Source organism: Pelophylax lessonae, assembly GCF_965119305.1.
Source record: "Pelophylax lessonae genome assembly, chromosome: 6".
Classification (NCBI taxonomy): Eukaryota; Metazoa; Chordata; class Amphibia; order Anura; family Ranidae; genus Pelophylax; species Pelophylax lessonae.
The window spans coordinates 52,042,166-52,109,058 of NC_138773.1; the positions used below are offsets into that span (position 1 = coordinate 52,042,166).

Sequence of the window (66,893 nt, forward strand, 5' to 3'; positions counted from 1 at the left end):
GAGCGCTGTTCCCCCGCATTAGTGGAACTCACCCGCCGGGTCCTCTCTGCTCCCGGCGCACGCCGGGTTCCTTCCTCCTCTCGGCGCGCGCGGCCCCGCTCCCTAGGGCGCGCGCGCGCCGCAGCATGTAAATTTAAAGGGCCAGTGCACCACTAATTGGTGCCTGGTCCAATCAGCCCAAATTCAATGAAAACCCACTTCCTCTTCCTGTCCTTGCCGGATCTTGTTGCCTTTGGTACCTTGAGAAAGCTTTTGGTGTATCGTTCCCTGCCTGTGTATCTGACCTTCTGCTGTTGCCCCTGACTACGAACCTTGCCGCCTGCCTTGACCCTTTGCTCCGTCTGACCTTGCCTTTGCCTTGTCCTTCTGTACCGCGCCTGAATCAGCTGTCTTTGAGGTTGAGCCGTTACCGGAGGATACGACCTGGTTGCTACCGCCGCAGCAAGTCCATCCCGCCTTGCGGCGGGCTCTGGTGAAAACCGGTAGTAACTTAGAACCGGTCCCCTGGTACGGTCCACGCCAATCCCTCACTGACACAGAGGATCCACCTCCAGTGCCATCACTTGCCGCCAGTCCGGACCCTGACATCAGTATTTATAGATATAGTAAGGGGTTAATTCAAGCCCTTACTTGTGTTTTATAGGGCCATATTTCTACGTAGCCAACAGAGGCCATGGTTCAGGGAGACAAGACTGCCAAAGGCAGCATCCATCCATTCACCCACCAGAGGCGTAACTAGAACCTTCAGGGCCCTGGTGAAGGAAACCATGAAGGGCCCCCCGGAGACCCCTGGCTGGGCCTTTCCCTTCCCTTCAAGCTTGGGGCTCTTCCCACTGATCCTGGGGCCCTTTACTCCAATTGCGGGGCCCTTTATTACGGTCCCGCAGCGGGACCCTTTCACAAGTTCTGCAGTGGGCCCCCTTCCTGCCATCTTGGGGCCTCCCCACGGTGGTGGAATGCCAAGGCCCGGTTGCAAGTGTGACCTTTGCGATCCTGGAAGTTCACCCACTGGTGGCAGTCGTCTTTTATTTTTTGGTATTTCAATTGTATTATTTTTTATTATTTTTTTTTTTTTTTTACAATATAACTGACTATGACTCTGTCCATTTAGAAGATGGTAAATTACATATTTACCGACCCCTTCCTGGTTCTCTCTTGAGACACATTCCCTGCAGCAGCCGGCAGGAGAGGGGAGGAAGCACAGTGAGGGGGGAGGGGGGGGGACCAGGGGAACACACAAGGGCCCAGAGACAGCAGAACACAAGTGAACTGGATAGGAGGAGTGGCGGGGGCAGCATACAGAGGAACCAATCTCCTCCATTTTCCTCCTGCAGCTACAGGAGGAAAAAGGAGGACAGTGATTTCTCTACATGCTGCCCCCGCCCCCCCCCCCCCCCCCCCCTCCTATCCAGGTGTACAGGGGAGCTGCACAGCCACCCTGGAGAATGGGGCCTGGTTGCAATTACAACCCCTGCAACCCCTGTAGTTACGCCCCTGTCACCCACACACTATGATAGTGGCTTCCAGTAACACATTCCATAATTATTAATTAAAGGTTCCAGACCATTGCAAGGATAGGCTAGACTGTCTTTTGTCTTGTCTTGTCTTGTTGTTGTTGTTGTTAGTGGTGGTGGTGGGGGGCTCAGCTGGGAAAGAGCCTCTTCTTGCATACTTCTTATAGAATAACAAAAACACCTGACATTGCTTAAAGCGCAGAAAAAATGCCCTGTGTGCACGAGACCTTATGACCCTGTTGTTAAACTCACGGAGCCACTCTCCCACGTAATGATAAGCCATTGGCAGCCTGACAGCTGGGTTTCAGAAGTGCTGGGTTCTCAAAATTTCTTTCCTTAGGGCTCTTTCACACGGGCGATCCGATCCGATCCGCCTGTCAGTTTTTTAGGCGGATCGGATCGGATCCTCCATGCAGCTCTATGGGGCAGCGGATGTCAGCGGAGACACCTCCTGACACCCGCTGCCATCCGTATCCGATCCTGTCCGTGAAATCTGGATGGATGGAAACCCTATTTTTCCATCCGTTCAGGGATCGGATCGGATCGGATGTGAACGGACAGGCGGTCCGCTCTCATCCGATTCCCCATAGAGAGCAGCGGGAGCTGTGACACCTCCCTCTCCGCACTGCAAGCGGAGACGGAGCTGTCATCCGCCGGCTCAGCGGGGATCGGCGGATCGATCCCCGCTGAGCAGCACGGATCCGCCTACAGAGGCGGACCGTGTGAAAGAGCCCTTACACAGTTGGTGTATTTTATCGGTACAATTGTGTACTTATAAAACTTAGGCAATTACAGACTGTTAGTGTGTCATGGTTATCAGATGCAGATGCATTGGATAATAAAGGTAGCTCCTGAAGCTGGCAATTACGCTGAAAGCCCTAAAATTGAAAAAAAAAAAAAAAAACAATTGCTCAGTAAATAAGCTACATCTGTATTTTCAGCAACACAGACCTTCCATTGACTGAAGTTCATTTTTCCTGGTGACAAAAATGCTAAGTAGAGCGACATGGCCCTAAGGCAAAAGTTTGCAAATTCTCAAAGTTGGCTCTAGGTGTACTACCATTGAGTGGGTATACTGGCTTTATTCTCTCCCCCCTGCCATGGTGTATTGTGTATGGATGTGACCTCTGATCTTGTTAGTGTGATATCAGGCTAAACAGTCAACTGGGGTAGGAGGTGTGTGGAAGAAGACATTTGGCCTAGGGGGCAGGAAGTATACATCTGACCCCGATGCTCCATTCTGGAGCGTGGGATACCCCCCTTACTAGCAGAAGTATGCAGGACTCAGTGGGAGATGTTGCTTTAATGTACTGTGGGGGGCACAGGGAATTGTGCTGGGTTTGGACACATTTGCTGATCTTTGCTTTTTAGATTTTGAAGGATTTTTGTAATTAAAAGAAATAAAATGTTGTAATATACACATTTAGATTTTAGTAAAAAAAATATACATTAAAGTGACATGAAAGAACAGGCACCAAATCCAGTAACTTCGTGATACACAAGCCTCAAAAAGTAAAAACAAAACTTCTTTTCCTTCCCTGATTGAGCCAAATACTCCTTTATTTGTGTCTCACACGCTCCCCCTCTCACACACTGCAGATCACAGTGGGAGGGATTCAGTAACAGAGGGAATGATGTCAATCCAGAAAGCAGTGGGCGGGATTAGGTGTGGCCAGGTGTGGATTAACAAACTACCGTCCTGTGGATCAGCAGCGACAATGTTGTGTAGCACCCTCTAGTGTATGCTAGATGTATGATAGGTCTTGTAGTGTAGGTTTGCTAGTTTAGGAAAATTTAGTTTGGTTCAGGGCTGTGAATCTGGGTCGGGGTTCAGTGAGTCAGGGCTAGATGACTCATTTTGACAGTTCCTCTGGTGCCTCCCCCTGGTCTAGAAGGTTGTAGAAACTTCTCGAGCTGGTGGGTGGAAGTTAGGAGGGTCTGTTTGGAATATTTATGAGGACCTCAGCCAATCCCCAGTAAAGGGATTGCAGGGGGGCTTACCTCATAAATAGGCATAAGCCATGCCAGCAGGGGCAGTCAGAGAGAGGATGAAGATATATTGCTATGGAGACTGTTGGTGGCCCTCTGGAGTGCCCCCTAGTCTGGGGGGAGGGGGTGACTTTGGACCAGGGCTTGCGTGCTGGAAGGATCCTGCCATAACACATGGAGGATGCCCTTCCTGGAGGCACGAGGAGGAGGCACGAGGTGTGAGGAGAGCAGCACTACCTGGGACTTACAAGGGGGGAGACTGCCACATGTAGCCAGTTCTCCCCGAAGACCGGGTTGTGCCAAGCCTTCATCCCCTTCCTAGGAGATATTCTGCAGAGTCAGCTGGGTGGGCTAGTGTGAGTCAGTCTGGAGGACTGTGGAGGAAAGTTAGCCTGGAGGGCTAGTGAAAGGGGCAGCTGCAACCAGGCGGGTTGGCAGTGCCTGAAGAGGTGGTGCTGGGACCAGTAGCCACAGGAGGAGTAATACAAGCTGATCATTATAATCTGCTACACAACAAGGGGCTTTGATTTCCTGCCTGCAAAGGGCCATTGCTAAAATCTGACTATGCCTGTCAGATCCACAAACAGTGACTCAGCTGGAAACTGCATACGAGTGTCAAGGAGGCTGTATATAGACTGCATATAGACTGTGTATAAGAAGATGTCCATGAAGTTGTTGCCAAGTTGGTTACTAAAGTCTAGTGGGCATCCCATAATTTACCATCCCCATCCAAGTTATTACCTTCAATAAATAACTAAAAAACAAAGTCACAGACTGTTCTCTGTCTCTGGCATGCCTGTGACTGGCTGTGCAGAGTGGGAGATTCCAGCTTACTTACGGCTCCTTAGGGGGTGCGCTACACATGTTACTAAATTCTGGCCATTTTAAGAGCTAATATGCAAACCACTGTACTGTAAAAAAAAAAAAAAAAAAAAAAGCCATGGAACCCTGGGCACTGTCATTGGTGGGGGACATTGGTGGGGGCCCTCTGATTCCTCCTGTATTGAATTATACTGTAACTGTATTGTCTTCCCCCACACTGTAAAGCGCTTCACAAACTGTTAGCGCTATATAAATCCTGTATAATAATAATGTACTAGATTAAAAGAAAGTAAAAAAAAAAAAAAATGCACGGAGGGGAGGGGTCTTTTCATGCAGTTTTGAGGCTAACTCTGAAAAAAGACAGATCATTTACAAAACATTCTTGGAGAATGCTTTACAGCGTAAGAACACAGTGTGCAAAAGGCACGTTCCATGCACTCGAAAGCACAGCCCTTGCGATCTACATGGGGGTTCCAATGTATTGTTAATGGTACCCTAAATGCAGATCGCAAATGTAGCGCATTTGTGGGCACCAAATTGCGCGGTACCACAGTACTATGCGGTTTGGTACAGTGCATTGTTGAAAGCAAGCACTATCTTTGCGTGGTGCGGTGCATTTTGCAGCCTATTCAAATGAATGGTCTATCAAAATGCACTCCATGGGAACATGCAGAATTCACATAGGAACGTGTGCGTTCCCGAGCGATTCTGGTGTAAACTAGTCCTAAGTTCACCTTTTCACAAAAAGTGAATTAACACCATATACCCTCCCCACCCAGTCAGTCTCTGCTGTAATTGCTTACACGGATGATTGCATTTTATTGCACATGCAGCCAATGCAGGGTTCAGGGGTTAGAAAACCGCGGTCTTCTTTTAGAATGAATATGACTGGTCACATGCTTGTATGTGACCGCTTAAACCAATCAGAATTGCTCTGTTCCCATCCAGGCATCCCTAAGCAAAGAAGGGGAAAAGCACCACAGATTTCAAAACCCCAATCCCCTGTATCGACTGTGTGTCCAGTGAAAGCTACGTGTTGTGGGGACTGGGAAGGGGGGATGGTGTACAGTGTTCGTTCAATGTTTAATTTTTTTGTGAAAAAGATGAACTTAAAGTGTTACTAAACCCTAGCCCCGGCATTCACTATATCTGGTCTCCCACAGTACACAGGACATGGAAATGCAATAATTTTAGTAAATATAAACTGCTAAATACCTTTTCTCATTAGCAGTATATAGCAGTCTTGTGACTTCTATCAGTGTCTGGGTAAAGCTTTTAGGAGGAGTTTACATACTTCACTGGCTGTCCTATAAGGATGCAGGACTCCTTACCCTCTGTCTTGGCAGTGCTGATTGGCCCTGTGGCGATCACATGCACCATCCAAAGAAAAAAAAACTCCCTAGCGATACACACCAGTCTTGCCAGTGGTGAGTCTTGCCAGTCTCACCAACAGCGTACACGGGCAAGACATAATTGGCTATGGAATTGATTTTTTTTTCCTTTTATAAATTATCATGACTTACATACAGCAGCAACATTTAAATCTGGCCAAAGATGGATTGAAATTCAGTTCCAATCAGACATCCAGCAAAGACAATATTGCAAAATATAAAAGTTTTTATATTATGCATTCTAATTAAATGTACATTTTTATTTTTAATTGGAATTCCACTTTAGCAAATTTCATGCAAAATACTTTGCACCATAAAATTATATTTGGTTCTGTATTCTATAAAAGGGGTGGTTTGGGGAGGTGAGTAGGAGTTGGAGCTAAGGGACAGTGGTTGGAGGTGGGTAGGGGGCAGACAAGGGACAGTGGTTGGAGGTGTGTAGAGGGCAGACACAGAGACAAGGGACAGTTCTCGGAAGTGGGTTGGGGGGGGGGACACAGAGACAAGGGACTCGGAGGTGGGAAGGGGGTGGACTCGGAGGTGGGTATGGGGCAGACTTGGAGACAAGGGACAGTGCTCACAGGTGGGTAGGGGGTGGACTTGGAGACAAGGGACAGTACTCAGAGGTGGGTACTAGGGGGTGGACTCGAACACAAGGGACAGTGCTCGGAGGTGGTTAGGGAGTTGACTTAGGGACAAGAGACAGTGCTCAGAGGTGGGTAGGGGGTGGACTCAGAGACAAGGAACAGTGCTCAGAGGTGGATAAGGGGAGGGCTCGGAGACAAGGGACAGTGCTCAGGGGTGGGTAGGTGGAGGACTCGGAGACAAGGGACAGTGCTTGGAGGCGGGTAGGGGGCAGACACAGAGACAAGGGACAGTGCTCGGAGGTGGGAAGGGGGTGGACTCGGAGACGGGACAGTGCTTTGAGGTGGGTATGGAGCAGACTTGGAGACAAGGGACAGTGCTCGGAGGTGGGTAGGGGGTGGACTCGAATACAAGGGACAGTGCTCAGAGGGGGTCAGGGGGTTGACTCAGGGACAAGAGACAGTGTTTGGAGGTGGGTAAGGGGTGGACTCAGGGACAAGGGACAGTGCTCAGAGGTGGATAGGGGGAGGAAACGGAGACAAGGGACAGTGCTCGGAGGTGGGTAGGTGGAGGACTCAGAGACAAGGGACAGTGTTCGGAGGTGGATAGGAGGTGAACTTGGAGACAAGAGACAGTGCTCGGAGGTGGGTGGGGGGTGGAATCGGAGACAAGGGACAGTGCATCGGAGGTGGCAGACTCGGAGACAAAAGAAAGAGCTCCGAGGTGGGTAGGTGGTAGACTCAGAGACAAGGGACAGTGCTCAGAGGTGGGTAGGGGGAGGAATCAGAGACAAGGGACAGTGTTCTGAGGTGGATAGGGGGTGAACTTGGAGACAAGAGACAGTGCTCGGAGGTGGGTGGGGGGTGGACTCGGAGAAAAGGGACAGTGCATCGGAGGTGGCAGACTCGGAGACAAAAGAAAGAGCTCGGAGGTGGGTAGGCGGTAGACTCAGAGACAAGGGACAGTGCACGGAGGTGGGTAGGGGGAGGAATCAGAGACAAGGGACAGTACTCAGGGGTGGGTAGGGGGAGGACGCGGAGACAAGGGACAGTGCTCAGAGGTGGGTAGGGGAGGACTCAGAGGACAGGGACAGTGCTCAGAGGTGGGTAGGGGGAGGACTGGGAGACAAGGGACAGTGCTCGGAGGTGGACAGGGGGTGGACTCAGACAAGAGACAGTGCTCGGAGGTGGGTAAGGGGCAGAGAAAAAGGGTGAATCGGAAGCGAGGAGAGCAGAGGTGTACCTGCACCTATTCTATGGGAAAGAAAAAAGCCCTGACTTTAGGTTGTCAAAGCACTGAAATCAATAGTACAAACTTTAGGAAAAAAAATGAAATTGCATATCAGATAAAATGACTACAATGACAAACATTTGCTGTTTTTATTCTCTTAAAAATACAGAGAAAAAACTTTCCAGTAAAGCAGCTTATTTTACCGTACAAAAGTAGAAACGTCCCATTCCTGGATAAAGCACAGACTGGTTTTTCCATCAATGTTTTTTCTCTGTGATCATTAAACCATATGACAACACATCATTCCATTCCATAGTATTAAATGACTTATCTCAGTCATCCATCGTGCCCACAGCTGTCTGTTACTGAAGCAATGCATTAAGGAACTTAAAGCCCAACCAAAATATCACACCTATTATTTTCTATTTGTGCCCCAATTTATGTTTTTTTATTGATTTTTGCTTCTTAAAGTCTTAAATTCCTTTATTCTTTTGCATTTACTACCTCAAACTGCAGTATTTTGCCTTGGCAGAGCTGAGTAATAGCCACACCCCTCATCACGGAACTCCTCACACAGACTTGTATTGCTAAGGAACAGAGAGAGGGTGTCTCTAACAAGAGAGGGGGTGTGCCTGGCATGAGGGGGCGTATCTGACCAGACCTGTTAGATTTTAAACAACACTGGACAGTGTGGTCAAACTTTAGTGCCAATTAGACTGTGCAGTAGTATCTAGAGCAGCCTTTCTCAACCGTTTTACCCAGAGGAGCTCTTAAAATTATTTTCAGGTCTCAGAAAAGACAGAAGATTAAATCATTGGGGCAGTTGGAAGAATGTCCCATACATTGGTGGTCAGTGGGAAGAATGTTCCTCTTACAGTGGGGGTCAGTTGCAAGAATGCTCCTTACATTGGTGGTCAGTAGGAAGAATGCCCCTAAACTGGTGGTCAGTGGGAAGAATGCTTCTTACATTGGTGGTCAGTGGGAAGAATGTCCCTAAACTGGTGGTCAGTGGGAAGAATGCTTCTTACATTGGTGGTTAGTGGGAAGAATGCCCCTTACATTGGTGGTCAGTGGGAAGAATGCCCCTTACATTGGTGGTCAGTGGGAAGAATGCCCCTTACATTGGAGGTCAGTGGGAAGAATGCCCTTTACATTGGTGGTCAGTGGGAAGAAGGAGGAGGACACACCCAAAGAGCTCTCTGTGAGAACCAGCCCTTTTCAAGCCTGGGCCTTGCTTGCTAGCTTGGCCCAGGAACAATGCCTGATCCTGGGGGAGGCCCTGGGAGGGATCCCCCTGATGACACGGGGCCTAGTGAGGAGGAGGTGGAGGACCTGTCTGTGGGTCCAGGCCCTGGTGAGAATGTGGATGTCTTCAGCCAGAAGGTTATCAATCGTTTTAGGGCGATTGGAAGAGCTGAAGAAAAACTTAAAGTTTTGAAGGCTGAACACAAATCCTTCAGAGCCAAATACTGCCAGGCCTGGAGTAAAAATCGCACAGCCATGAAGCCTGAGTTACAGGAATTGGAAGATAAGGTAAAGAAACAATCTTTATTACTGGAAAAGTTAAAAGACAGAAGTGGAGCATTTAAAGAAAAGTTTGACAATGAGAGGCGATTTGCCAGCCAAGCATCAGCATCTGTGGATCAGCAGCCTCGGTTAATGGATGACCAGGCTCCATCTGCCTCTGCACCTCTCCCCCCATATCAGGACTGGGAATCGCCAGCGGCAACCAGCCAGGGGGTTGAGAGTGGACATGGATCCCTGACATTTATCCAGGAGATGGAGTCACCCCTGAAAGCAGACAAGTTTGTCTTTTCTGATGATCCATCAGAAATCCCTGAGGACGGGCAGAGGAGATTCAAACCAGCAAAGCCAGTACTGGTGGAGAAATCCCAGTACACCATGCTGCCTTCCAGCATGTCTGCCCCACCTGCTGTAGTGGATGGTGTCACAGGTGAGAAGGAACTGCATATTGGAGTTACTGCTGAGGATAAATCCGGTGCAGACATGCAGGGTAAATCCCTGACAGAATCACCAGATTGTGAGAAAAATGTGGATGGACCTGCATCTAACACCCCAGGCATGGATTTTTCTGCTCCTGCTGAGACCAGTAGTCCCTCTGCAAGCAAAATGGCTGCGAACTCCATAGAGTTTGCTTCAGCTGAGTTTCCCAGTGTTCCAGGGCTGATTGACCAGCTGATTGCTAGTGGGGGAGGGGATCAACATGGTGCTGCGAGTGGAATGGAAGTAGAAATGGAAATATCCTGCAATGCTTTACCTGCTGCTGTGTTAAAACAGGATTCTGTTTCTACAACTGAAAACTCTGTCCCAGTGGAAGAGAAGATGATCGCTGAAACTCTTACCAGTGCAGCAGCAACTATGGATTCTGCTGTGAAGACAACAGCAATAATAAATATCCCAGCAAGTATAAAAAATGACATTAATGTTAAAGCAATGAATGTGGTGGGTGGTGGTGAAGGGGTTAGTAATGCTGGGAAAAATAAAAATGACATTTCTCCTCCTGCTCAGCAGAGGAAAGATTCGATTGCACAGATCAATCCCGAATCTGTGCAATCGTTATCTGCTAAGTGTGTGTCAGATAATTTAAAAAAAACTGATGGATTTTCTGCTGTGAGGAATGTTGGAAGCTATGCTTCAGCTTTGGGGAGTCACACCAGGGTGGGTGGTGGGAATTCTGTTATTAGTCAAAATTCAGGGAGGTTTGGTGGGTATAGGAGGAGGAATGTGGTACAGTTGAGGTGGGTGGGGGATGGAACTCCACCAGTAAGGGGGAGGGTGGCTGAGTTGATTTTGGAAATGGGGTTTAAAGCTTGTGATATTTTTGCTTTAATTTGCCCGGTGGGGAGTTATGAATTTGATTTGTCGTTTGTAAAACCTGAAAGTTTGGATCTCTTCTGGGAGAGATTTAGGAGGTGCAAGGGCCTTCAGCAGTGGAGTGGTTTGGTGCCAAAGGTGATCTCAAGGCAGCCTCTGATAAAATCAGTGACCATTTTGGTGCGTAACGAATCCATACCAGAGGCTGATTTATTAGTATGGCTACGCCGATATGGCGAGGTCCTCACTCCACTGCGGAAGGTCCTTGATGAGCATGGGATATGGACAGGGGCCTGGACAGTGTCACTAAAATTGGGGGTGCTGGGCGATGTAGTTCAGCACCTTCCCTGCTCAGCCTTTCTGGGTAGGGATAGGCTGACCATTTTCTACCAAGGTCAGCCTAAGGTGTGTAATAAATGTGGTGATAAAGGCCACTTTGCATCGTCCTGCACCCACAAGAAGTGCTCACTGTGCCAGGATTTAGGCCATTTGGCCAGAGAATGCACCCAGATTCGGTGCAATTTGTGCCAGCAGCTGGGTCATCCATATAGCCAGTGCCCAGAGGCACTGCATAACTTGCCTGGATTGGAGACTGAGCTGCAGAGGCTTGATAAAGAAGATGAAGCAGCTGAAGTTAGAGAGGAAATTGTTGTTGCCCCTCCTGTGTCTGTTGTGTCAGATTCTGTTTCCCCTAGTGATGTGGTCCCTGAGTCTGTCCTTCCTGTGTCTGTTGTGTCAGATTTTGTTTCCCCTGGTGAGGTGGTCCCTGAGTCTGTCCCTCCTGTTTTTCCTACATCTACTGTGCGTAGATCCTCCAGACTAGCGGAAGCTGCTGGGGGGGCGGGTATAGTGGATCTTCCCCCTCGGCCTACTCCACCTCCAGTCCCTGTCTCTCGACACCGCAAACGCGGCCAAGAGGGTGCAGGGGTGCTGGATGGTGGTGGGGTCGATGGGGTTGAGGGAAGGGTGTCCATGTCCCATGTCTCACCCTCTGTTGTGGAGGATTCGGATGATGAGGGGTGGGAGAGGACAAAGAGGAAGAAAAAGAAGAAGAGGAAGACCAGTAAAGCGGTCATTTCTTCCTTACAGTTAGAGCCAGGAGGGGTTCCTCTTGGCAACGCATTTTCTGTTTTATCAGGGGAGGAGTTGGTGTCGGATTTATCTAATTCTTTATCATCTATGGATGAGGGGGAGTCACATAGTGTAAAGAGAGCTGTTTCGGGTGATGAGAGTGTGGTGGAGGTTAAGAAACGACTACCCCAATCATCCTGATGGCAGTGCCCGCTCTGATAAAGGTGGCGACCATTAATGTCGCCAGCGTGAAATCTGCAAGAGCTCGTGATATTGCCTTATTTTTGCTCAGTGAGTTTGATGCTGAGATTTTATTTTTGCAAGAGACCTGGCTCAATACTTTGGCCGATGTCCATCTAGCAAAAAGGGAGTGGAGATGCGGTCCCTCCTTTTGGTCTCTTGCGGCTGAGCCTTGCAGCGGAGTTGCCGTTCTTTTTAAAACCGATATGGTAACGTGCCGGCGGATAATTGAGGTAGAAATGGGGAGATGCATGGCCTTAGACGTCTCTGTTAGGGGGCAGGACCTGCGCCTGATCAATATCTATGGACCGCAGTCAAAATGGGGCAGGAAATGCCTCTTCACAAAGATCAAGCCCTTCCTTTTTACATCCCAGCAGGTTGTCTTTGGAGGTGACTTTAACACCATAATTAGGCCTGAAGACAGGAGGGTCTCCATAGACAGGCTGGGTTATGATAGCGTTTTTCTTAGAGATATGGTTAGACAAGCAGGCCTGGTAGATGTGCACATTAAGCACTGCCCTGGCAGCACGGGATTCACGTTTCAGAGAGGGAATAGTCAGAGTAGGATAGATAGGTTTTTTTTAAAGGAGAACTCTGCTTTCTCGGCTCCTGAGTTGAGGGCGGTGGAGTTCTCTGACCACTGTATGCTGTCTGTGACTCTGAATGCCTCGGACACTCCACCCAGGGGAAGGGGTACCTGGAAACTGAATTCGGCTCTCCTGGAAGATGTAGAGGTAAGACAATCCTTTGAGGATTTTTTTCAGGCACAGGTTTCTATTCTGGACTTTTGCAGCAGTAAGTCAGAGTGGTGGGAGCTTGTGAAACAAAGGGCGATTGGACTTTTCAAGGCCATAAGTAAGAAGAAGCAGCTTGGTATGTATATTGCCTACCAGCATTTGCGGAGGAAGCTTGATCGTCTTGTCTCGTATGGAGGAGATCCAGGGGAGATCTCGGAGGTAAAGCTTCTTCTTAGGAAGTGTCAATACGACCGGCATGCCTCCTTGGTTCTGGAGAGAGATTATGGGAAATATCACTCGCCTGATCCTTACCAGAACTGTAAGCAAGGCATAGCAGTTAAGACGGTCATAGGTCTGAGGGATAGTACGGGTTCCCTGGTGAAGTCCAGATCAGGGATCCTGGAGATCTTCAGGTCATATTACGCAGACCTTCTGGGAAGAAAGGACCTTAGTCGGGACAGGATGGAAAGCTTTCTGGATTCTACTCCAGGATTGGGAAACGATACATTGCCTTTGATGGATTTGACAGAACCAATTTCAGCGGATGAGGTAGTTCGTGCTATAGAGAAGCTGGCTACCAAAAAGTCGCCTGGGCCAGATGGGTTGACAGCTGAATTTTACAAGTGTTTTAAGTCCATTCTGGCTCCCTTTTTAGCGGAGGTTTATAACAGCTGTTTAGAAGAGGGTTCTCTCCCTCCCTCCATGAGGCAATCCGCTGTGATTCTTCTGTCAAAAGGTAAAGACCCCTCAATAATTGAGAACTGGCGCCCCATCAGTCTTCTCAATGTTGATAGAAAGATCTTGGCGAAGATTCTTTTTTGGCGCTTGTCGTCAGTAGCAGGCGATTTGTTGTCCAATCATCAGCACTGCTCGGTCCAGGGCAGAAGTACCTTTTCAGCAATTTTAGCTGTCCGGGAGGCTTTGGAGCGATGCAGGGCTGCTGGATGGAGAAAGTACTTGCTGGCATTGGATCAGGCGAAGGCTTTTGATCGAGTCAATCATGAGTACTTGTATTTGCTACTTGGTAGATACGGCCTGCAGGGGAGGTTTATTGATTGGCTATAAACATTATATAAAGGGGCTGAGAGCTTCCCACTTGTTAATGGTTGGGTTGGACGGCCTTTTGAGGTTGGCTCTGGTGTGCGCCAGGGGTGTCCTTTGAGCCCCCTGCTATATGTATTCGCAATCGACCCCTTCATAAGAAGGTTAGAGAGTGGATCGTTGTGTGGGGTGCCTTTGGGCATTGCTGGTGTGCCGCCTTTGAAGGTCGTGGCCTATGCCGATGATGTGTCTGTTATTATCTCTGGGATGGAGGAGGCGCAGGAGGTGGTCTCTGTGATAGAGCAGTACACTGAGGCTTCTGGCTCTAAAATCAATCATGAAAAGAGTGAAGTTTTCTGGATGGGTGAGGAGGGTGAAAGCTTCGAACTTCCGGATGCCTTCCCAGAGCCCCAGCAGGAAATTAAAGTGTTGGGCATCAAATTTGGTCCTGGTGACTATGGTCATCGAAATTGGGAAAGCAGGTTGTTGAATGCCAATGCCAAGGTGGCAAGCTGGAAGAAATGGAAACTTTCCTTGAGGGAAAGGGTTGACTTGATTAAAACTTACCTGATCCCAATCTTTTTATATGTCAGCTTTGTCTGTATCTTGCCGGAATCTCTCTATGCAAGGGTGTACAGCTGCTTTTTCCAACTGTTATGGGGAAATAGGCTGAACCTGATCAAACGCAATGTAACTTACCTGTCCAGGCGGGAGGGTGGTCTAGGAATGGTCAACCCTATAGTTTTCTTTTCTCTGCTTTTTTTAAAGTATAATCTTGGTAATATGTTAGCAGAGACCCCGCCGGGATGGGTGGGTATTTTTCAATCTTGGTTTAGGCCTTTTCTGCGATGCTGGGAAGATGGCGGGCCAGTGAAAAGTCTGAGAGTCCGACATGGCAAGCTTCCGGCTTATGTTGCCCCGTGTCTGAAAATACTTAGGCAGTGGCAGGTGACAGTGGGGGATATCAAGTCCCTCCCCAGAAAGCTTCTGGAGAAGAGGATTTTGGGCTCTGCTTTCAGTGTGTCGCTGTCAGGATCTGTGTCATTACGTGGGTCACCTGCTGGTGGCACTGTTGTTCCTGGAACTGAGGGGCGCAGTTCCAGGGCCCACCAGCGGGTGTCTCCCAGCAGCTGGACTGTTCTTTTAATTAAGCTGCACCTGAGGAGGACTGCTGAGGGAATATAAGCCCGCCCTTCACTGAGGCTCAGTGCTTCAGTATTTTCTCTGCTAGCCGTGTCCCTGTCTGAACCTGTATCCTGTATCCTGTATCCTGTATCCTGTAACCTGTATCCTGAAACCTGTATCCTGATCCTGAGTCCTGTTCCCTGCATCCTGCTTCCTTTACCTGGCTCCCTGCTTTCCTTGTCTCCTGTTCCTGTCCTGTCCTGCAATTGTTTGCTCCATCCCTTTGTATATAGTTTGTTAGGTTCTATTGGGGTTTTGTACTGATATCATTTATATTTTGTTTACTTGTTTATGGTCACTGGTGTTGGTATTGGAGTGTGTCATTTTGCTTAATAAACTTATTTACATCTTTATCCATCTGGGTCCTGATTCCTTGGTGCAGCCAACTGATCTGATCACTCTTGCTGGATGCCTGCATGTGGTATCCCTGACAGAATACTGAAGCCACTAACGATCAGATCGGTTGCACCTGGGAATTAGGAATTTTCTGGTTGTTGCAAGATGCAGTCAGAGGAGGTCTTTTATTTTTCTTTGCTTGTAACAGAAGACAGGGAATATTGTTGCCAAATTTTGAAAACTTACACTAGCGAGCAGTTGTTGGAATGCATCCGTCTGGCCCACTCGTTTGTTGACAAAGGCAGAGTTTTGTTCAAAGAGATTCAGCCACTTATTCAGCTCTGTGCAGAGTTGGCTTTATCTAATACCCCTAAGGTTGGTGATGATTATTCTCCTCCTTTTAGTGTCTCTCAGGTGGTATCTCTTGTGTGGCTCTTGGAAGATGATAAACCCTATTTTATTGAACATTATTCAGTGTATTCTCCAGAGGCCCTGTTGGATTGCATGAATGCTGTATATTCTCTAATCAGACAAGGGGGTTGTAAATTGAGTTTTGTTCAGGCCTTACTGCAAACCTGGTCAGATCTTTCCAATTTAGCATCAGCTAACTCACACCAATCCACTTCTGCCTCTGGACACCAGTTTTCTCAAAGTTTCTCCTCTCCGTTACCCGTAGCAACCACAGCTGCAGTTAGGTATGGTTTGCTTTCCACTGCTTGTTCATATCCTGGCTTAACGAGTTGCACTTTTCCTGCATTTAACTCTGTGAAAACTTCCTCTACTACTCTGTTGCCCCTAGCAACCTCTCAGAAATTCTCCTCTGTAACTGTCTCTCCTTTTCCACCATCTCCCAATACTGCCATTTCGCTTCCATCTACTTCACAATCTATTCATAGCCCTGCAACCACTAGCAAGATTTCTGTATCTAAACCTAAAAAGAAAAGGAGATTTTTCCCAACACATACAATTATACCTGTTACCCAGCCTGCTGATCCAGTGCCCGCTGATCTAGTGCCTCCTACTGAGCCTGTTGATCCAGTGCCCACTGATCCGGTGCCTCCTACTGAGCCTGCTGATTTAGTGCCCGCTGTTCTGATGCCTGTTGTTCCAGTGCCTGCTGATCCAGTGCCCACTGATCCGGTGCCTCCTACTGAGCCTGCTGATCCAATGCCCACTGTTCTGATGCCTGCTGTTCCAGTGCCCGCTGATCTGGTGCCTCCTACTGAGCCCGCTGATCCAGTACCTGCTGTTCCGGTGCCCGCTGATCCGGTGCCTCCTACTGAGCCTGCTGATCCAGTGCCCACTGATCCGTTGCCTTCTACTGAGCCTGCTGATCCAGTGCCCGCTGTTCTGATGCCTGTTGTTCCAGTGCCCGCTGATCCAGTGCCCACTGATCCGGTGCCTCCTACTGAGCCTGCTGATCCAGTGCCCACTGTTCTGATGCCTGCTGTTACAGTGCCCGCTGATCTGGTGCCTCCTACTGAGCCTGCTGGTCAAGTGCCTGCTGTTCTGATGCCTGCTGATCCAGTGCCCGCTGATCTGGTGCCTCTAACTGAGCCTGTTGATCCAGTGCCCACTGATCCGGTGCCTCCTACTGAGCCTGCTGATCCAGTGCCCGATGTTCTGATGCCTGTTGTTCCAGTGCCTGCTGATCCAGTGCCCACTGATCTGGTGCCTCCTACTGAGCCTGCTGATCCAGTGCCCACTGTTCTGATGCCTGCTGTTCCAGTGCCCGCTGATCTGGTGCCTTCTACTGAGCCCGCTGATCCAGTGCCTGCTGTTCCGGTGCCCGCTGATCCAGTGCCTCCTACTGAGCCTGCTGACCCAGTGCCCACTGATCCGGTACCTTCTACTGAGCCTGCTGATCCAGTGCCCGCTGTTCTGATGCCTGTTGTTCCAGTGCCCACTGATCCGGTGCCTCCTACTGAGCCTGCTGATCCAGTGCCCACTGTTCTGATGCCTGCTGTTACAGTGCCCGCTTGTCTGGTGCCTCTGACTGAGCCTGCTGATCCAGTGCCTGCTGTTCTGATGCCTGCTGATCCAGTGCCCGCTGATCTGGTGCCTCTTAATGAGCCTGTTGATCCAGTGCCCACTGATCCGGTGCCTCCTACTGAGCCTGCTGATCCAGTGCTCGCTGTTCTGATGCCTGTTGTTCCAGTGCCCGCTGATCCAGTGCCCACTGATCCGGTGCCTCCTACTGAGCCTGCTGATCCAGTGCCCACTGTTCTGATGCCTGCTGTTCCAGTGCCCGCTGATCTGGTGCCTCCTACTGAGCCCGCTGATCCAGTGCCTTCTATTCCGGTGCCCGCTGATCCAGTGCCTCCTACTGAGCCTGCTGATCCAGTGCCCTTTGATCCGGTGCCTTCTACTGAGCCTGCTGATCCAGTGCCCGCTGTTCTGATGCCTGTTGTTCCAGTGCCCACTGATCCGGTGCCTCCTACTGAGCCTGCTGATCCAGTGCCTGCTGTTACATTGCCCGCTGATCTGGTGCCTTCTACTGAGCCTGCTGATCCAGTGCCCACTGATCCGGTGCCTCCTACTGAGCCTGCTGATCCAGTGCCTGCTGTTCTGATGCCTGCTGGTCCAGTGCCCGCTGATCCGGTGCCTCCTACTGAGCCTGCTGATCCAGTGCCCGCTGTTCTGGTGCCCGCTGTTCTGGTGACCACTACCCAGTCTGCTGAGCCAGTGCTTGCTGTTCCAGTGCCCGCTGACCCAGTGCCTGCTGTTCCGGTGCCTGCTGATCCGGTGTCTCTTACTCAGCCCGCTGATCCGGTGCCAGCTGATCCCGTGCCCGCTGTTCTGGTGACCACTACTGTGCCTGCTGATCCTGTGCCTGCTGATCCTGTGCCTGCTGATCCTTTGCCTGCTGACCCAGTGCTTGCTGTTCCAGTGCCCGCTGACCCAGTGCTTGCTGTTCCGGTGCCTGCTGACCCAGTGTTTGCTGATCCAGTGCCTGCTGAGCCACAGTCTGCCGCCCTGTTTGATGTGCCACTGTCTGTTGCCCAGCCTGGTTTGCCACTGCCGGATATCCTGCATGCCGCTGGCGCTCCCCTGCTTGATGTCCAGCTTGCCTTCAGTCCCAGTGTTGGGACATGTGTTGCAATGAGGGCAGGTGTATCCCTAATATTACGCCTCTTCAGGAACTTGACCTGTGGGGTGCCAAGACGGCTTCCAGACCCTGGTGGTGGGGCGCATGATCAATTGCTGGACTCTGGTGGCACGCCTTCCGGCAAGTTAAAGGACTTTGGCCTAGAGAGTGCTAGAAGACCCGCAGACATGGAGGGGAGACCTTTTTGGACTTTCGGGGTAGAAGCACAATGGAGCGTCCGGAGGCCGCTCCTTAAAGGGGGGGAACTGTCAGGATCTGTGTCATTACGTGGGTCACCTGCTGGTGGCACTGTTGTTCCTGGAACTGAGGGGCGCAGTTCCAGGGCCCACCAGCGGGTGTCTCCCAGCAGCTGGACTGTTCTTTTAATTAAGCTGCACCTGAGGAGGACTGCTGAGGGAATATAAGCCCGCCCTTCACTGAGGCTCAGTGCTTCAGTATTTTCTCTGCTAGCCGTGTCCCTGTCTGAACCTGTATCCTGTATCCTGTATCCTGTATCCTGTATCCTGTAACCTGTATCCTGAAACCTGTATCCTGATCCTGAGTCCTGTTCCCTGCATCCTGCTTCCTTTACCTGGCTCCCTGCTTTCCTTGTCTCCTGTTCCTGTCCTGTCCTGCAATTGTTTGCTCCATCCCTTTGTATATAGTTTGTTAGGTTCTATTGGGGTTTTGTACTGATATCATTTATATTTTGTTTACTTGTTTATGGTCACTGGTGTTGGTATTGGAGTGTGTCATTTTGCTTAATAAACTTATTTACATCTTTATCCATCTGGGTCCTGATTCCTTGGTGCAGCCAACTGATCTGATCACTCTTGCTGGATGCCTGCATGTGGTATCCCTGACAGTCGCTGACCTTAAGGGATTGCCCAGGCCCCGTAATGAGGGAGGGGTTGCGTTTAATTAACTTAGGAAGAATCCCTTTGAAGTTTAGGGATCAAGCCTGGCTCGCTTTCCATGGAAGGCTCTATGTGAGAGGGAACCTGAAGCATCGCCCTGTGGATGATCGGGATTGTCCTAGAGCGGAGTGTGTTGGTAAAGTGGAGTCTATGGACCACTTTTTGCTCCAGTGTCCCTTTAACATAGAGGTGTATAAAAGGGTGGGGAGGGCTCTAGGCATCCCCTTTCTCTATCGCATGAGTTATGCGGAGTGGGTGTACGGGGCATTCCCGACTCGCTGGGAGTTTGATTTGGATACACTTTTTCTAGTTAGTATAGTTGTCCGTTACTTCACGTGGAATGCACGGTGCCAGATTACCCTGCGGAAGAAAGTCCTCCCTGTCGAGGTGGTGGTGTACGATATTCTTGGTGAGGTTGGGAAGATTCGGGGTCTTGAGAAGGGCAGGGAGCCTCGAGCGGTCTGGATAAGGGCGTGGAGGAATATCAGACCTGCTTTTGGTGAACTGTCCATCTCTGGGTGAAAAGCTTTTTTCCTATGCTATTTCTTTCACGCCCTTAGCTTTTGTTGGTTAATATCTTCATTTTTGAAGAAGGGCTGCATGCATAATGGGGGTGGTTTTGTTTCTTGACCTCGCAGGTTTGATGTCTGGTGTGGTGGTGTGAGTCTTATTAAGATTATTTTTCCCGGTAATGATGTGTTTCATGATGTGAGTTTTGTTTTTGCTGTAAAGGCAGTCTTTATTTGAGAGCAGAATTTGCTATGTATTTTTTTCCCCTTTTCATGTAAATATGTATATATTTTTTTATGTATATTGATTTTATGCTTATTGATTGCAAGACTTTTAATAAACAAAATTGGGAAGAATGCCCCTTACATTGGTGGTCAGTGAGAAGAATGCTCCTTACATTGGAGGTCAGTGAGAAGAATGCTCCTTACATTGGTGGTCAGTGAGAAGAATGCTCCTTACATTGGAGGTCAGTGGGAAGAATGCTCCTTATATTGGTGGTCAGTGGGAAGAATGCTTCTTACATTGGTGGTCAGTGGGAAGAAGGAGGAGGACACACCCAAGGAGCTCTCTGTGAGAACCAGCCCTTTTCAAGCCTGGGCCTTGCTTGCTAGCTTGGCCCAGGAACAATGCCTGATCCTGGAGGAGGCCCTGGGAGGGACCCCCCTGATGACACGGGGCCTAGTGAGGAGGAGGTGGAGGACCTGTCTGTGGGTCCAGGCCCCGATGAGAATGCGGATGTCTTCAGCCAGAAGGTTATCAATCGTTTTAGGGCGATTGGAAGAGCTGAAGAAAAGCTTAAAGTTTTGAAGGCTGAACACAAATCCTTCAGAGCCAAATACTGCCAGGCCTGGAGTAAAAATCGTACAGCCATGAAGCCTGAGTTACAGGATCTGGAAGATAAGGTAAAGAAACAATCTTTATTGTTGGAAAAGTTGAAAGATAGAAGCGGAGTGTTTAAAGAAAAATTTGATAATGAGAGGAGATTTGCCAGCCAAACATCAGCAAGCTCTGTGGATCAGCAGCCTCAGTTAATGGATGACCAGGCTCCATCTGCCTCTGCACCTCTCCCCCCATGCCAGAACTGGGAATCGCCAGCGGCAACCAGCCAGGGGGTTGAGAGTGGGCATGGATCCCTGACATTCATCCAGGAGATGGAGTCACCCCTGAGAGCAGATAAGTTTGCATTCACTGATGATCCATCAGAAATCCCTGTGGATGGGCAGAGGAGATACAAACCAGCAAAGCCAGTACTGGTGGAGAAATCCCGGTATACCATGCTGCCATCCAACATGTCTGCCCCACCTGCTGTAGTGGATGGTGTCCCAGGTGAGAAGGAGCTTTGCCTACAGCTACCTATTGGAGATTCTGCTGTGAACACAACCAGTACAGACATGCAGGGAAAATCCCTGACCGTGAAATCCCCGGACCATCAGGTGAATGTGGATGGACCTGCATCTAACACCCCAGACATGGATTTTGCTGGTCTGGCTGAGACCAGTAGTCCCTCTGAAAGCAAAATGGCTGCCAGCTCCAAGGAGTCTGTTTCACTTTCACCAGAGCTTCCCAGTGTTTCAGGGCTGATTGACCAGCTGTTTGCTGGTGGGGGAGGGGATCAGCATGCTGCTGTGTTTGGAATGGAGGCAGCCATGGAAGTTACCTGCAGTGTTTTACCTGCTGCTGTGCTAGAACAGAATTCCATTTCCACAGCTGAAAACCCTGTCCCAGTGGAAGAGAAGATGACAGCTGAATCTCTTACCAGTGCAGCACCAACTATGGATTCTGCTGTGAAGACAACAAATATCCCAGCAAGTATTAAAAATGACAATAATCATAAAGCAATGAATGTGGTGGGTGGTGGTGAAGGGGATAATATTGCTGGGAAAAATAGAAATGACATTTCTCCTCCTGCTCAGCAGAGGAAAGATTTATCGATTGTACAGATCAATCCCGGATCTGTACAATCGTTATCTGTTATGTCTGTGTCGGATGTTTCAAAACAAACTGATGGATTTTCTGCTGGGAGGAATGTTGGAAGCTATGCTTCAGTTTTGGGGAGTCACACCAGGGTGGGTGGTGGGGTTTCGGTTAATAATCGCAATTCAAGGAGGTTTGTTGGGGGGTTGGTTAGTGGGTATAGGAGGAGGAATGTGGTACAGTTGCGGTGGGAGGGCGATGGAACGCCGCCAGTAAGGGGGAGAGTGGCCGAGTTGGTCTTGGAAATGGGATTTAAAGCTTGTGACATTTTTGCTTTGATTTGCCCGGTGGGAAGTTATGAATTTGATTTATCATTTGTGAAACCTGAGAGTTTGGATCTCTTTTGGGAGAGATTTAGGAGGTGCAAGGGCCTTCAGCAGTGGAGTGGTTTGGTGCCAAAGGTGATCTCAAGACAGCCTCTGATAAAGTCGGTGACCATCTTGGTGCGTAACGAATCCATACCAGAGGCTGATTTATTAGTATGGCTACGCCGATATGGCGAGGTCCTCACTCCACTGCGGAAGGTCCTTGATGAGCATGGGATATGGACAGGGGCCTGGACAGTGTCACTAAAATTGGGGGTGCTGGGCGATGTAGTTCAGCACCTTCCCTGCTCAGCCTTTCTGGGTAGGGATAGGCTGACCATTTTCTACCAAGGTCAGCCTAAGGTATGTAATAAATGTGGTGATAAAGGCCACTTTGCATCGTCCTGCACCCACAAGAAGTGCTCACTGTGCCAGGATTTAGGCCATTTGGCCAGAGAATGCACCCAGATTCGGTGCAATTTGTGCCAGCAGCTGGGTCATCCATATAGCCAGTGCCCAGAGGCACTGCATAACCTGCCAGGATTGGAGACTGAGCTGCAGAGGCTTGATAAAGAAGATGAAGCAGCTGAAGTTAGAGAGGAAATTGTTGTTGCCCCTCCTGTGTCTGTTGTGTCAGATTCTGTTTCCCCTAGTGATGTGGTCCCTGTGTCTGTCCCTCCTGTTGTTCCTACATCTACTGTGCGTAGATCCTCCAGACTAGCGGAAGCTGCTGGGGGGGCGGGTATAGTGGATCTTCCCCCTCGGCCTACTCCACCTCCAGTCCCTGTCTCTCGACACCGCAAACGCGGCCAAGAGGGTGCAGGGGTGCTGGATGGTGGTGGGATCGATGGGGTTGAGGGAGGGGTGTCCATGTCCCATGTCTCACCCTCTGTTGTGGAGGATTCGGATGAGGAGGGGTGGGAGAGGACAAAGAGGAAGAAAAAGAAGAAGAGGAAGACCAGTAAAGCGGTCGTTTCTTCCTTACAGTTAGAGCCAGGAGGGGTTCCTCTTGGTAACACATTTTCGGTTTTATCAGGGGAGGAGTTAGTATCCGATTTATCTACTTCTTTATCATCTATGGATGAGGGGGAGTCACATAGTGTAAAGAGAGCTGCTTCGGGTGATGAGAGTGTGGTGGAGGTTAAGAAACGACTACCCCAATCATCCTGATGGCAGTGCCCGCTCTGATAAAGGTGGCGACCATTAATGTCGCCAGCGTGAAATCTGCAAGAGCTTGTGATATTGCCTTATTTTTGCTCAGTGAGTTTGATGCTGAGATTTTATTTTTGCAAGAGACCTGGCTCAATACTTTGGCCGATGTCCATCTAGCAAAAAGGGAGTGGAGATGCGGTCCCTCCTTTTGGTCTCTTGCGGCTGAGCCTTGCAGCGGAGTTGCGGTTCTTTTTAAAACCGATATGGTAACGTGCCAGCGGATAATTGAGGTAGAAATGGGGAGATGCATGGTCTTAGACGTCTCTGTTAGGGGGCAGGACCTGCGCCTCATCAATATCTATGGACCGCAGTCAAAATGGGACAGGAAATGCCTCTTCACAAAGATCAAGCCCTTCCTTTTTACATCCCAGCAGGTTGTCTTTGGAGGTGACTTTAACACCATAATTAGGCCTGAAGACAGGAGGGTCTCCATAGACAGGCTGGGTTATGATAGCGTTTTTCTTAGAGATATGGTTAGACAAGCAGGCCTGGTAGATGTGCACATTAAGCACTGCCCTGGCAGCACGGGATTCACGTTTCAGAGAGGGAATAGTCAGAGTAGGATAGATAGGTTTTTTTTAAAGGAGAACTCTGCTTTCTCGGCTCCTGAGTTGAGGGCGGTGGAGTTCTCTGACCACTGTATGCTGTCTGTGACTCTGAATGCCTCGGACACTCCACCCAGGGGAAGGGGTACCTGGAAACTGAATTCGGCTCTCCTGGAAGATGTAGAGGTAAGACAATCCTTTGAGGATTTTTTTCAGGCACAGGTTTCTATTCTGGACTTTTGCAGCAGTAAGTCAGAGTGGTGGGAGCTTGTGAAACAAAGGGCGATTGGACTTTTCAAGGCCATAAGTAAGAAGATGCAGCTTGGTATGTATATTGCCTACCAGCATTTGCGGAGGAAGCTTGATCGTCTTGTCTCGTATGGAGGAGATCCAGGGGAGATCTCGGAGGTAAAGCTTCTTCTTAGGAAGTGTCAATACGACCGGCATGCCTCCTTGGTTCTGGAGAGAGATTATGGGAAATATCACTCGCCTGATCCTTACCAGAACTGTAAGCAAGGCATAGCAGTTAAGACGGTCATAGGTCTGAGGGATAGTACGGGTTCCCTGGTGAAGTCCAGATCAGGGATCCTGGAGATCTTCAGGTCATATTACGCAGACCTTCTGGGAAGAAAGGACCTTAATCGGGACAGGATGGAAAGCTTTCTGGATTCTACTCCAGGATTGGGAAATGATACATTGCCTTTGATGGATTTGACAGAACCAATTTCAGCGGATGAGGTAGTTCGTGCTATAGAGAAGCTGGCTACCAAAAAGTCGCCTGGGCCAGATGGATTGACAGCTGAATTTTACAAGTGTTTTAAGTCCATTCTGGCTCCCTTTTTAGCGGAGGTTTATAACAGCTGTTTAGAAGAGGGTTCTCTCCCTCCCTCCATGAGGCAATCCGCTGTGATTCTTCTGTCAAAAGGTAAAGACCCCTCAATAATTGAGAACTGGCGCCCCATCAGTCTTCTCAATGTTGATAGAAAGATCTTGGCGAAGATTCTTTTTTGGCGCTTGTCGTCAGTAGCAGGCGATTTGTTGTCCAATCATCAGCACTGCTCGGTCCAGGGCAGAAGTACCTTTTCAGCAATTTTAGCTGTCCGGGAGGCTTTGGAGCGATGCAGGGCTGCTGGATGGAGAAAGTACTTGCTGGCATTGGATCAGGCGAAGGCTTTTGATCGAGTCAATCATGAGTACCTGTATTTGCTACTTGGTAGATACGGCCTGCAGGGGAGGTTTATTGATTGGCTGAAAACATTATATAAAGGGGCTGAGAGCTTCCCACTTGTTAATGGTTGGGTTGGACGGCCTTTTGAGGTTGGCTCTGGTGTGCGCCAGGGGTGTCCTTTGAGCCCCCTGCTATATGTATTCGCAATCGACCCCTTCATAAGAAGGTTAGAGAGTGGATCGTTGTGTGGGGTGCCTTTGGGCATTGCTGGTGTGCCGCCTTTGAAGGTCGTGGCCTATGCCGATGATGTGTCTGTTATTATCTCTGGGATGGAGGAGGCGCAGGAGGTGGTCTCTGTGATAGAGCAGTACACTGAGGCTTCTGGCTCTAAAATCAATCATGAAAAGAGTGAAGTTTTCTGGATGGGTGAGGAGGGTGAAAGCTTCGAACTTCCGGATGCCTTCCCAGAGCCCCAGCAGGAAATTAAAGTGTTGGGCATCAAATTTGGTCCTGGTGACTATGGTCATCGAAATTGGGAAAGCAGGTTGTTGAATGCCAATGCCAAGGTGGCAAGCTGGAAGAAATGGAAACTTTCCTTGAGGGAAAGGGTTGACTTGATTAAAACTTACCTGATCCCAATCTTTTTATATGTCAGCTTTGTCTGTATCTTGCCGGAATCTCTCTATGCAAGGGTGTACAGCTGCTTTTTCCAACTGTTATGGGGAAATAGGCTGAACCTGATCAAACGCAATGTAACTTACCTGTCCAGGCGGGAGGGTGGTCTAGGAATGGTCAACCCTATAGTTTTCTTTTCTCTGCTTTTTTTAAAGTATAATCTTGGTAATATGTTAGCAGAGACCCCGCCGGGATGGGTGGGTATTTTTCAATCTTGGTTTAGGCCTTTTCTGCGATGCTGGGAAGATGGCGGGCCAGTGAAAAGTCTGAGAGTCCGACATGGCAAGCTTCCGGCTTATGTTGCCCCGTGTCTGAAAATACTTAGGCAGTGGCAGGTGACAGTGGGGGATATCAAGTCCCTCCCCAGAAAGCTTCTGGAGAAGAGGATTTTGGGCTCTGCTTTCAGTGTGTTGCTGACCTTAAGGGATTGCCCAGGCCCCGTAATGAGGGAGGGGTTGCGTTTAATTAACTTAGGAAGAATCCCTTTGAAGTTTAGGGATCAAGCCTGGCTCGCTTTCCATGGAAGGCTCTATGTGAGAGGGAACCTGAAGCATCGCCCTGTGGATGATCGGGATTGTCCTAGAGCGGAGTGTGTTGGTAAAGTGGAGTCTATGGACCACTTTTTGCTCCAGTGTCCCTTTAACATAGAGGTGTATAAAAGGGTGGGGAGGGCTCTAGGCATCCCCTTTCTCTATCGCATGAGTTATGCGGAGTGGGTGTACGGGGCATTCCCGACTCGCTGGGATTTTGATTTGGATACACTTTTTCTAGTTAGTATAGTTGTCCGTTACTTCACGTGGAATGCACGGTGCCAGATTACCCTGCGGAAGAAAGTCCTCCCTGTCGAGGTGGTGGTGTACGATATTCTTGGTGAGGTTGGGAAGATTCGGGGTCTTGAGAAGGGCAGGGAGCCTCGAGCGGTCTGGATAAAGGCGTGGAGGAATATCAGACCTGCTTTTGGTGAACTGTCCATCTCTGGGTAAAAAGCTTTTTTCCTATGCTATTTCTTTCACGCCCTTAGCTTTTGTTGGTTAATATCTTCATTTTTGAAGAAGGGCTGCATGCATAATGGGAGTGGTTTTGTTTCTTGACCTCGCAGGTTTGATGTCTGGTGTGGTGGTGTGAGTGTTATTAAGATTATTTTTCCCGGTACTGATGTGTTTCATGATGTGAGTTTTGTTTTTGCTGTAAAGGCAGTCTTTATTTGAGAGCAGAATTTGCTATGTATTTTTTTTTTTTCCCCTTTTCATGTAAATATGTATATATTTATTTATGTATATTGATTTTATGCTTATTGATTGCAAGACTTTTAATAAACAAAATTGGGAAGAATGTCCCTTACAGTGATAGAGGGAAGAATGCTTCTTACAGTGGTGCTCTGTGGGAATAATGCTTCTTACATCGGTGGTCAGTGAGAAGAATGTCCCTTAAAGTAATAGACGGAAGAATGACTCTTACATTGGTGGTCAGTGGGAAGAATGTCCCCTACAGTGATAGTCAGAAGAAAGAATGTCCCTTACAATGGTAGTCAGTGGGAAGAATGCCCCTTACTGTACATTGGTAGTAAGTAGGAAGAATGCCCCCTTACAGTGGTGGTCAGTAGGAAGGATGCCCCTTGCATTGGAGGGTAGGGGGAAGAATGCTCCTTACATTGGAGGTCAGTGGGAAGAATGCTCCTTACATTGGAGGTCAGTGGGAAGAATGCTCCTTACATTGGTGGTCAATGTGAAGAATGCCCCTTACAGTGGTGGTCAGGGGGAAAAATGACCCTTACATTGGTGGTCAGTGAAAAGAATGCACCTCACATTGGTGATCAGTGGGAAGAATGCACCTCTTACATTAGTGATCAGAATTCCACCCTTACAATCAGCTAAGAAGAACATTGATGTCATGCTGCTGGATCTGCCAAGTGGCAATGGACCTAAAACTATGTAGGCACCATCAAATGGGAGGTCAATCAGCCAGCAATCAACCCCCACAACCTCTGGAGGAACCCTAGGGCTCTGTAGAATCCTGGTTGAGAATTGCTGATTTAGACACTCTGCTGTTACAGGAAATTTAAGGTAAAGACTATAATAACGATACAAAGCATTAGTACAATGTATATCTTACTGAATTTCTATCTCGGTGACTTCAGTTTAACTTTAATGTCCGCCTAGAACATTTCTAACAGGGCAGAGGCATATTGACTCATGACACACCATATGAGAAAACCTAAGTGGGTCTTTTAAAAAAAAAAAACTTCATCGTTACAATAAAGTGACAAGGACAGACTGATGATACAGAAATGTTCAAAATAAAAATAAAATTTTGAATGGTTTAAGTCACTTTTGCCCAATAAGCAAAGACAAAGAGACTACAATGCCACCTGCTGGTGCTTGATGAGATTGCACAAAACAGACTGGTCTATCCCATTCCAATACTATATGTAAGAATAACACTTATACTCTGTTAATAGGGTTTTACTAATAGGACTGCTGTTGGTCACTGGCAGGAAGGAAGATCCTTATGAAACAGGGTTTGGTATTTGGTATTCTTCTTTCCCCACCATTTTGGATTGGAACCAAGTCTCCTAGCAATACCGCATTTCTCCCCATTATATCCAATATGTATACAAATTGATTGAATAGCACTCCTAAGGACAGTGCTCCAAACAGGTACAGTCCACCCTTTCTACAGCTCCATGAATTAAGGGGTCATCTGCCAGTGTTAAGATGGTGCCTCTGGGCAAACCTTTCCCTGTAGCAATTCCGGAGACCTCCCCAGGTGACAAGGCCCGATTCCACATGGCAAAGCCAGCCAAACTTCCAACAAAGGCCTCTGAACTGTCAAATCCACCACCCAAGGTGTCCTGCTCCTGACCAAGAACCAGCGACCCTCCAGGTGGGATCTCATAACCCTTCTGGAACCGTGATCCAGTGGACGTGAGTCTACGGTCGACATAGAACCAGTACTTGCCCTGGATGGAGGACCAGATGAAACAACTGTGATGCCATTTACCATCAATCAAGGGAACCAGCGGCAGTTCCCGGAAGGCCGGATCACCAATGACAAAGTGGAAAGAGTCATATGTGGCACCATTCCTGCCATGCAGGACCAGTTTGTTGTCATTATCTTCTGTGGCGTAGGAAAGGATGGTGCCCAGGTAACTGGCATTCGTTTTGACCCAGCTGCAGACAGACAATTCGTGCAATGGTTCCTTCAGGCTTTTTCTGAAGGTGGCATAGTTTTCCGTGGATGAGTTAGGGAAAATGAGCATGGAATGCACATTGCAAACTGTAACAAGAACATTAGAGGACATCATTAGTCAACTATCAGAGCAACAAATACAAGAAGACATTCAAGCAATACTTGCAAAAGAAAATGTGAAATAGTCTCATCAAAAGCAGAAAAGACTTGGGTAGACAGGACTGAGTAACTGATAATTTTCATGTCAAAACTCTCCTGATTCTGATAAACTGATAAACCCCAACAAGCTGCCTGGTGAAACCTGTGCTAAGAATAAACATGGTAAATCGTATACTCAAACTTTTTTTTTTTCAGTTTTGAATAGAATGGTGAAGGATCATAACCTCTGTTGGGTTTTTAACTTGTAGACGGGTGCAGTCTATTTTCTCCACTGTGGGTGGAGCCTGACCGCAGCAGCATTGCAGTTGGAAGGGAAGTCAAGAAGAACTTAGATCCTCTATGGTTTCCTAGGTCACTGGGGAAGCTATCCGATTAGATGTTGCTGCCCCATGTGACTCTGGCAGCCATCTTGGGTCAGGCAATGTCTATTTAAGGTTCTGGCTTTCAGGCTTGGCATGCATTTCGCGTGTCAATAGTGTAGGAACAGGTTACCCTTCTGACAGGGACAGGGGCGTAACTACAGGGGTTGCAGGGGTTGCAATTGCAACCAGGCCCCATGCTTCAGGGGGCCTGTGTGGCTCCCCTGTACACCTGGATAGGAGGGGCGGTGGGGGCAGCATGTAGAGAAATCCCTGTCCTCCTTTTTCCTCCCTTATGCTGCCCCCACCACTCCTCCTATTCAGTTCACTTGTGTTCTGCTGTCTCTGGGCCCCTGTGTGCTCCCCTGGTCCCCCCCCCCCCCACTGTGCTCGCTGCCCTCTCCTGACGGCTGCTGCAGGGCATGTGTCACAATAGAGAACCAGGAAGGGGTCGGTAAATATGTTATTTACCAGCTCCTTCCTTTTCTGAATGGACAGAGTCATAGTCAGTGACATTGTAAAAAAAAAAAAAAAAAATGAAATGATAAAAAATAGTACAATTAAAATACCAAAAAATAAAAACTACTGACACCAGTGGGTGAACTTCCAGCATCGCAAAGGTCACACTTGCGACCGGCCCTGGCATTCCACCACCATGGGGAGGCCCCAAGATGGCAGGAAGGGGGCCCACTGCAGAACTTGTGAAAGGGTCCTGCTGCGGGACCATAATAAAAGGCCCCGCAACAAGAGTAAAGGGCCCCAGGATCAGTGGGAAGAGCCCCAGGCTTTAAGGGAAGGGCCCCGACCAGTGGTCTGGGGGGCCCTTCATGGTTTCTTGCACTGGGGACCTGAAGGTTCTAGTCCCGCAATTTTTTTTTGCGCGATGTTACCGCGATTCGGCAGGTGGAAATCGCGGCAACATCGCTCAGCGTTTGGGGTGCTATTGCAAATCACGGGCAACGCACAGGCGTCCCGCGATTTGCAATAATCTCCGGATCGCGGGCGGAATCGCGCCGTGATCCATACGCTGACATGTGAATGCAGCCTTAAGTAAAAGTCTATTGACAAATCTCTGTCCATAGAACTGTACAAGAGACATGAGGACCAGTGAAGGACAATCACTGTGCTGTCCTACTAGGCATCAAGTAGGACATGTGCAGTGTATGGGATGAGTAAAAGCGGTTGGCACCATGTAATACATAATCACAAACAATAAACAGAAGAAATGGGTTTTATGAGTAAATCCAAAGAGCTCTATAAAGATATTTACTTTATAGTCATCTAAAAACATTAGGAAAGCTACAGAGTTATTTTAATGTTGTTTCTGACAAATGAAGGACTCTGGCGCTTTTCCACTGCATGGAACCGAACGGTTCGGCTTGCTTTTGTGCTTTTCCACTGCTGGTACCTCATGGTACGGTGTAGGAACGGTTCGGTACGGTACGGTATGGCGGCGCTTTTCCACTGCATGGAACCGAACGGTACGGCTCTCTAAAACAGTACCACCTCGATTGTGGTGCCAAGAGGTACCATACCCGGTACCATATCCCACAATCCTTTGCATGCAGTCACTACTAGCCACTGATTGGTCAGAGAATTGTTGTTATCCCACCCACTTAACTTTAGTACTACTTTAGTGGAAAAGCAAACCATACCGTACCGTACCGAACCGCTCCAACACCGTACCGTGCGGTACCAGCAGTGGAAAAGCAAACCGGGCCAAGCAGGGCCGAGTAAAGCCGAGCCGGTACTTGCAGTGGAAAAGTGCCATATGGTGGACTTACTAGTGGCTGGAGTTTTGGTGCTTTTCTCTTCAAGTTTTGAAGCATGTGTGGTCTGTGGTGGTATCCTTGTAGATGGAAGTGGTCCAATTGTCTCCCCAGGTGGTCTGGTGTCTCTGACCAAAGAACTACGATGGGCTGATATCTGTATAGTATTTTCTATGACAGGATCAAGCACTTGTTGGAACTCAGGAAGGCTGGTTCTCTGGTTTGGCTGTGTCGCCATTGTAATGGGCGGCACTGGTGTAGTTTGAAAATCAGGCTTCTTCTCTTCTGGTGGACCTAGTTTCCTGGTTACCTCACCATGTTGAGCTGCCATGGGTTCCATTTTGTTTTTGCTGGGTATAAGCATTAGCTGCTCCTCATGGAACTTCTTCCTTTGGTTATGCTTGGTCTTTAGCTTTAGCAGTCGTTGTTGAATAGTTATTGGCCCTGGATCATTTTGTAGTTGCTCTGGCTGTTTTTCTTCAGGGGTACGATTAATCTCTGGAACCATTAAAGAGTTTGGTGGTATAATTTCATTTTGATGCATGTTCTGTAGCTGTTTTTCTAGCTCTTCAATTTTTCTGCCCTGACTCTCGACAGACTCTCGAAAGACCTCCATCCCTTTCTGAAGCTCACTCTTGTCTTTTACCAACTGGTAAATAATCCTTTTCTGGTTGCTAATCATTGTTGTAAAGTTGGCCATCGCCACATCCTGGGCCTTGTTTTCTTTGGTTATCTGCTTATTCCTTTCAGCCATGGCTCCCTCAAGTGCAGAGATCTTCAAATCCAACTTTTTTGTTTTCTTTTGGACTTTTTTTAGCCAAAACTTTACCCCATTCAACTCCTGCTGAGTCATGTCACTTGAAGCATTGACAGCTTCTGTCAGTGACCGCTGCTGGTCAGAAATGTGATGGAAACGAGCATCGATGTTGTAGGAGATGTTGTAGTTTTCGGCAATGCCTTGTAAACGAGTCAACGTCATATCTTGAAAACGTCGAAACTGCAACAAAGAAGGAATTATTGTTTAGGCTGCAAGATAACAAATATATTTCATTTGTGAGGAATTTACCAGTCCTCACATACAAGAATGGTGCATATTGATAACAATACCAAAAATTGTTTACATATAAATTATACATAGGGTAACCGTTTAAAACTAAAGATGCCAATAACCATAGGATAAAAGGTTAAACACAAATGCTGCACCAAGCTGAACTTCCTGATTAGGGACTTACTGGCAGACACAGATGCTGGGTGGTCAGATTGTGTCTATATATCCAACCACCCTTTAGTCTCTATGAGTTTAAACTTAATTACACCTGAAAAAGATTTACTGAAATGTGAGTCCCTACCCTCCTGTATTTTCTTCTCCTCGTCTCTCACCTCCTCCCCTGCCTTCTTCTAGTCCTTTCCATCCCTCCCCTCCCTTCCCTATTCCCCCCTCCCATTATCCTTTTCCCTCCTCTTTTCTACTTTCCTTTTCCTCTACTCTCCTCCCCACTCCTCCACATCCTCTCCTCCCCACTCCTCCACCTCCTCTTCTCTCCATATTTTCACGTCTCCCCCCCCCCCCCATCTCTCTACATCACGGGTGTCCAACCTTTTGGCTTCTCTGGGCCACATTGAGTGTAGAGAAATTTTCTCGGGCCACATATAAAATATATACTATAGTTAAGGTATATAAGTAATAAAACGGCGCTGCGCCCTTCCTGAGCTGCTGCGCCCCCCCCCGCACTAATTTAACACAACTAGTGGATGATCCCCTCTGAGGCTGCCTCTGCCTACACTTAGTTGGAAGCCGCCGTGGCCGTGCCCCTGACTAAACTTCCTTCCTCCCCAGCAAAAAAAATAAAGCATTGTCTGGGGGCAGTGGGCCGCATTGCCTGCAGTTCCGGGCCGCATGCGCCCCCCCGGGCCGCAGGTTGGACATGCCTGCTCTACATCCTTTCCTCTTCTCCCAACCCATCCACATCCTCTCCTCCCCACCCCACCACCACCCCAACCCACCACATCCCCTCCACATCCTGTCTTGCCCACCCCTCCACATCTTCTAATTTCCTCCCCTCTACATCCTCTCCTCCCCACCCTTCTACATACTCTCCTCCCCACCCAATCTACTTCCCCTCCACCTCCTCTCCTCAGACTCCTCCCCACCCTCCACATCCTTTCTTCTCCTCTCCTTCCCACCCCTCCACATCCTCTCCTCGCCTTCCCACTCCCTCACCTCACCTCCCCTCCATATTCTCACATCTCCTCCCCACCCCTCCACATCCTCTCCTTCCACTCCCTCACCATATTCTCACATTTCCTCCCCTCCCCATCCCTCCACATCCTTTCCTTTACTCCCCACCCCTCCACATCCTCTCCTCCCCACCCCTCCACATCCTCTTCTCTCTTTCCCCCCCCCTTCACCCCTCTAAATCCTCTCCTCTCCTCCCCATCCCTCCACGTCATCTCCTCCTCACCTCTCCACATCGCTTCCACATCCTCTCATTTCCTCCCCACCCCTCCACATCCTCTCCTATCCTCCCAAGTCCTCCACATTTTCTCCTCTCCTCCCCACCCCTCCACATCCTCTCCTCTCCTCCCCACCCCTCCACATCCTCTCCTCTCCTCCCTACCCCTCCACATCTCCTCTACATCATCTCCTCTCCTCCCCACCCCTCCACATCTTCTCCTCCCCAGCCCTCCACATCCCCTCTACATCCTCTCCTCCCCACCCCTCCACATCCTCTACACATTCACTCCTCTCCTCGCTTCTTCTGCGCTCTCCTCTACAGAGCGTAGAGAAGGTGGTGCGGAGGGAGCAAGGCATGCTGTCCTGAACCACTCCTCTGGCCAGTGTCTGTATTACCACTCTGCACCCAGACAACCTGGCAGTGGCCTATTCTTGCACAGACATTAAAGCCAGCAAAAGGTCAAGAATTAACATAGGGATGACATTTTCAGAGTAAATGCTAGTCCAGCTGAAATTTATAGGTGGCTACAGTCCAGCTCCAAGTTTATCAGATCTTTAAATAACCATTTTATTGGCAAATAACATTGCCAACACCTGTTTCTTCTTTGTGATTACTGAGACCTCCAGCAGAGTGAAAAATAGTAAAATATCTGTATATCTGCTGTTTGGGTGGGGGAGGCAAAATAAGCGTAATGAAACTCAAGGCATCTAGTAATTCCTTTCAACAATGAAGCCTCTGCACAGCCACAAATGGAAGATATCACAAAAATGTTTCCTACAAAATAACTACTGTTTAGTATACTGTGTGTATTCATTATAAAAATCACCAAAGCTCCTGCCATTTATTTTACAGTAGGCTAGAAATGTTTGCTATGTTTTTATTGCTGTCAGATGCCATTGGGGAAATTCTCATCCTGCGTGGTCAGCAAGACAGGAGGTGACTGAATCTGCTCTGCAATCAATGAACCAAGGAGACCAAATCAAAACTCCCTAGGAGTCCAAAGGGCAGCCAACTTTTTCATGGGGGAGCACTTCTACACTGAACCACCAGCGCTGACTTTTGTTTATAACGTCCTTTGCCTGCAGGAGATTTTTTTTATCCATTTAACATTTTGCCATTATACCCAGCCCTGATGAAGGGAGATTGGGTGGCTCCCGAAACACGTTGGATGTCTTTTGCCCTGTTTGTTGTACTTAATTGAACAATAAAGACTTTGGTGTGGGTGGCAGCATTCAGAGAGCACTATATTTCATATATGGACTGATGATTTATTTTATTAATATATATTTTTTTCACATGCTATTATTAATTATTTTTAGATGTTGGTCTTATAATATTAATAGATTGATGAATTGTGGTCACTTGATTGGCACATTTTGGTTTATTGCAGTATGTTACACTTGGATTAATTACTAATTAACAGTGCCTGCTTTATTTATTATATTATTTTTATATTATATATTATATTATTATATTATATTATTTATTATATTATTTGCTATATTGTTAATGTGATTTCACATTTAAAGGGGCAGCGGTTAAGGGATTATCACTCAGGGATGAGGCACCTTAATGGGTTATATAATAAAGATTTTTGTTTTGGTGCGCTCTTTGACCTATTACACCTGGATACCTCAACTCGGGTAAATGTTCTGTCCTGAGGAGTCCCCATCCTTGTGCTGAGCTGCTGAATGCAGGCCGATTAAATACAGGCCAACTTAAAGTGGAGTTCCACCCATTTTCAATAACTTGGATTACATAGATGTATGTAATCCCCTTTAAAACGACTTTTACCAATGGAAACTTTTTTTTTTGCTAGGAAATACCTTATTTTCTTCTTTATTCATCCTCTCCTCACTTCCGGGTCCGGCCGCCGATCGGCGATTACGTCATTCGGCGATTCGCAGGGGGTGCTGGGATGTATCTCATGGGATGAAATCTCGCATTATTACACAGGAGTCCTGAGCTGTACTGTATGTATTGGATTGAGGCCGTGCTCTGCCCCGCCTCCGCCCCACCTCCTCTCAGTGAGCTCAGTGAGGATATAATGCTTTCAGTCCTCGCTCACTGAGAGGAGGCAGGGTGGAGGTGGAGCGGAGGCGGGGCAGAGCACGGCCTCAATCCAATACATACAGTACAGCTCAGGACACCTGTGTAATAATGCAAGATTCCATCCCATGAGATACATCCCAGCACCCCCTGCGAATCGCCGAATGACGTAATTGCCAATCGGCGGCCAGACCTGGAAGTGAGGAGAGGATGAATAAAGAAGAAAATAAGGTATTTCTTAGCGAAAAAAAAAAAAAAAGTTTCCATTGGTAAAAGTAGTTTTAAAGGGGATTACATACATCTAAAGTTACTAAAATGGGTGAAACTCCACTTTAAATAATGAATTTTTTCGACATTTTGATAAACTGTGAAAATCCATATCCAGCACCCATCTAACACTACCTCTTGGATGCCCATCCTATTGACTGCTAAAACTGTAAAGCGGAATTAAACCCAAAAGCAAACATTTATTCAATTACAGTTTACAAATCATTAGATGTGGTGGCTGTATTTTTTTTCATTTATACGCTTTTTCCCTGGTGATCTGGCCTGTATTAGAGTGCCCCCACTCTGAACGAAGGAGCACATGGGTGTGCCTTTAGACAGCAGCAATGTCAGTCTGGCGGGAGGGGAATGTTAGATGTACTAGCAGAGTTAAATACGCTAATAAATTGAAGCAAAACTCCAGCTCACACTTTATGAGCTGTTACAGCAAACAGTTGGGATGGGAGCACCACACCAGCTTGTTTAATCCTTTAAAAGATTTTTTATTTATTTTGTAACAGCCCATGCTTTTGGGGGGCTCAGCGCTCCCCCTTATTCGGGGCTAAAAACCATATAGTGTATGCACTTGGATTTAAAAAGCTTTTAAATCCAAGTGCCTACATTTTTGGGTTTTTAGCCCTGATGAAGGGGAGTCCTGAGCCCCCGAAACACGTTAGATGTTACAAAATAAATTAAAATCTTTTAAAGAATTAAACAAGCTGGTGTGGTGCTCCCATACTTTCCCTGCAAGACTTTACAGTTACTGGATGAGCAGCCTCTAGGACTGTAAACTGTCTATTGAATTATAATCTCCATATGGTTCAGCACTTCTACATTACAAAGATTTAAAGTAGTTGTGAACCTAATATTTAAAAAAAATAAGCAATTTGTTATACTTACCTGCTCTGTGCAATGATTTTGCCCAGAACAGCCCTGATCCTCCTTTCCTGGGGTCCTCTGTTGGCACTCCTGACTCCTCTACCCTTCTGAATGCCCCATAACAAGCAGCCTATTCCTCCTTTCCTGGGGTCCTCTGTTGGCACTCCTGACTCCTCTACCCTTCTGAATGCCCCATAACAAGCAGCCTATTCCTCCTTTCCTGGGGTCCTCTGTTGGCACTCCTGGCTCCTCTACCCTTCTGAATGCCCCATAACAAGCAGCCTGATCCTCCTTTCCTGGGGTCCTCTGTTGGCACTCCTGGCTCCTCTACTCTTCTGAATGCCCCATAGCAAGCAGGCTGATCCTCCTTTCCTGGGGTCCTCTGTTGGCACTCCTGGCTCCTCTACCCTTCTGAATGCCCCATAACAAGCAGCCTGATCCTCCTTTCCTGGGGTCCTCTGTTGGCACTCCTGGCTCCTCTACTCTTCTGAATGCCCCATAGCAAGCAGGCTGATCCTCCTTTCCTGGGGTCCTCTGTTGGCACTCCTGGCTCCTCTACCCTTCTGAATGCCCCATAACAAGCAGCCTGATCCTCCTTTTCTGGGGTCCTCTGTTGGCACTCCTGGCTCCTCTACCCTTCTGAATGCCCCCATAGCAAGCAGGCTGATCCTCATTTTCTGGGGTCCTCTGTTGGCACTCCTGGCTCCTCTACCCTTCTGAATGCCCCATAACAAGCAGCCTGATCCTCCTTTCCTGGGGTCCTCTGTTGGCACTCCTGGCTCCTCTACTCTTCTGAATGCCCCATAGCAAGCAGGCTGATCCTCCTTTCCTGGGGTCCTCTGTTGGCACTCCTGGCTCCTCTACTCTTCTGAATGCCCCATAACAAGCAGCCTGATCTTCTTTTCCTGGGGTCCTCTGTTGGCACTCCTGGCTCCTCTACCCTTCTGAATGCCCCATAACAAGCAGCCTGATCCTCCTTTTCTGGGGTCCTCTGTTGGCACTCCTGGCTCCTCTACCCTTCTGAATGCCCCCATAGCAAGCAGGCTGATCCTCATTTTCTGGGGTCCTCTGTTGGCACTCCTGGCTCCTCTACCCTTCTGAATGCCCCATAACAAGCAGCCTGATCCTCCTTTCCTGGGGTCCTCTGTTGGCACTCCTGGCTCCTCTACTCTTCTGAATGCCCCATAGCAAGCAGCCTGATCCTCCTTTTCTGGGGTCCTCTGTTGGCACTCCTGGCTCCTCTACCCTTCTGAATGCCCCCATAGCAAGCAGGCTGATCCTCATTTTCTGGGGTCCTCTGTTGGCACTCCTGGCTCCTCTACCCTTCTGAATGCCCCATAACAAGCAGCCTGATCCTCCTTTCCTGGGGTCCTCTGTTGGCACTCCTGGCTCCTCTACTCTTCTGAATGCCCCATAGCAAGCAGGCTGATCCTCCTTTCCTGGGGTCCTCTGTTGGCACTCCTGGCTCCTCTACCCTTCTGAATGCCCCATAACAAGCAGCCTGATCTTCTTTTCCTGGGGTCCTCTGTTGGCACTCCTGGCTCCTCTACCCTTCTGAATGCCCCATAACAAGCAGCCTGATCCTCCTTTTCTGGGGTCCTCTGTTGGCACTCCTGGCTCCTCTACCCTTCTGAATGCCCCCATAGCAAGCAGGCTGATCCTCATTTTCTGGGGTCCTCTGTTGGCACTCCTGGCTCCTCTACCCTTCTGAATGCCCCATAACAAGCAGCCTGATCCTCCTTTCCTGGGGTCCTCTGTTGGCACTCCTGGCTCCTCTACCCTTCTGAATGCCCCATAACAAGCAGCCTGATCTTCTTTTCCTGGGGTCCTCTGTTGGCACTCCTGGCTCCTCTACCCTTCTGAATGCCCCATAACAAGCAGCCTGATCCTCCTTTCCTGGGGTCCTCTGTTGGCACTCCTGGCTCCTCTACTCTTCTGAATGCCCCATAGCAAGCAGGCTGATCCTCCTTTCCTGGGGTCCTCTGTTGGCACTCCTGGCTCCTCTACCCTTCTGAATGCCCCATAACAAGCAGCCTGATCTTCTTTTCCTGGGGTCCTCTGTTGGCACTCCTGGCTCCTCTACCCTTCTGAATGCCCCATAACAAGCAGCCTGATCCTCATTTTCTGGGGTCCTCTGTTGGCACTCCTGGCTCCTCTACCCTTCTGAATGCCCCATAACAAGCAGCCTGATCTTCTTTTCCTGGGGTCCTCTGTTGGCACTCCTGGCTCCTCTACCCTTCTGAATGCCCCATAACAAGCAGCCTGATCCTCCTTTTCTGGGGTCCTCTGTTGGCACTCCTGGCTCCTCTACCCTTCTGAATGCCCCCATAGCAAGCCGCTTGCTATGGTGGGAATTAGGCAGGCTTGATCCTGAGCTGTGCTCTGTGTATCCATTGACACACAGAGTGGAGCTGAGCCCCGCCCCCCTGCTCACTGGCTGTGATTGACGGCAGCAAGAGCCAATGACTCCCGCTGCTGCCTCCATGGCCGTTAAGAAGAGAGAGAGAAAGGAGAGAGATGCTGCTCTTGGGCACAGTGCTGGATCGAGATTGGGCATGGATAAGTATAGGGAAGGGGGGGGGGGGGTGCTGTACACGGAAGATTTTTTACTTTAACCCAGAGAATGCATTAAGTTAAAAAAACCTTCTGCCTTTGGAACCACTTTAAAAAATATCTACGGGTCAGTTCCGCAAACCTTTCTGCATGTGCGTTTTTGACATGTTTTTCGTGCGTTCCAGTGTGTTTTTGGTGCATTCTTTTCCCCTCTCATTTTTCTTAACCTTAATTAAGGACATGTGTGTTGCAGTGCGTTTTTGGTGCATTTTGGTGCGTTCCAGTGCAGTTTTGATGCGTTTTACTGTGTTCCAGTACAGTCCAGTGCAGAAAAAATGCAGCATGTTCTACTTTTTTTTCTGAAACTGGAACGCACTGGAACTGCAAGCACTGGTGTGAATTATGCCATTGAAAACCATATAACCTACTATCCATGTGTTTTTGATGCAGAAAAAAAAAAAACGCACTGGACTGCATGTGGTGTGAACTGCCCCTGAAGCCTGAACCTTATTTTCCTTTCCCTGTAGAGTATGGAAGAATAAAAAAAAAAAATTCTGTCTTTCTTTCTTTTTTCTTTTTTCTCCTTGTTTCTCACTGGAGAATTTTTTTTTTCCCAAGTGGAGAAATTTCTTTTTTTTTTCCCCAAGTGGAGAAATTTCTTTTTTTTTCCCCAAGTGGAGAAATTTCTTTTTTTTTTTCCCCAAGTGGAGAAATTTCTTTTTTTTTCCCAAGTGGAGAAATTTCTTTTTTTTTTCTCAAGTGGAGAAATTTCTTTTTTTTTTCCCAAGTGGAGAAATTTATTTTTTTTCCCAAGTGGAGAAATTTCTTTTTTTTTTCCCCAAGTGGAGAAATTTCTTTTTTTTTTTCCCCCAAGTGGAGAAATTTCTTTTTTTTTCCCAAGTGGAGAAATTTCTTTTTTTTTTCCCAAGTGGAGAAATTTCTTTTTTTTTTCCCAAGTGGAGAAATTTCTTTTTTTTTCCCAAGTGGAGAAATTTCTTTTTTTTTTCCCAAGTGGAGAAATTTCTTTCTTTTTTTCCCAAGTGGAGAAATTTATTTTTTTTCCCAAGTGGAGAAATTTCTTTTTTTTTTCCCCAAGTGGAGAAATTTCTTTTTTTTTTCCCCCAAGTGGAGAAATTTCTTTTTTTTTCCCAAGTGGAGAAATTTCTTTTTTTTTTCCCAAGTGGAGAAATTTCTTTTTTTTTTCCCAAGTGGAGAAATTTCTTTTTTTTCCCCAAGTGGAGAAATTTCTTTTTTTTTTTCCCAAGTGGAGAAATTTCTTTTTTTTTCCCAAGTGGAGAAATTTCCTTTTTTTTTCCCAAGTGGAGAAATTTCTTTTTTTTTTCCCAAGTGGAGAAATTTCTTTTTTTTCCCAAGTGGAGAAATTTTTTTTTTCCCAAGTGGAGAAATTTCTTTTTTTTTTTTCCCAAGTGGAGAAATTTCTTTTTTTTTCCCCAAGTGGAGACATTTCTTTTTTTTTTTCCCAAGTGGAGAAATTTCTTTTTTTTTCCCAAGTGGAGAAATTTCTTTTTTTTTCCCAAGTGGAGAAATTTCTTTTTTTTCCCCCAAGTGGAGAAATTTCTTTTTTTTTTCCCAAGTGGAGAAATTTCTTTTTTTTCCCAAGTGGAGAAATTTCTTTTTTTTTCCCCAAGTGGAGAAATTTCTTTTTTTTTTCCAAGTGGAGAAAATTCTTTTTTTTTCCCAAGTGGAGAAATTTCTTTTTTTTTTCCCAAGTGGAGAAATTTCTTTTTTTTTTTTCCCAAGTGGAGAAATTTCTTTTTTTTTCCCAAGTGGAGAAATTTCCTTTTTTTTTCCCAAGTGGAGAAATTTCTTTTTTTTTTCCCAAGTGGAGAAATTTCTTTTTTTTTCCCAAGTGGAGAAATTTTTTATTTCCCAAGTGGAGAAATTTCTTTTTTTTTTTTTCCCAAGTGGAGAAATTTCTTTTTTTTCCCCAAGTGGAGACATTTCTTTTTTTTTTCCCAAGTGGAGAAATTTCTTTTTTTTTCCCAAGTGGAGAAATTTCTTTTTTTTTTCCCAAGTGGAGAAATTTCTTTTTTTTCCCCCAAGTGGAGAAATTTCTTTTTTTTTCCCAAGTGGAGAAATTTCTTTTTTTTTTCCCAAGTGGAGAAATTTCTTTTTTTTTCCCAAGTGGAGAAATTTCTTTTTTTTTCCCAAGTGGAGAAATTTCTTTTTTTTTTCCCCAAGTGGAGAAATTTCTTTTTTTTTTTCCCCCAAGTGGAGAAATTTCTTTTTTTTTCCCAAGTGGAGAAATTTCTTTTTTTTTTCCCAAGTGGAGAAATTTCTTTTTTTTTTCCCAAGTGGAGAAATTTCTTTTTTTTTCCCAAGTGGAGAAATTTCTTTTTTTTTTCCCAAGTGGAGAAATTTCTTTCTTTTTTTCCCAAGTGGAGAAATTTATTTTTTTTCCCAAGTGGAGAAATTTCTTTTTTTTTTCCCCAAGTGGAGAAATTTCTTTTTTTTTTCCCCCAAGTGGAGAAATTTCTTTTTTTTTCCCAAGTGGAGAAATTTCTTTTTTTTTTCCCAAGTGGAGAAATTTCTTTTTTTTTTCCCAAGTGGAGAAATTTCTTTTTTTTCCCCAAGTGGAGAAATTTCTTTTTTTTTTTCCCAAGTGGAGACATTTCTTTCTTTTTTTTTCCCAAGTGGAGAAATTTCCTTTTTTTTTCCCAAGTGGAGAAATTTCTTTTTTTTCCCAAGTGGAGAAATTTTTTTTTTCCCAAGTGGAGAAATTTCTTTTTTTTTTTTCCCAAGTGGAGAAATTTCTTTTTTTTTCCCCAAGTGGAGACATTTCTTTTTTTTTTTCCCAAGTGGAGAAATTTCTTTTTTTTTCCCAAGTGGAGAAATTTCTTTTTTTTTTCCCAAGTGGAGAAATTTCTTTTTTTTCCCCCAAGTGGAGAAATTTCTTTTTTTTTTCCCAAGTGGAGAAATTTCTTTTTTTTTCCCAAGTGGAGAAATTTCTTTTTTTTCCCCAAGTGGAGAAATTTCTTTTTTTTTTCCAAGTGGAGAAAATTCTTTTTTTTTCCCAAGTGGAGAAATTTCTTTTTTTTTTCCCAAGTGGAGAAATTTCTTTTTTTTTTTCCCAAGTGGAGAAATTTCTTTTTTTTTCCCAAGTGGAGAAATTTCCTTTTTTTTTTCCCAAGTGGAGAAATTTCTTTTTTTTTCCCAAGTGGAGAAATTTCTTTTTTTTTCCCAAGTGGAGAAATTTTTTATTTCCCAAGTGGAGAAATTTCTTTTTTTTTTTTCCCAAGTGGAGAAATTTCTTTTTTTTCCCCAAGTGGAGACATTTCTTTTTTTTTTCCCAAGTGGAGAAATTTCTTTTTTTTTCCCAAGTGGAGAAATTTCTTTTTTTTTTCCCAAGTGGAGAAATTTCTTTTTTTTCCCCCAAGTGGAGAAATTTCTTTTTTTTTCCCAAGTGGAGAAATTTCTTTTTTTTTTCCCAAGTGGAGAAATTTCTTTTTTTTTCCCAAGTGGAGAAATTTCTTTTTTTTTCCCAAGTGGAGAAATTTCTTTTTTTTTTCCCAAGTGGAGAAATTTCTTTTTTTTTTCCCAAGTGGAGAAATTTCTTTTTTTTCCCAAGTGGAGAAATTTATTTTTTTTTTCCCCAAGTGGAGAAATTTCTTTTTTTTTTTCCCAAGTGGAGAAATTTCTTTTTTTTTCCCAAGTGGAGAAATTTCTTTTTTTTCCCAAGTGGAGAAATTTCTTTTTTTCCCCCCAAGTGGAGAAATTTCTTTTTTTTTTCCCAAGTGGAGAAATTTCTTTTTTTTTTCCCAAGTGGAGAAATTTCTTTTTTTTCCCCAAGTGGAGAAATTTCTTTTTTTTTTCCCAAGTGGAGAAATTTCTTTCTTTTTTTTTCCCAAGTGGAGAAATTTCCTTTTTTTTTCCCAAGTGGAGAAATTTTTTTTTTTTTCCCAAGTGGAGAAATTTCTTTTTTTTTCCCAAGTGGAGAAATTTTTTTTTCCCAAGTGGAGAAATTTCTTTTTTTTTTTTCCCAAGTGGAGAAATTTCTTTTTTTTTCCCCAAGTGGAGACATTTTTTTTTTTTTTTCCAAGTGGAGAAATTTCTTTTTTTTTCCCAAGTGGAGAAATTTCTTTTTTTTTTCCCAAGTGGAGAAATTTCTTTTTTTTCCCCCAAGTGGAGAAATTTCTTTTTTTTTTCCCAAGTGGAGAAATTTCTTTTTTTTTCCCAAGTGGAGAAATTTCTTTTTTTTCCCCAAGTGGAGAAATTTCTTTTTTTTTCCAAGTGGAGAAATTTCTTTTTTTTTCCCAAGTGGAGAAATTTCTTTTTTTTTCCCAAGTGGAGAAATTTCTTTTTTTTTTCCCAAGTGGAGAAATTTCTTTTTTTTTCCCAAGTGGAGAAATTTCCTTTTTTTTTCCCAAGTGGAGAAATTTCTTTTTTTTTCCCAAGTGGAGAAATTTCTTTTTTTTTCCCAAGTGGAGAAATTTTTTTTTTCCCAAGTGGAGAAATTTCTTTTTTTTTTTTTCCCAAGTGGAGAAATTTCTTTTTTTTTCCCCAAGTGGAGACATTTCTTTTTTTTTTCCCAAGTGGAGAAATTTCTTTTTTTTTCCCAAGTGGAGAAATTTCTTTTTTTTTTCCCAAGTGGAGAAATTTCTTTTTTTTCCCCCAAGTGGAGAAATTTCTTTTTTTTTCCCAAGTGGAGAAATTTCTTTTTTTTTTCCCAAGTGGAGAAATTTCTTTCTTTTTTTTTCCCAAGTGGAGAAATTTCCTTTTTTTTTCCCAAGTGGAGAAATTTCTTTTTTTTTTCCCAAGTGGAGAAATTTCTTTTTTTTTCCCAAGTGGAGAAATTTTTTTTTCCCAAGTGGAGAAATTTCTTTTTTTTTTCCCAAGTGGAGAAATTTCTTTTTTTTTCCCCAAGTGGAGACATTTCTTTTTTTTTTTTCCCAAGTGGAGAAATTTCTTTTTTTTTCCCAAGTGGAGAAATTTCTTTTTTTTTTTCCCAAGTGGAGAAATTTCTTTTTTTTCCCCCAAGTGGAGAAATTTCTTTTTTTTTTCCCAAGTGGAGAAATTTCTTTTTTTTTTCCAAGTGGAGAAAATTATTTTTTTTTCCCAAGTGGAGAAATTTCTTTTTTTTTCCCAAGTGGAGAAATTTCTTTTTTTTTCCCAAGTGGAGAAATTTCTTTTTTTTTTTTCCCAAGTGGAGAAATTTCCTTTTTTTTTTCCCAAGTGGAGAAATTTCTTTTTTTTTTCCCAAGTGGAGAAATTTCTTTTTTTTTCCCAAGTGGAGAAATTTTTTTTTTTTCCCAAGTGGAGAAATTTCTTTTTTTTCCCAAGTGGAGAAATTTCTTTTTTTTTTCCCCAAGTGGAGAAATTTCTTTTTTTTTTCCCAAGTGGAGAAATTTCTTTTTTTTTTCCCAAGTGGAGAAATTTCTTTTTTTTCCCCAAGTGGAGAAATTTCTTTTTTTTTTTCCCAAGTGGAGAAATTTCTTTTTTTTTTTTTCCCAAGTGGAGAAATTTCTTTTTTTTTTTTTCCCAAGTGGAGAAATTTCTTTGAATGGTTATTGCAGAGAAATCTCTTCTCAGTTAAAGGGAATCCCCTCTTAGATAAGCTTCCCCACCAGATCAGTTCCTCTCACCTCTCGTTCCAATGCCAATTGTATAGTTTGGAATTTTCCATCTTTTTGTGTCAGAGACAATGGTCACCAGAACTAATAGAGAGGGTGAAACTCTCAAGCGGGGTCAAAGACCGCAATAAAAAGGACCACCCACTCCACTCTAACCAAACCTAAAATAAAAATGCCTTTAGTTACACTTCAAAAGTCCATGACAGGTCCTATGCAAAATCAATCAAAGGAACAGGGGTCACCTGACATGTGAAAGAGACAGAGATGTCAACTGCCTGACCTCAGATACTGTCACCCAGCATTGGAGTGTGCATTGTGTGAGGTCAGACATTTCACAGATAGCAGCTGTCAGATTCCAGGTTACCTCTGATCCCCATAAATCAGGAGAGGTAAAATGGGGCAAATATACACTATAATACCAAAAGTATTGGGACGCCTGCCTTTACACACACATGACCTTTAATGGCATCCCAGTCTTAGTCCGTAGAGTTCAATATTGAGTTGGCCCATCCTTTGCAGCTATAGCAGCTTCAACTCTTCTGGGAAGGCTGTCCACAAGGTTTCGAGTGTGTCTATTGGAATGTCTGACCATTCTTACAGAAGGTCAGGCACTGATGTTGGATGAGAAGGCCTGGCTCACAGTCTCTGCTCTAATTCATCTCAAAGATTTTCAATCAGGTTGAGGTCAGGACGTTGTGCAGGCCAGTCAGGTTCCTCCATTCCAAATTAGCTCATGGACCTTGCTTTGTGCACTGGTGCGCAGTCATGTTGGAACAAGAAGGGGCCAACCCCAAACTCTTCCCACAAAGTTGGGAGCATGAAATTGTCCAAAATGTCTTGGTATGCTGAGGGCTTAAGAGTTCCCTTCACTGGAACTAAGGGGCCAAGCCCAACCCCTGAAAAACAACCCCACACCATAATCCCCCCTCCACCAAATGATTTGGACCAGTGCACAAAGTAAGCTCCATAAAGACATAGATGAGCGAGTTTGGGGTGGAGTAATTTGATTGAACTGCACAGAGTCCTGACCTCAACCCGACAGGACACCTTTGGGATAAATTTTGGTAGAGACTGCGAGCCAGGCCTTCTCTCCAACATCAGTGCCTGACCTCACAAATGCGCTTCTAGAAGAATGGTCAAACATTCCCTTAGACACACTCCTAAACCTTGCTGACATCCTTCCCAGAAGAGTTGAAGCTGTTACAGCTGCCAAGGGTGGGCCAACTCAATATTGAACCCTACAGACTAAGACTGGGATGCTATTAAAGTTCATGTAAAGTGCGTGTGAGGCCCCATTCACACTTATGCAATGCAATTTTTTCGCGATTTTTCAGCGATTTTGTGGCGCGATTTTGCCGCGATTTTGAAAGCAATGGCAAGGCTATATGCCTCAAAACGCATTAAAATCGTGGCAAAGTAGTGCAGGAACTACTTTGAAGTCGGTGCGACTTCAAAACGCACAGATATGAATGGGGCTCATTGAAAATAATGCGGTCCAAAATCACGGGACAAGTCGCACTAGTGTGAATGGGGCCTAAAGGCAGGCGTCCCAATACTTTTGATAATCTAGTGTAAATCTTTCATAGGTAAGCCTGTACAATCATATAACACAGAGATTGAATTATCAGATTCCTGCATGAGTCCAGCTGTGACAGGTTCTCTTTAAAGTGACCTGTGACAATTCTTATCACATTTGCCGAAAATGTTTAAATTGAATTTACCTCCAGCAAACATTTTGTCAAAATGATCAGGAGATCCACCTAGATTTGTATTCAATGTTCACCTCTCATTAAAGTCATACTTCCACCACCCAAATTGTCTTATTGGTCAATGAGACCACCCACTGGCTAAGATGACCAATAGGGGACCTCAGGAGGGGTGAGGCCAAGCATGACTTTTACTGACAAATTAATGATTTGCAATTAACTTCGACTAACTGTTTTTTTTTTTACGAATAAAACTTTATCTAACTCTTGGGATCTATGATTGTCATAACCTGTAGTCATAGGTGTGCGCAGCCTATTGCATTAGGGTGTGCGCCCCAAAGCTCAAACACATGTGTGTGTGTGCATGTGTATATATACTGACAGTGTCCGTAGGGCAGAGATTGGTGTCAGTAGGGCAGTGGATGGTGACTGTAGTTTTTTTCATTAATTTTTTTAAATTCTTTTTTTGTTTTATTTATTTCTATTTATTTTTTTTACAATATTTTTAGGGTCTAAACAGGGGGAATCTGCGCCACATAGGATTATTAGGGTGTGCCCAGGCACACCTGCCACACCATGTGCGCACACCTATGCCTGTAGTTTTCAATGACAATAATCCCTTATTAGGTTTTTCTTTTTTAATGATATGATCTGTGGGTTTAGAATAGGTGTACATTAACCGCTTCTGGACCGTAAGGATTTGCCCCCTTAATGACCAGTCCTTTTTTTGCGATTCAGCAATGCGTTACTTTAACCACTTCCGGTCCGCGCTATAGCCGAAGTACGGCTGCAGCGCGGACTCGAATTTCCGGGAGGCCGTCTTTAAACGGCCTCCCAGTAACAGGCTCCCCGCGCGCTCCCGCGAGCGCGCATCGGGGAAAATCTGTGTCAGCCGTGTCCCTTGGACACAGCCAATCACAGATAGTGGTGAATGGCCAATCACAGCGGCCATTTACCACGTGATCGGACCATGCAATGAGAGATGATCTCATATGTAAACATATGAGATCATCTCTCATCGCCAGCACTCCTTCCTCACTGACTGCAGTGTGAGGAAGGAGCAGAGCCAATCACTGGTAAAGGGACAAAGAAAAATGTAATCAGGGCACTGATCACCAGTGCCCTGATTACAAAACAGGTAAATAAAATAACACCAGTGCCCACCATCAGTCCCCCATCAGTGCCCCCCATCAGTGCCCACAACCAGTGCCCATAGTGCTGCCAGTCAGTGCCCATCAGTGCCTGCTCATCTAGGCACTGATGGGCACTGATTAGCAGCACTATGGGCATTGAGTGTGGGCACTGATGGTGCTGCCCATCAGTGCTCATCAGTGCCGCCCATCAGTGCTCATCAGTGCCACCCGTCAGTGTCCGTCAGTGCCACCCATCAGTGTCCAGCAGTGCCGCCTCTCAGTGCCCATCAGTGCCGCCCGTCAGTGCCGCCTCTCAGTGCCCAGCAGTGCCACCTCTCAGTGCCCAGCAGTGCCACCTATCAGTGCTCATCAGTGCCGCCTATCAGTGCTCATCAGTGCCGCCTATCAGTGCCACCTATCAGTGCTCATCAGTGCGGCATATTAGTACCTCCTCATCAGTACCACCTCATCAGTGCCCATCAGTGCAGCCTATCAGTGCCCATCAGTGCCGCGTCATCAGCGCACATCAGTGAAGGAGAAACATTTATTTATTTTCAAAATTTACTCGCAGAAAATAAGAAAAACTTTTATTTTTTCAAAATTTTCTGTATTTTTTCTTTTTTTTTTTTGTAAGAAATAAAAAACCCAGAGATGATTAAATACCACCAAAAGAAAGCTCTATTTGTGTGAAAAAAATGATAAAAATTTCATATGGGTACAGTGTAGCATGACCGCGCAATTGTCATTCAAAGCGTGAGAGCGCTGAAAGCTGAAAATTGGCCTGGGCAGGAAGGGGGTGAAAGTTCCCTGTAGGCAAGTGGTTAACGGACAATTGTCGTGCGACGCTGTACCCAAATAAAATTGACGTCCTTTTTTTCCCATAAATAGAGCTTTCTTTCGGTGGTATTTGATCACCTGTGCGATTTTTTTTTTTTTTGCGCTATAAACAATAAGAGAGCGACAATTCGGAAAAAAGAATATTACCTTATTTCTCTGACACATTAGACAATATCATTTATATTTACACTGCTATTACTCATACTTTTTTATGACAGATATGGAAGGTACACTTTATCATCCTACACACCTATCACTTACCTACCATATGCCTCCATGTTGGCTCTCCTCCGCTTGGACCCTTCAGCTCCTGGGTCAGACCTATCCCACCACCACCGAATAGAAGCCTATCTTTTGACTCCAGTCCAACCATTTCGTAAGTATTGGGTATATAGGGATATGGAGTTCCCGATTATTCACAGAATTTTTTCCATCATTTTTAGTCTGTACTCCAATATTGATGTTTTTCTCTTTAGACATGCTTCCTATGCATCCACTCTTGAAGAAGCGAGCGTTAGCTCGCGAAACGCGTCGAGGCCAAGATGCATTATGCTATTATGTTTTTATTTTTGAGACCAAGATGCATTGTGCTATTATGTATACATTTATGTAACTAATTATTTTCAGTATCGTGTACTGCAATACCACTAAGGCCCCGTTCACACAGGGGCGATCCGACTTGGGGGGGCGACCTCCGAGGTCGCGGTGCGAGCAGCGTGCCGCCACCTCGGAGCGGCTGGCATGGACTTCATAACATTGAAGTCTATGCAGGTCGCTCCGGGTCGTCCCAAAGAAGCTCCGGACTCTTTTTCCGGACTTGTGTCGCTCCTATTAGAACGGGTCCACAGCTTCCCTATGGAAGGTGACCTACGGCGACCTGTGAGGCGACCAGGTCGCCTCACAGGTCGCCTTAGTGTGAATGGGGACTAATAGGTCTGGCATTTTCATGTGTTTCATGGTGCATGATGTTATTTATTATTTACTCCAACAAACTGTAATAAAGGTTTAAAATACTTTTTCTATATATTTACATTATTTTTTTTATCACTGGCCCCATATGCTCACCTCATTTAGACCGCTGAACTGGCACGACTTCGGGGGGCGACCTGGGAAGTCCCGTGCACCGCGACTTTGGCGCGACTTGCACGGACTTCACATAATGGAAGTCAATGCAAGTCGCTCCGAGGTCGCCCCAAAGTAGTACAGGACCCTTTTTCTAAGTCGGAGTGACTTGTGTCGCTCCTATTAGAACGGGTCCTGTAGCAGTCAATGGACCGCGAGGGAACGCGACTTGTCAGGCTGACAAGTCGCGGCAGTGTGAATGGAGCCTTAAAGTCCCGCCGTCAATTTCTTTTTATCAGGAGAAATAGAGAGGTGAAGTCCCGGGTCACACAAATGCAATGTCAGACATTACATGTGATTCGGAGCGCACTGCTCTGCAAATCACATGCAATGTCGATGCAATGCGAATTTAGCCTTACAGATTGTATGGGTGAATTCGCATTACACTCAGACCCAAGTCTCACAGGACCCTTTTTTTTGGTCCGCACCAGAATCAGATCGCATGGGTGTTCACACCTATGCGATCCGATTCATGTCTGAATTGACAGTTCGCACTGCGATATGCAAACTAATCTGGGGGTGTGGTTAACTTTGTATTGATACCCCCAGCAGTTCGCAGATGGCAGTGTGAACTGCTTGCCAGTCGGGTGCGATGAGGGAACCCGCAGTGCATTTGCATCACACCAATGTGAACCGGCACTAAATCTTCCTAGCTGGGACACAGACAGCAATAAAAATCTGAAATGCCTTTCCTCCAGTCTCCACCTTCTCCTTTCCTCCAGTCTCCAGCTGTCCTCTCCTGTACTCAGATTGCTTATTCTGATTTCACTGCACACTGTGAGCTTCTCACAATGTGCATTAGAAGATGCAACAAGTCAGATAAAGCCCACCTCATTTCCTAGCTGGGGGATGTCTAGTATCATCTAGCTCCCCCCCCCCCAAGCCTGTCTGGCCCCGGCCCACCCCTTTTATTGATTGGATTTCAGTATTTTTAATCATGGAAGCTCAGCATCACCTAGGGTGGTCTGCATGCAAATATAGTCTGACTAGGAACACTCCTTCAGACTGACACCCACCCATGAGGGCCCTTTGATATTTGCATAACTCCTCCCAAGAGCCAGCCCACTGCTTGCATCAGAACTGATGGCTCTTTTCAGGAAGCTTTGAGCATCTTGTCAGCCCCTCCCACCAGCCCTGATCAGTCTGCATTGCATGGGATATGCAAAATGTGGCCCTCCAGATGTTGCAGAACTACAGTTCCCATGAGGCATAGCAATACTCTGACAACCACAAGCATGATACCCAGAGGCAAAGGCATGATGGGACTTGTAGTTTTGCAACACATTTTGTATATCTCTGGCATAGAGAAACACAGAGACCCAGTGATGATGTCACTTGGTCTAAAAATAGAAATGTAATAAAACTGCAACGCTTTGATTTAAACATTTAATTAGCATGTTGATGGTGGGGGAAAGAAGGAATCAGGGAAGTCAAAATATAAGCAGATTGTACTTCAGCCTTAAAGTGGTTGTAAACCCTTATATACAACTTAGTGAAGTGACTGGCCTCTGTTATACACAGAGATTAAACAAATCCTCCTGCATAAGTTGTACCTGTTTATCTGCAGTCCTCTTTTTGCAACAGCCATTCAAAGTCTAGAATTTATAAAGCTTGTCTGATCGGTCAAAAAAAAAAGGGGGGCGGAGAGCTGAAGTCACGCTCTGCAGAGCTCAGTGAGGAGAGCTTTGAGAGCTGAAAGGAGGGAAGAGACAACCCCCCCCCCCTCCAAATAAAACAGAGTCGAGGCTGTCAACCACAGACTGTGTGCTGGAGCTCCCTCCCCTGTCTCCTTTTTTCTCTTGGTGTCAGGATAACTTGTCAGAAGTGACTCATGCTGATAGCAGATGAGAAATTACACTTAATGCTCTGGATTTAGACAAGTACACACTATAGAGAAATATGCTTTGTTCATATTTCAGAGGTTTACAATCACTTTAAGCGGTTGCCGACCGCCGCAAGTACATATACTGTGGCGGACAGCCCCGGCGAGGCAAAGTGATGTACCGGTACGTCACTAGCCTCTCACTGGCTTGTGAGCCAATAGCGGGCGAGCGGAGGCGCGCACCCGCCCTGGCTCGTTCCCTAACAAGTCAGTGCGTGTGACCAGCGGACCCGATGTCCGCCGGTCACTCGTGATCGTCCGCTGTGAAGGGAGAAAGGCAGGCGGCTAATGTAAACAAAGCCGCCTGTCATTCTCCCCTGTGTAAAAATGGAGATCAAACGATTCTACTATGTAGGGCCGTTGATCTCTGTTCTTACACCAGTAGCTGTGTCCAATCACAGTTAGAATCACGCCCCTAGGGACATACTTAACCCCTCCTTCCCCAATAAAGTTAACCCCTTCCCTGCCAGTGTCATTATTACAGTAACAGTGCATATGTATAGCACTGATTACTGCAGTAATGTCACTGGTACCCCCAAAAGTGTCAAAAATATCAGTCAAGGGTCCGATCTGTCCGCCGCAATGTCGCAGTCCCGCAAAAAAAATCGCAGATTGCCGCCATTACTCGTTAAAAAAAAAAAACAACAAAAATGACAAAAATCTTTCCCTTTGTTAGTAAACGCAATAACTTTTGCACAAACCAATCAAAATACGCTTATTGTGATTTTTTTTACCAAACATATGTAGCAGAAAACAAATTGGCCAAAAATGTTAAAACATTTTGATTTTTACATTTTTTTTGGGAATTTCATATAAAAAAATGTGAAAAATATTGTTATATTTGCAAAATTGACGCTCTTTTTTTGCTTATAGCGCATGATCAAAAAATCGCACAGGTGATCAAATACCCCCAAAAGAAAGCTCTGTTTGTGGGGAAAAAAAAGATGTCAAATTTGCGTCGCACGTCCGTGCAATTGTCCATTAAAATCACGCAGTGCCGAATCGCAAAATAGGCCCTGGTCAGGAAGGGGGTAAAATCTTCTGGGGCTTAAGTGGTTAAGCTTTCACAAAAAATGTTTCCTACCAGACCTGACCATATTTAGACTCCTGAAGTTCAATAACATCAAAAGAACAACATGGCCAATCCTCACCTGTTCCTCCAGCCTTCTGAACCTCTCAAAAAATGGCTTCCTTTGCTCCAGCACTCGCCGTTGTTCCATAAAGACGCTTTGTAGACAGAAACCAGCCAAGAAAAGGAACCTGAAGATGTGACCTCCAGCCATCATCATTGTCCACCTGCCTCTTGATATCACCTACGAAATTTAGATCCTTCTTATATGTACTATGGACTACGACTCTTCCAACTTTCTTCTCCCTCGATTTACATTCCTTACTCTTTTGCTTTCCAGTAGACTTCCTCTTAATGATAAATGGCCTTCCTTTATTATTTTCCCAAAAGTTGTATTCCCTTGTTTATTCCTTTTTTTTTTATCGTTCCTTTATGTGATCTCACGTGCAAATTCCGAGCTTCTCCTCCGGTCTGAACCGTTCCTCTGATTCTTCTCTCTCAGTTCCCCCCCACTCAGCTCTGGCGTCTTCCATCCACAAATAGATGGGTTTTGCAGGCGCATGGACTATTCCCAATGAGCCAATTTTAGACGCAAGAAGGAGCGTCTTGTATGCCCGGGCTCCAGAAAAAAAAGTGATATTTATGGGACAGCCTATGAAAGTGACTAGGTCAGTCTTATTTTAAGTCTTTTTACAGATACCAGGAGCTCCTCTTTCAACCACATGCTTTTTACAGCATCCTGGACAGCATGGAGCGTACAATGGAAGATATCAACACAAAATAAACAAAAAGCTTTCCGTAAAACCTCGGAAAAGAGCTGTAATAAGCAACAAAACAAAGTTCTTCTAACCCTTTGTTCACAGCCTTTTTTTTTTATATTGTTCACTCATACCAAAATTCTCTCTTTTTTTTTTTGCTTAATACTATTATTATTACTTTTATTATTACTATTATTATTATTACTTTTATTATTATTATTATTACTATTATTATTACTATTATTATTATTACTTTTATTATTATTATTATTATTACTATTATTATTATTATTACTATTATTACTATTATTATTACTTTTATTATTACTATTATTATTATTACTTTTATTATTATTATTATTACTATTATTATTACTATTATTATTATTACTTTTATTATTATTATTATTACTATTATTATTATTATTACTATTATTACTATTATTATTACTTTTATTATTACTATTATTATTATTACTTTTATTATTATTATTATTACTATTATTATTACTATTATTATTATTACTTTTATTATTATTATTATTATTACTATTATTATTACTATTATTATTATTACTTTTATTATTATTATTATTACTATTATTATTATTATTACTATTATTACTATTATTATTACTTTTATTATTATTATTATTATTATTATTATTATTACTATTATTACTATTATTATTACTTTTATTATTATTATTATTATTACTATTATTATTACTTTTATTATTACTATTATTATTATTACTATTATTACTATTATTATTATTACTATTATTATTATTACTTTTATTACTTTTTCAAGTAGATATACTGTAAATATATATATATATATATATATATATATATATATATATATATATCATAGCTGCCAACATTTGAAAAAAAATTCCAGGGACACTTTGCAGCACAGCTATCAATTACTTACCACACCCACTTCCCTGAAGCTCCACCCACTCCACATAATTAATCTCCACCTACGTATCATCAGATTATAGGGTCTACTCAATAAAGAGAGAATTACAGGAAATTGAAAAGGGAATTTTAAACTTAAAGCGGAGTTCCACCCAAAAGTGGAACTTCTGCTTTAAATAGTCCTAACCCCCTGACATGCCGCATTTGGCATGTCATTATTTTTTTTGGGGGGGGGAGGGAGCGGGTACCTAGTTTTGACAGGTACCCGCTCCCACTTCCGCTCGGAGCACCACGGCGCCCTGAGCGGAAGTTCTCCTCTCTCCCTCCCTCCCTGCAATCTTCTGGGACATGTCAGAGGTCCCAGAAGATTGCCGGCTAATCACGACGCATAGCGCAACTCGCACATGCGCAGTGCGTACCCGGCTGTGAAGCCGCAAACTGTCACAGCCGGGTGCCCACATCAGTGATGCCGGCGCCGCAGAGCAGAGAGGGAGAAGACGGCGCATCGTTGGACCGTGGACAGGTGAGTGTGCGGTTAGGCTGGAACTCCGCTTTAAGGCCAAAGTAGCAGAGTTGGAATAATTCTCCCATTCAGCTGCACTACTTCTGCCTAAAGTGTAAAAATTCTCATCACAATTCCCTGCAATTCTAAAGTGTCCAATGTGCTCAGGTGTGACCTTACAAAAAATGTAAATATAAAAGTGCAAAGTGTAAATAAGTACACTGTCGGGACAATGTAAATTACCCGGGACAGGCTCCTATTTGCAGGGACTGTCCTGGCAAAAACGGGACAGTTGGCAAGCATGATATATATACACTATGTTAAAAATCAAAAGTATTGGGACGCCTGCCTTTACACAGACATGAACATTAACCCCTTTACGAACGCCCGCCGCAGATTTACTGCTCCTGGGCGAACCGACGTAGCTCTACGTCGTTTGCTCTCAGGAGTCTAGGGGGTGAGCGCGCGCCGCCGTCAGCGGGGAAGCCTGTGCATGTGTCAGCCGGCTCCGATTGCCACCTGACACCGGCGATCTCCCCCCGCTGAGAGAAAAGAACGGTCAACTGATGTACACACAGCCATCCGTCCTTCTCCCTGCAATGATCACAGAGCTCATGTGATCCTTCTATATAGGATCACATGTCTCTATGGTCATTTCACAAGCCACGCCCCCCCACAGTTAGAATCACTCCCCTAGGCTTACATTTAACCCCTTGATCACCCACAGTGTTAACCCCTTCCCTGCCAGTATCATTATTATAGTAACAGTGCATAATTTTAGCACTTATTACTGTAGTAATGTCACTGGTCCCCACAAAAGTGTCAGAAATGTCAGTTAGGGGTCCGATCTGTCCGCCGCAATGTCGTAGTCCCGCAAAAAATCGCAGATCGCCGCCATTACTAGTAAAAAAAAAAAACAATAAAAATGACATAAATCTTTCCCGTAGTTTTTAGACGCAATAACTTTTGCGCAAACCAATCAAAATACGCTTGTTGCTTTTGATTTTCGACATTTTGAAAAATCTATACAAAAAAACGTTGACAATTGTGCACCCGTGATCGCTCCCCGTGGAGACAGAATGGCGGTCTGCCATTGTAAACACGGCAGACCGCTGTTCTGTCAGCAATAGCAATTATTTAGGAACACAGGTCCCTGTGTTCATTCCATAAGCCCATCCCCCACACAGTTAGAAAAGACCCCTTAGGGACACATTTGAGCGCCCCTGGTGTTAACCCCTTCCCTGCCAGTGTCATTAATTCAGTACCAGTGCATATTTTTAGCACCGATTACTGTAGTAATGTCACTGGTCCCCCCAAAAATGTCAGTTAGATGTCCAATCCATCCGCCGCAATGTCGCAGTCCCGCTAAAAATCGCAGATTGCCGCCATTACTAGTAAATAAATAAATAAAAATGACATAAATCTTTCCCGTAGTTTGAAGACGCGATAACTTTTGCGCAAACCAATCAAAATACGCTTATTGCGATTTTTTTTACCAAAAATATGTAGCAGAATACAAATTGGCCTAAAATGTTAAAAGATTTTGATTTTAAAAAAATTTTGGTATTGTTATATGTCAAAATGTGAAAAATATTGTTTTTTTTTTCAAAATTGCCGGTCTTTTTTTGTTTATAGCGCAAAAAATAAAAATCGCACAGGTGATCAAATACCACCAAAAGAAAGCTCTGTTTGTGGGGAAAAAAAGGACGTCAATTTCATTTAAGTACAGCGTCGCACGACCTCACAATTGTCCGTTAAAATAACGCAGTGCCGAATCGCAAAATAGGGCCTGGTCATTAAGCAGGAAAAGCCAGAAGTGGTTAATGGCATCCCAGTCTTAGTCAGTAGGGTTCAATATTGAGTTGGACCACCCTTTGCAGCTTTAACAGCTTCAACTCTTCTGGAAAAGCTGTTCACAAGGTTTAGGAGTGTGTCTATGGGAATGTTTGGCCATTCTTCCAGAAGCGCATTTGTGAGGTCAGGCCCCGATGTTGGATGAGAAGGTCTGGCTCGCAGTCTCCACTCAAATTCATCCCAAAGGTGTTCTATCGGGTTGAGGTCAGGATTCTGTGCAAACCAGTCAAGGTCCTTTTCCCCAAACTCGCTCATCCATGTCTTTATGGCCAAGTTTGATAGGCATGCAGGTACAGGTGTATGGACCTGGATGTACAGGATCTGCATCCAGGACAAAATTTGTTAAAGTATAAATATAAACCAAAACATTTTTTTAGAGTATGGAAAAATTAAAATCCCAGCCAGGTTATTTTTTGTGACATCTGTGTACCATTAGGGCTCTTACACACGATACTCCTGTTTGAGCATCTCCTTTTTCAGCCGTAGATTTCAGGTGCATTTGTCTTATTGAAATGCGTGCATTTTCGCATATTCGCGGGCATTTTTTTTCACGCATATACGTTCGTGCAAATTTGCGTCTTTTCGTGCAAATTTGCATCTTTACACACAAATGTATTCTTGCGTTTTTGTAAAATATGCAAATTAGCGTATGTTCGTGTGCGTCCATTTGTTCGCAATCACACATATTTGCATGCATTAGGCATAAATTGCTGTCCAAAAATGCAGATTTTTCTATTTTATTCTTACTGAAGAATGTACAGCGCTCATTTGTTTGTATAGGCACATTACAATGAATGCGAATGGGCTGTATTTTAGCTCCAAAAAAAAAAAAGCTGTACTGAGCTTTTTTAACCACTTAAGCCCCGGAGGATTTGGCTGCTCAAAGACCAGGGCCTATTTTGCGATTCGGCACTGCGTGATTTAATGGACAATTGCGCGGTCGTGCGACACTGTACCCAAATTAAATTCACGTCCTTTTTTTCCCACAAACAGAGCTTTCTTTTGGTGGTATTTGATCACCTGTGCGATTTCTACTTTTTGCGCTATAAACAAAAAAAAGAGCATCAATTTTGAAAAAATACCAATATTTTTCAAATTTTTTTGAATAAAATTCCCCAAAAAAAATGTAAAAATCTAAATTTTTTAACATTTTAGGCCAATTTGTTTTCTGCTACATATTTTTGGTAAAAAAAAAAAAATCACAATGGGTGTATTTTGATTGGTTTGCGCAAAAGTTATTGCGTTTACTAACTATGGGAAAGATTTATGTCATTTTTATTGTTTTTTTTTAACTAGTAATGGCGGCGATCTGCGATTTTTTTTGCGGGACTGCGATATTGCGGCGGACAGATGGAACCCCTGACTAACGTTTTTGACACTTTTGGGGTTACCAGTGACATTACTACAGTAATCAGTGCTATACATACGCACTGTTACTGTAATAATGACACTGGCAGGGAAAGGGGTTAACTTTATAAGAGATCAAGGGGTTAAGTGTGTCCCTAGGGGCGTGATTCTAACTGTAGAGGGGCGTGGCTTTTGATGTAACCACAGAGACATATGATCCTACATAGCAGGACCGTATGATCTCTGCAGTTACACCAGGGAGAATGACAGGCGGCTTTGTTTACATCAGCCGCCTGCCTTTCTCCCTCTCCAGCGGGAGATCGCGAGTGACCGGCGGACATCGGAGCCACCAGTCACTCGCGCGGGGACCTCAGTGAACGAGCGGGGGCGGGAGCGCGCCTCTGGCGGCGCGCGATTGCCCCCTACAGCCTCCTGGGCTAGGGATGTAGTACTACGTTACTTTGCCCAGTAGGGGCTGACTGCCGCAGTAAATGTACTTGCGGCGGACGGCAAGTGGTTAAGCTGCAGTGTGCAAGAGGCCTTAGGATATCATTTTTCTTTTCACTTCCTATTTAGAAGACACAGCAGGAACTTAGAGGAAATCTCCCAAAGTGAAAGGAATGCCCACAGTAGGGTGGCCAAAAACTGTACAATCTGATTGTACAATCTCATTTAGATCTACCATCAACTATGTGGTCTTGCTTCAATGGATACAAATTGGGAGTATTAATACGGCTTGTCCTCATATTATACAGCTTTGGTAAATTTAAAGGAGATTGTACAGAATTTATACTTATACAATGTATGACCAGCTTTAGACAGCTGTCCCATTGGAATATTCTTCAGCTCTAAGGACAGCTCTAAAATGTTGGATTTTCCTGACTTTTTGGCTCTGTGACAATGGTTATTAGTACAAGCAGACTAGTGACTTGCCCTAATGGGGGCATAGAGAACAATAAAAACTTACAGTGACTGTAAACGATCACCTTGTAAAACAACCCATTCACTTTAAATTAAAAATAAAAGGCAAAACATTTTTGTATAGATCTAAAATAAAAAAAAAAATTATAAATACCTTTTCTCTCTTTTTTTAAAATAAGTGATCACATTCCCTCTGTTCTCAGCTGCATAAGAGCAAGGGAAGGAGAAACAGAAGCACACTGAGCTTCCCAGTGAATGGCTGTGCAGCAGGGGCGTGTCAGGACAAGTCTGATCGTTAGAGGAGAGCAGGCTGAGTTCCCAGCATAGCTGACCATGGTGTGCTCTCCTGCTTAGTGTGGTCAGTTTTTAATAGGAAAGCAGAACACCAGGGATTTAACACAAAGAAAGCAATACAAAGAGAACAGGAGACTTTCTCATACAAGTACATGGTACAGAAAGCCACATATCAGGAATATGAATTGTTGGGGTAACAAATGCTTTAACAGGGGATTTAACTCTTTCCTATTCTATCCAAATCTAAAAATGAAAAAAAAAAAAAAAAAAAAAAGGTTATGTATAGATATACACTAATTAGGATGCCAGATCCATTAAAGTCCCTGTATCGTCCAGCCACTGATAAATGGCACTTAAGCGAAGGAAGCGCTCTCTTCATTGCATTTTCAAAGCAGTGATGCTTTTCTTTGTAACTGTTCTCTATAGTTACAAATTAGAATGCTTGGGTCAAGGAAGATTTTATATGAGATGTCGCCACCTTGTGGATACAAGTGGTACAATACCATGTGATAGAAGTGTTACAAATGATACAATGCAATACAACAGATGCAATGTGATACAAAATATAACATATAATACAATATAGTGTGATACAATAGTATATACAGTGCATCCGGAAAGCAGTCACAGCGCTTCAGTTTTTCCACATTTTCTTATGTTACAGCCCTATTCCAAAATGGATTAAATTAATTATTTTCCTCAAAATACTACAAACAATACCCCATAATGACAATGTGAAATCTTTGCAAATTTTTTTAAAAAATTAAAAATGAAAAAATCCCATGTACATAAGGATTCACAGCCTATGCCATGACACTCAAAATTGAGCTCAGGTGCATCCTGTTTCCACGGATCCATCCTTGAGATGTTTCTACAACTTGATTGGAGTCCACCTGTGGTAAATTCAGTTGATTGGACATGATTTGGAAAGGCGCACACCTGTCTATATAAGGTCCCACAGTTAACAGTGCATGTCAGAGCACAAACTAAGCAATGAAGTTCAAGTAATTGTCTGTAGACCTCCGAGACAGGATTGTAGGGAGGCACAGATCTGGGGAAGGGTACAGAAAAATGTCTGCAGCATTGAAGGTCCCAATGAGCACAGTGGCCTCCATCATCCATAAATGGAAGAAGTATGAAACCACCAGAACTCTTCCTAGAGTGTCCCACCCGGCCAAACTGAGCGATCGGGGGAGAAGGCCCTTAGTGAAGGAGGTGACAAAGAACCTGATGGTCACTCTGACAGAGCTCCAGTGCTTCTCTGATGAGCAGGGCCGGACTGGGAATACAATTCAGCTCTGGAAATAATTTCATACCAGCCCCATAGCATTATTATACCAGCCCAACAGCGTAGCGCCATTATTTATTTGTTCATAAAAGGGAAAACCATACATTTCATAGCACATTTGAAGAGTGTATTATATATAAATAAGACATATATGAAAGCATATAGGGCATGGTGCAGGAGATGCAGAGGCTGCAGACATGGTGCAGGAGATGCAGAGGCTGCAGACATGGTGCAGGAGATGCAGAGGCTGCGGACATGGTACAGAAGATCTAGAGGCTGCGAACATGGTACAGGAAAGGCAGAGGCTGCGGGCATGGTACAGGAGATGCAGAGGCTGTGGACATGGTACAGGAGATGCAGGGGCTGGGGACATGGTACAGGAGATGCAGGGGCTGTGGGCATAGTACAGGAGATGCAGAGGCTGTGGACATGGTACAGGAGATGCAGAGGCTAGGGACATGGTACAGGAGATGTGGACATGGTACAGGAGATGCAGAGACTGTGGGCATGGCACAGGAGGAGATGCAGAGGCTGCAGGCATAGTACAGGAGATGCAGAGGCTGTGGACATGGTACAGGAGATGCAGGGGCTGCGGACATGGTACAGGACATGCAGGAGATGTGGGCATGGTACAGGAGATGCAGAGGCTGCGGGCATGATACAGGAGGAGATATCAGAAGCTGCGGACATGGTACAGGAGATGCAGAGGCTGCTGGCATGGTACAGGAAGAGATGCAGAGGCTGCTGGCATGGTACAGGAGATGCAGCGGCTGCAGACATGGTACAGGAGATGCAGGGGCTGCAGACATGGTACAGGACATGCAGGAGCTGTAGACATGGTACAGAAGATGCAGAGGCTGCGGGCATGATACAGGAGGAGATGTCAGAAGCTGCAGACATGGTACAGGAGATGCAGAGGCTGCTGGCATTGTACAGGAGGAGATGCAGAGGCTGCTGGCATGGTACAGGAGATGCAGAGGCTGCAGACAGGGTACAGGAGATGCAGGGGCTGCGGACATGGTACAGGACATGCAGGAGATGTGGACATGGTACAGGAGATGCAGAGGCTGCGGGCATGTAACAGGAGGAGATGTCAGAAGCTGCGGACATGGTACAGGAGATTCAGAGGCTGCAAACATGGTACAGGAGGAGATGCAGAGGCTGCTGGCATGGTACAGGAGATGCAGAGGCTGCAGACATGGTACAGGAGATGCAGGGGCTGCGGGCATGGTACAGGAGATGCAGAGGCTGCGGCCATAGTACAGGAGATGCAGGGGCTGCGGGCATGGTACAGGAGATGTCAGAGGCTGCTAGCATGGTACAGGAGAGGCAGAGGCTGCAGGCATGGTATAGGAGATGCAGAGGCTGTGGGCATGGTACAGGAGATGCAGGGGCTCCAGGCATGGCACAGGAGATGCAGGGGCTGCGGGCATGGCACAGGAGATGCAGAGGCTGCGGGTATGGTACAGGAGATGCAGAGGCTGTGGGCATGGTACAGGAGAGGAAGAGGCAGTGGGCATGGTACAGGAGATGCAAAGGCTGCTGCGATGGTCCAGGAGATGCAGAGGCTGTGGGCATGGTACAGAAGAGACAGAGGCTGCGGACATGATATAGGAGAGGCATAGGCTGTGGACATGGTACAGGAGATGCTGAGGCTGCAGACATGGTACAGGAGATGCAGGAGCTGCAAAGGGGTTTTACTTACCGATCAGTGAGCCACCTTACATTTAAAAATGGAGCCTGCCTGGCGCCATCACGCCACTATGCATCTGTCGTCTGCCCGAGAATGGCCGAGCATGTACCGGCTTTTCTGAGCGGCGGCGGCGCATGCGCAGTTGACATGTTGGGCCGGCCACAGCCATTTTTTTTGGGTGCCGCTTCCCTCCAAGCAGCCCCAGGGCAGGGAGGGGGACTTCCCGGCCTACCGGGAAATTTCCTGGTATCCTGGTAGGCCAGTCCGGCCCTGTATAAGATATATATATCCCTATATGCTTCCATATCTGTCTTATCTATATATAATACACTCTTCAAATGGTTTTCCCTTTTATGAACAGGAAAATAATGGCGTTATGCTGTTGGGTCGGTATAATAATGCTATGGGGCTGGTATGAAATTATTTCCAAGGCTGAATTTAATTCCCAGTCTGGCCCTGTACCCAACCCTTCACCCTGTCCAGTGCACTCCATCTCAACTATTACATAAAAGTATGAACTACTGCATTAACCAGAGATCCAGGGGGTCCAAACGTTGTCATACTTCCAAGAACCACCCCTATCAGGGCTGCTGTTAGAAATCACGGGGCCCCGTACAGCCTACCTGGCAGGGCCCCCCTCCCCAGCTTTCTACCACCGTATACAGCCTTCTACTACCGTATACAGCCTTCTACTACCGTATACAGTCTTCTAACACCATATACAGCATTCTACCACCGTATACAGCCTTCTACCACCGTATACAGCCTTCTACCCCTGTATACAGCCTTCTACTACCGTATACAGCCTTCTACCATATACAGCCTTCTAACACCATATACAGCCTTCTACCACCGTATACAGCCTTCTACCACCGTATACAGCCTTCTACTACCGTATACAGCCTTCTAACACCATATACAGCCTTCTAACACCGTATACAGCCTTCTAACACTGTATACAGCCTTCTACCACCGTATACAGCCTTCTACTACCCTATACAGCCTTCTACTACCGTATACAGCCTTCTACTACCGTATACAGCCTTCTACCACCGTATACAGCCTTCTACTACCGTATACAGCCTTCTACTACCGTATACAGCCTTCTACCACCGTATACAGCCTTCTACCACCGTATACAGCCTTCTAACACCGTATACAGCCTTCTAACACCGTATACAGCCTTCTACCACTTTATACAGCCTTCTAACACCATACACAGCATTCTACCACCGTATACAGCCTTCTACCACCATATAAAGCCTTCTAACACCGTATACAGCATTCTACCACCGTATACAGCCTTCTACCACCGTATACAGCCTTCTACCACCGTATACAGCCTTCTACTACCGTATACAGCCTTCTAACACCATATACAGCCTTCTAACACCGTAAACAGCCTTCTAACACTGTATACAGCCTTCTAACACTGTATACAGCCTTCTACCACCGTATACAGCCTTCTAACACAGTAAACAGCCTTCTAACACTGTATACAGCCTTCTAACACTGTATACAGCCTTCTAACACCGTATACAGCCTTCTAACACCGTATACAGCATTCTACCACCGTATACAGCCTTCTACCACCGTATACAGCCTTCTACTACCGTATACAGCCTTCTAACACCATATACAGCCTTCTAACACCGTATACAGCCTTCTACCACCGTATACAGCCTTCTAACACCGTGTACAGCCTTCTATACAAGTTTGTGTTCTCTTGATAAAAGCTGATGCTTCAGATACTGTATATAGATCTTCCAGTTCATCTAACTGCTCCTCTCTGCACTCTCTTCTGTTTTCTGTCTATCTCTTTCCGTCTTCCCTCCCTCATTCGTTCACTTTGTTCCTCTTTCTGCCTTCCCTCCCTCATTCATTTCTGTCTTCCCTCCCTCATTCGTTCACTTTCTTTCTTTCTTTCTCTCATTCCTCCCTCATTCGCTCACTCTGTTCCTCTTTCTTTCTCTTTCTTTCTTTCATTATCTCATCCTTTCCTCTCTCTCCATATATCATTCTGTTTTCTCTTTTTCCCTCCCTGTCCATTTTTCTCTCTTTACCTATCTATGATTAATATATATATATATATATTAAAGTGGTTGTTTAGCCCCTATAACCTATTCCTGCCATCCACATCCAACAGCTATAGAGCCCGAGCACTCCCGCTGATGTCAGCCAGGAAAGAGAGAGAGCCAAGGAGTCACGTGAGCGCCAGGAGGCGATCTGATAAAAGGTAAAGTTGGCATTTTTTTAAATAGATCAGACACTGGGACACATATTGTTATATGACAGAGGGGATGGCATAAATATATTATAGTTTTCAAAGCAACAGGAGGGGAGGGGGCGGGCACTGTCACAAGCAGATAGGCAGGGAGGGGAGGGGGGGGGGGAGAGCAGAGAGGAGAGCTGCGGATGACGGAGGCATATAAAATGACCATGGCATCAGGGCTCAGCAGCCATGATACACGGTGTTCAGTTTACAGGGGGGGGGGGGGGCAAAACCAGGCAGGATCAACCAGGTTTTATAGGTAATACAGGGGGCCAGATGACCCAGCACAAGTACTGTGCTGTATAACATGCTTTAAGGGAACGGGATCTATTTTTTACAGTAACAAACTCTTTAAGTTATTTCCCCTTCTAATTAAATGTTCTGGTTTCTCTTCTGGGGAAATGTGAATATTCTTAGAACGTTTTCTCTTTGAAAGTTTTTGGTGTTTCTCTTCTGAGTGAATGTTCTTAGTGTAATTTCCATTCTGAGTGAATGTTCTTAGTGTAATTTCCATTCTGAGTGAATGTTTTTAGTGTACTTTACATTCTGAGTGAATGTTCTTGGTGTACTTTCCATTCTAAGTGAATGTTCTTAGTGTAATTTCCATTCTGAGTGAATTTTCTTAGTGTAATTTCCATTCTGAGTGAATGTTCTTGGTGTACTTTCCATCCTGAGTGAATGTTCTTGGTGTACTTTCCATTCTGAGTGAATGTTCTTGGTGTACTTTCCATTCTGAGTGAATGTTCTTAGTGTACTTTCCATTCTGACTGAATGTTCTTAGTGTACTTTCCATTCTGAGTGAATGTACTTAGTGTACTTTCCATTCTGAGTGAATGTTCTTGGTGTACTTTCCATCCTGAGTGAATGTTCTTGGTGTACTTTCCATTCTGAGTGAATGTTCTTAGTGTAATTTCAATTCTGAGTGAATGTTCTTAGTGTACTTTCCATTCTGAGTGAATGTTCTTGGTGTACTTTCCATTTTGAGTGAATGTTCTTGGTGTACTTTCCATTCTGACTGAATGTTCTTAGTGCACTTTCCATTCTGACTGAATGTTCTTAGTGTACTTTCCATTCTGAGTGAATGTTCTTGGTGTACTTTCCATTCTGAGTGAATGTTCTTGGTGTACTTTCCATTCTGAGTGAATGTTCTGAGTGTACTTTCCATTCTGAGTGAATGTTCTTGGTGTACTTTCCATTCTGAGTGAATGTTCTTGGTGTACTTTCCATTCTGAGTGAATGTTATTGGTGTACTTTCCATTCTGAGTGAATGTTCTTAGTGTACTTTCCATTCTGAGTGAATGTTCTTGGTGTACTTTCCATTCTGAGTGAATGTCCTTGGTGTACTTTCCATTCGGAGTGAATGTTCTTAGTGTACTTTCCATTCTGAGTGAATGTTCTTAGTGTACTTACCATTGTGAGTGAATGTTCTTGGTGTACTTTCCATTCTGAGTGAATGTTCTTGGTGTACTTTCCATTCTGAGTGAATGTGCTGAGTGTACTTTCCATTCTGAGTGAATGTTCTTGGTGTACTTTCCATTCTGACTGAATGTTCTTAGTCTACTTTCCATTCTGAGTGAATGTTCTTGGTGTACTTTACATTCTGAGTGAATGTTCTTGGTGTACTTTCCATTCTGAGTGAATGTTCTTAGTGTAATTTCAATTCTGAGTGAATGTTCTTGGTGTACTTTCCATTCTGAGTGAATGTTCTTAGTGTACTTTCCATTCTGAGTGAATGTTCTTGGTGTACTTTCCATTCTGAGTGAATGTTCTTAGTGTACTTTCCATTCTGAGTGAATGTTCTTGGTGTACTTTCCATTCGGAGTGAATGTTCTTAGTGTACTTTCCATTGTGAGTGAATGTTCTTAGTGTACTTACCATTGTGAGTGAATGTTCTTGGTGTACTTTCCATTCTGAGTGAATGTTCTTGGTGTACTTTCCATTCTGAGTGAATGTGCTGAGTGTACTTTCCATTCTGAGTGTGTTCTATTTCTAGAACTTCATAGAATGTGTGAATGAAGAATGGTTTCCAACGATGGTGGTGGATTCACTGTGAAAGATACAATTCTCTACATGTTTCCATTCTGAGTGAATGTTCTTTAAGTGTTTTCTCTTCTAAACAAATGTTTTTTGGGTGTTCTCTTCTGAGTGAATGTTCATAGTATTTCTTTTCCGAATGAAAGTTCTTCGGGTGTTTTCTCTTCTTAGTGTATGTTCGACGGGTGTTTTCTGAGTGAATGTTCTTAGCTAACTTTCTATTCTGAATAAAGGTTCTTAGGGTACTTTCTCCTCTGTGTGAATGTTCTTAGGTGTTTTCTCTTCTGAGTGAATGTTCTTCGTATTTCTCTTCTGAGGGAATATTCTTCAGGTGTTTTCTTTTTTGAGTGAATGTTCTTCCGGTACTTTCTCTTCTGGGAGAATGTTCTTTGGGGGTTTTCTTTTCTGAGTGAAAGTTCTTTGCATTTCTCTTCTAAGTGAATGTTTTTCAGCTGTTTTCCCTTCTGAATGAATGTACTTTTTGGTGTTTCTCTTGGGAGTGAATGTACTTAACATACTTTCTATTGTAAATGAATGTTCTTCAGTTGTTTTCTCTTCTAAGTCAATGTTCTTCGTTTTTCTCTTCTGAGTCATTGTTCTTCAGGTGTTTTGTCTTCTG

General features: G+C 45.3%; 1 protein-coding gene across 1 annotated transcript; it reads right to left on the minus strand.

Moving 5' to 3' along the window:
• Nucleotides 1-27,819: 27,819 nt before the first annotated feature.
• PTX4 (pentraxin 4) lies at nt 27,820-52,839 on the minus strand. The gene is made up of 3 exons (XM_082260012.1): nt 52,470-52,839; nt 30,862-31,843; nt 27,820-28,646 (listed from the first exon to the last, which is right to left on the minus strand). The coding sequence occupies exons 1-3, from the start codon at nt 52,605-52,607 to the stop codon at nt 28,006-28,008; spliced, it is 1,761 nt and encodes a 586-aa protein (XP_082116138.1). The 5' UTR covers nt 52,608-52,839; the 3' UTR covers nt 27,820-28,005.
• Nucleotides 52,840-66,893: the final 14,054 nt, after the last annotated feature.

Coding starts and splice junctions, on each gene's coding strand:
- PTX4 (XM_082260012.1), bottom strand. CDS start 52,607: ATGATGATGGCTGGAGGTCACATCTTCAGGTTCCTTTTCTTGGCTGGT. Junction 31,844..52,469: donor TCAGAAGGCTGGAGGAACAG/GTGAGGATTGGC, acceptor TCTTTGTTGCAG/TTTCGACGTTTTCAAGATAT. Junction 28,647..30,861: donor CACCAAAACTCCAGCCACTA/GTAAGTCCACCA, acceptor TTCTTGTTACAG/TTTGCAATGTGCATTCCATG.